This window comes from Amblyomma americanum, chromosome 2, assembly GCF_052857255.1.
Source record: "Amblyomma americanum isolate KBUSLIRL-KWMA chromosome 2, ASM5285725v1, whole genome shotgun sequence".
Classification (NCBI taxonomy): domain Eukaryota; kingdom Metazoa; phylum Arthropoda; class Arachnida; order Ixodida; family Ixodidae; genus Amblyomma; species Amblyomma americanum.
Window position 1 is genome coordinate 62,154,214 of NC_135498.1, and position 72,089 is coordinate 62,226,302.

A 72,089-nucleotide genomic window follows, 5' to 3' on the forward strand; every position below is an offset into this window, starting at 1 on the left:
ACATAAAAGTACTGGACAGCTAAGCAACAAATCACCTAAAAGAAGTGTGGGGAGCTCCAAAAAGAGTAGGGATACCTTTTAGTGTTGTGATCTTCATTGCCTTTTTTCTATGCTATCGCCGCAACCGATCACGCCTCGTGTTTTCCTGCCAGCCTCCCACGCTGTGTATTGCAGGTCGTTGTCATCAGCCTCCATCTCTGCGCAAGGATCCAGGTCACCCCGTCGTTGCAGTAACCCTCTTAAGGTGGGTTAAGCGCTCCCAAATTTTTGCAGTCCGCTACCACTAAGGCTTCCAGTCGCCGATTTCGTCGACCGTGGACTGAAACCTGATCTTGAATCCCTAGCCATGAGCAGAAAGTGAAATAAAACGCGAGGTGCACAAGTACTTCGCGTTTCGCCAAGTAAGCTAAATCGGCTGTAATTTTTTACCTTTTTGTGAAGCCAGCCCCACACGAATGACACTTTGTTAATTTTGTTTCAAAGTTGATTCATAATGCAACACGAGCCCTAAAATGTCAGTGGGCCTACTCCGACATTTCTTAGCGTTCTTTTGAAGCTAGGAATGTTCTCCTCTTGGTGCTAGAAGGAGCGCGGCAAACGGCAGACAAGATGTGTAAGAAATGGTAGTATTTTTGGTGGTAAAAAAATATCGGGATATCATCATGTAAACAGTTTCAAACAAGAGACACTTATAAGTGAAAGGCCTGTTGCAGTAGAGGAATAATCATGAATGCACAAAAACACCTCCATATGTACGACAGCTACCATAAAATAGAATGGAATGTTACATTTATGTCTGCATTACCACGGATTCAGCTTCTGCCGAACTGATCTACTGTGTAAAAACAAGTAGCTTGCACAGCGCCACTTTGCTCAGCGATTGCTTCTTGGGCACTTCTATTATGTCCACTGACCCGGCGTTAGGGAGGCATACGAAGCGAGCTGGTGATATTTTAGGCACCTCTGAGGTGTTAAGGAAATATTCAGCCCCCACGTATATTATACCTCTACGTACTTCTGCATAGTCTTGTGTTCATTCACAATCCTAAGCGACGTGATACAGTGAGAAACAGAAACGTCTAACTGAAAGTAACCCGAAATTGTACCTATCTGAATGCACACGAAAATTTAGCCTATTTTATGAAAGGAATGATTTTGCAAAGGTGCCTTATATCCAAAGGTTAAGAGGAACTTTCTGCATTAATTAAATGCCATATAATTTCTATTTTTGTGGGAATTTATTTTCTTATGATTACAATTCATGGCTCACGCTGGAGAATAAAACGGCCAAAATTACAGAGAACAAAGCTATAGGAGACTTTATTCTGCAATGCTCGGCAAGAAAGAAGCTTGCTCTGATTTCTCGGAATGGCCGCGTACTGGTGTTTAAGTGCAAAACTACGAACTCAAGAACAAGCAAGGAATATTTTGTAATCTGCAATTGGATGTTACGAGAAGTGAATAACTGTTTACAACGGGTTACAAGAATTACTTGCGATCATATTTTATAGAACATTTGTTGCAAAAATTGCGAAAAATATAGACATGGTCAAAATGTGCTCTTGTAAACCTTCCGTTATAGAGTCCTTTTACTTCTATTTCTGAGATATGTCGTTCGAAGCAGCAAGAACTACGGAGTGTCGATTATAGTCCGGTTAACTGACCATTCGTTCATGCGCAGTTGTGAACTCAGAAGGAAGTTTGAAAACTGATTTGTCAAGCGGAAATTGCCGAATGCGATGACCGGCCTTTCACTGAACTCGGATCAGCAACTGAACCTTGGACCTGCGCTCACTTAACCTTAAGCAATGATTTATTTAAATGCTGGAAATCAAGTCTAAGCCAGCCAAGTACAGTACCTAGTTGCCTCCTGTTTCTCAGGATTGCCTGGAGCTATGTCGTGCCAAGGTACGACATAGCAAAAGAAACAGTCCAAATCTATGCAGGAATATTGTCTCTTTTAACTTTATACCCACTTCGCGCATAAGATGTACTTGAAATGTTGTGCAAAAAAGGAAGAGCATGCAGTTTGTGGCGCCAAATTGCGCAGCGTAAACTAGTGACGTTGTCGACCTTTTTTTGGCGGCTAAATTCAGAATTTCAAGACTTGCTCTTGTTTCTGAGCTTAAACCGGAGGAGCTTAAAAAATCCCAGAGACAAATTTGCATGCTTTACTCTAAACACGAATGCCGGAGATAAAACCCTAACGCTATACTCGAAGAACATTTGCACTTCATTGCAGCGTTGTCCTGCTCGCATTCAAGTGTTTATTGGACAGTCAAGCTCTAGCCGGTGTTATCGCCCGTATAACACCACATTTCGAATCTAAATGTTAGGAGTTCGTATCCCAATGAGTAGTTGCTTCTTTCATTAATTGTGATAGGTTTTGGTACCGTGTTTAGCCGCTTAGAGGTCGACGTGCTATTTTTCACAATCATGCTCTCCAACTTCGGGGGAAAACTACATTACGAATGAAGGGCACGGCAAGGCAGAAATCCGGCACAAAATCAGAAAACGAAGAGCAAGCACGACGTCAGCGGCACAGCTGCAAATTTGCCTGCCAGTCACCAGGATGTTTTAATGAAAATACCTGAAGCGACGGCTGCTTAAGCGACACTAATGTTCCAACGTGGGAAGCGCAGGTCGTCTAACCACAGCTGCTATTCCTGCAGCGGCTGCGGCGGAAACGGGGGGCCGACGCTAACTGCTTCAATTTACATTTGGAGTTTCCAACTGAAATAATAGCCGGCATCTCTAGTGCAGGACCGCTCTGAAGCTGCCTGAAGATTTGCTGAACGGTCAGCACATGTTTTCTTCAGTGAACGACCTACCTGCTCAGCCTACTAGTGCGGAACTCATCTGCCAACCTTCGAAAAGCCGAACACTTAACTTCGACCCCAACTCATCTGTCATACTGGCAGGGCGGCAGCGGCAAGAGAACACGAAACTAGGTTCTTCAACCTACGTTTACCGGTCAGTTTTTACCGTTCGCTCTTTGTGTCAGTCCATCCCGCCGCAGCTGCTGCCTGTCCTGTATTTGCCATTTATGCCCGAGGACGTTAGGTTAAAATGTGATGATGATTATGGATTTTTATGGCGCAAGAGCATCTATGGCCAAAGAGCTCCATGGCATAAGGTACTTTCGAATTCTCAAGGCGGGGTCAAAGACCTATTTCCCAAGCATTTCACCCTTAATAAGCCGAGCACCAGACCAGGGGAAAGCTTGAACTCATTGTATCACCGGTGGGTACCCGGCGGCACTGCGGATCGAACCCCACACCTCCCGCATGCGAGGCGGACGCTCTACCATTTGGCCCCCGCTGCGGTCAAAATGTAATGTTAAAATGTAATGTAACATCTCCAGGAAGAGTTAAGCGAAGACAATCACTTACTGTGAATGCGAGTAAGCCTGCAATATTGACATATCCTGTGATAACACTGAAATATTCTTCCAAGGAAAAGTTAAATAGAACGCAAAGCCTAGAGATGCTCCATGATACGCCAGGGTTCGCAATTATGGTTTCTCAGGCAAAGCTTAAAAGCTTCAGTAGTCGCATCATGCCCCGAATTGCTCTTAGACTAGATAAAATTACCTTTCTTTGGAGAACGCTGGTGATCCGAATGATAAAACTGCTCCCATGAAAAAAAGTACGGCTTCCACATTTTCAAACGTTTCACATTTCATCAACAACGTGGTATACCGCTCAAAAGGGAGGGATTCTGATAACAGCAATGATGCGCCTGTCTGCCATACATAATGAACTGTGACAATCTGAACACCAGCCAGCAATACACTCAAACGTACGTTAAAAAATAATTTCAAGTCCTTTAAATTACAACTGTGAGCTGGGTTTTCAAAAAATTAGAAGAGATGTTAATAATGTCTCTGATAGACTGTTTCTTAAGAATAATGCAAATCAAAACTACCTTACCCGCTTTGGTTCACCATAATCGCAGTGCGGCGTGATAAGTGCGCCTATCTGCGGACGCAATAGTTTTTCCAATAAAAAAAATGCGATGCACATTAATGAACAATTGGTTCATGACAAAAAGATTTTCAGTAAGGTACTTCAGCTGTAAACCACAATATGTCGGTCTGGATAGGGCAAGCAGGTGTGAAAGGCTGAAAGACTACTAAGAGGCCGGTTATCAGTGAGTGTGATATACGAGACTATCTTAGTTCTTTACAACTGGATGGAGAGCAGCATAACAAAAAAAGCGCAGCATATTCTGCTCATCTTACGCGTTTTCCAATTATCGCGCTTCTTTGGGAAGTGCACTGCAAAGCCAACTAGTAAAATTCACTCCATGACTGGAGCAGCGAGCACCGTAGCGCAGACCTGATGGCGGTGGTCACGTCGCAGATGCGCAGGGAGTGAGGCTTACTGGTCAGCATGGTATTGCATGCGCTTAAAAGACTTGTTTTTCGAAAGCTCTCAGAAAATACAAAAAAGTTTTAGCCGTAGCGCTCAAAATAATATTGTATTGACAATTTGAAATAATTATATCTCTGTTAATGAAGAGCAGCTTCAACTCTCTAATTGTTACCAGGCATCCAACAATATATAATAAAAGTATAGTATTTAAACATTACGCATCAAGCCTGTTAATCAACCTGACCAACTGATTTTTCGATTGGTAATAAAACTCGTCTTACTATGCGGCAAAGACCGTGCTTAAAGGTATAATAGCCTATTTTTAAAGATTAGTTTTGCGCATTGCTGGTCGGAAAGTTTAGGATCAACCTTGAGTTTTTTTTACTGTACTGAAGATATGTAATTAATTATTACTGTTTTCTATCAGCAGACAACAAATTCGCGATAACACAATTTTTTGCTTCAAGCAATGCAACGCGCCAACTTCAAATCAAGACTAACAGTCCTTCGGTGCATAACCAATGCACATGCCGGTTTGTTTACGCCTGATTCGTGTCTCTTTATCTGATCCGTCACTCTTATAGCTTCGCTTTGTTGAAGACTTCCTGCTTTAGGCAATAAACAATTTTACTGCCCCCAAAGTCACGGGGTCGAATCGAGACTGCGGACGCCGCATTTCGATCCATGCGCACTATAAAAACATCCTTTTATATGCGATGTGACTGCATGCTAACGAAACCCATGTAGTCAACAGAAGCCGAAGTCCTTCAATACTCTCTCAACCAAATCCCATGTAATGGTTACAGGCGTGAAAACCACCACCTCCTTCATTATCACAATCTACTTTTAGGGCCGGCATTCACGGCAAGCTCAACCGACCATCGGCGAGGAAAATGACGCCAAACATGAAGCCGAACATTCTGAATGTTTCCGAGCGAGTGGTATCTGGCAGAAAAACATGACGCTTGCTTACCCCAATTGTACCATGAATGACCAACTCTAGCTTGTTCGCGAAAGGTCGACTAGATGACAACGCAGTGCAGGGTTGGCTTCTGGAGCGTTGTGTTTATGGATTTTGACAACCAACTGAAAGACTAGATGTGCGTATTTTGTCTTTTTGTGCACGCTATTTCAAGGTAAATTTTACCAACTGGCCCAATTTTCAACGTTGCCGTATCCGTTTCACGCGTCGCAGTTGTGTGCCTCATTGCGGCCTGCAAAATACGTGCAAATTAGCGCCATCGCTTTTACCTTCCTTCTGGCCTCCAGATGGCTGCACATGTTTCGTGATCTTGAAGACAACATTCGATCGATCGCAATGGCAATGCCCCCTCCCGTGACATCGAGGACGAATTTTTCCTGCTGTCGAAGTTGAAGCCTTCAAAAAACACAAACAGCGAATTGCGGTCGATCCCCGCGAAGGTTGACTTAACGAACTCCAGCATTTTTATCCGAGAGTGGATAGGTGTTGTCCTGTTGCGACAGCACCCCCAAATTGATGAAGATGAACGCACGTCGAGGCGCGAGACACGGGTTTCATTTAGCATTTAATGGTCACGTGAAGATCGCGCGCGAGCGTTCCACCCAATGACGACGAAGTTAGCGCGAGAGAGCGGGCCGGACGCCGCAGAGTTCCAACCTTTTCTTTTCTATCAATTATTACATTTTGACTAAATCATTAATATTTAATCCCTCTCTTTATTATTATTCTTAAAATTTTAAAATCAAAACACTCATCCCTTTTCTGTTCACGACAAAAAATTCACCGGTGTTGCGCTCCCACGTGCTTTTCCTTTTTGTTAACTGCGTTCAGGTGAATAGCCACCCGATTCTTGGCCGATCCCCCAGTGTGGGTATGTGCCATCTTTTGATAGGCTAAAAGCAACAACAACAACAACAGAGAGGCCGACGCAGATTCTTTTTAACTGCCTTAGGCGTCTGAAGTGCACTTTGAAGTTCCTCTGGCAGTCGAACTATTATTGCGGAAACCTCAAACACGGCACCTCCTTCTCTGTTCCTTCGTGCACCTAGTATTTAAGCTCTTTTCTCAGGGCGTGGTTTATGTTTCCATCTCGAAGTAAGACAATTATTGCGCCCCTTTTTCCTGCACTTAGAACCAATTTTTATTTCACTACACGCACGTGGAAATGCGGAAAATATCACATCATTGAGTGCTGAGGAATGCGTACTTGAACGTTGGAAAGAATGCATAACAATGCATGCAAGTCTGCGCGTTCCAAATGCGAAGTAGCCAACTCAACGTTTAAATTAATCACTTAAACCTTCAAACAAGAGAACACAAAACAAAACAAGAGAAAACAAAACAAAGTAAGCTGTTCAATGTCGGAACGAATCGCCGACCCATTGAAGCATCGACTTGGCATTGAGTTCATCCCCGAAGCTTTTTATCCTCAGAGAAAGCCCACAACCGGTTCGCTTGAAAGCTTGTATCCATTAATTTAAAAACCGTTCAGCTTCATTGAGGAGCACGGCCTATACAGCGGTATATGTGAAAGCAGAAAAATTGTTTCTCCTTCAAGTCAAAAGAAGAAAGCGAGCTAATCATTAGAAAGTTTGAAGAATCATGAACCGAATATAACCTGAATGTTTTATTGACGCGTGCACAGCCAAGTACCAACTGAAAAATAATAAAGCTCATGGTGTGCCTTAAGCGATATCCGTTTTATTACTATAAAACAGCAGCAACAAGCACTGGGTAAATTGTTTGCGAATTACAGCTCACTCAGCGTGCCTTTAAAACGTGTGGACAAATTGTTTCTTTAGTAGAATCTTCACTTCAAGGAAGTATTAGTGATAAGCGGATGGAGCAGCTGGAGCCGGAAGAAAAGGCGCCTTTCATTTCAAGCAATGGAAAGGAGCAACACAGGATAGACGTTGTGCTATGCTCACGAAAACATCGTCAACGCGAGCCGAGGGGCGCATTATGTCACTTCTGGCGCTGAAGGCAAACTATTGAATATTAAGGCTCCGAACGTTTTGTGCCACGGTTTTCCATTTCACCTGAACAAGAAGTAGAAAATAAAAAACTGGGGCTTAGCACAGCTAACCCTAGTTATGCAAGCGAAAGCTTGCACAGCCGCGTGGTTCTTTGCGCGTTCCGCACTGCGAGAACTCACTTCCAACGGCTAGCCAGTATCCGCCACGGCTGCTTCCAAGGCTCATCGCGGTTTTCTTTCGGCATCTTCTGCTTGCATTTAACCAGGCGAAGCTCCCTCTCTTCATCGGTTCCGGCTGCTCGTTTAGCGAGTTTACGCTCCCTATCGATTGGTAAATCCCTCGCACGGTTGGTAATCTCGACCGGATCATCACACTCGGGCCGACGTCTGCTAGTACCCAATACCGAGGACATCGGCTCCGGCTGAATTTCTTAGTCCAAAGCGAGTCACTGGATAGGCAGCGCGCAGCGGCCACAGCGGCCTCGGCAACGGCGGAGCGCGCGGCTGCAGCGTGTCAAGTGGTTGGTCGCGTGGTTGCCTACGCAGCTCCGCTCCTCCGATTCAAGGCTATTCGTGCAGACACAGCGAAATCGACACCACTAGGCTAGTAAAGCTTTTGTTTTAGGAAACGTTACTTTAAGACCAGTATGGCAGGCTAAGGCTGATTGACTGAAATCGGTGCTTCGCGGATCTGGCTGCCGCATGGTGATATAATTAATGCTGTTCTGGCGTTCTGTAAATTAGGTTGCGAGCTTTACTTAGACCAGAGCGACGGCCGGAATAGGACGATAATGGAAAAGCGAAGACGCATGAACGTGAAAAAAAAAAATTACAGCATGCATGGAAAAAAAAAGCGTACTAATCAGAGCATAACGAATTCAGCTCTCATCTGCCTCTGGCTGTCAAAATCAATCTCATCTGCTGCACTGTTTCGGAAGACAGCGAAGCAAATGAGTACGAAGCAACACGGCTCGTTGCCACTGCACACTCGCCACACACGATTTCTTATATTGTTTAATTTCTTTACCGTTCGTTTATACTTGCTTTCTTTAAGCGCTTGGCGCGAGGAACGTGAGGCGTGGAGCGTGGCCCACGCATGCGCAGTCAAGGGGGAAGAGTTGCACCCACTCTGCGGTTCTGCCCCGCGCAGTGCGTCCGTTCCCACGGCAACCGGCTCAGTCTTTACGTAAAGGAATTCTTTTCCTCCTTCCAAGTCATGTCGGAGCAGGATGCATAGCTACTCGGCAGCACTAGACGAAGGGCGTTTTTCCAGACTTGGGGCCTCTAATGCTCACGCAATAAAGCAGAAGCGGACGAAGGCGACGTCATGTTGAATAGCCGCAGGGTTTGGCCAATGGGGAACCTGCGCTGCCAAGGTGGCACTGCAATTGTTCCATTCGGTAACTCAAAACTGCTTTTGTCAGCCGCTTGGGCAGCTGAAAACGCGAGAACACATTTTGCGCGATTAGATACCAGCGTTTGGCTGACAGCATTCATTGCCTAGCTTCTCTCGGCGTAGCCCAGATAACTGACGCACAGCATGTACGCCTTCGACAGAGCGTAGAGTAGAGGCTCACGCCAATAAGCGCCTGAAGGTGGCACGGAAAAGTACTAAGAGTACTGCCAAAAACTGCTTGCTCTTCTCGCTAGGCAGTGTGTTATGGCGCTGCAATCGGCACCGCAAACCTCAGCGCAAGTTCCCCATAGCCGAGTGTGGCTACTGGCCTCTGTAAGCCGAGCTATATTGCGCTGCAACTTTTCTGAAATGCTCTTTATGCGTGCACCTACTCACGACGAGGAGATAGAGTGCAATTTTTTCCCTACATGCTTTACGTCCTACGACAACTGCGTTTACATCGTCTGTTTTTCTGAATAATGAACGGAGTTATAAAAGAACAAGTGCCTGAAATAGTTCCTGCTTTTTCTGTTTGCTGTCCGGCTCATTTCTCTTGGAACACGTCATACAACAGGAGGGCTTAGCATTACCCACGCTGATAACTCTGGCAGTGAACAGCTGTTTACCTGCGGTCGTTTTAATCCCGCCAAAAAAAGCGGAAACGACTGAGCGTCTGCGTACAGCAAAGTTAACGCTGCTTAACCTGTCTTCATCATGCTCAGGCACATATAATGTCAACCTCTACTGTGAACCACGCACTCTCCGCATGATTAAGTAGAACGTCATTGCGAAAATAATATAGCCGCACTTCTCAAGCCGTAGCAGGGATATATGATGATATACGAAACTTTTTTATCGGTAATACCTCTTTGTCTTTCACAACTGTAGTTTAAAATACGAGCAGTGGTTTAACTATCTCACATCGAATGGTCTAGCGATAGTGGTTCTCGATAGTGTTTTAAGCGAATATTGGTAAGCGACATGTTTTTGATTCTGCCTAAATGTCAAGGCCTCTCAAAGGCCGAACCGAGGTCAAATTAACGGAATGAGTAAAGTCAATTAGCCTGGACATTGGTCAGTCCAAATCAAAGGTGTTATTTAGGGGTGGATGGACCAAATTTTTGGTGTCGCCGGGGTCAAATTGGGAGGTTGCCATCGCATTGAGCACGTTCAATTTATCCTGGACATCAAATCCTGTCCCAATTGATGAAGGTCAAATTAAGGGGGTGGACAAAATTTGGCAGTGGTCCGGGTCAAATTTAAACTACCATCGTATCGGGCTCATTCTAATTACGCTGGACAGCGATTTTTGGTTTAAATCGTCGAAGGTGAAATTTCTAGGCTGGGGTGAGCCAATTTTGGAGGGTGGAATGGGCAACATTTTGGGCACGACCCATGTCTGATTTTGAGACACCATCACATTGGCCTCAGTCAAAGCATGCTTCGGCACTCGACTCGAGTTTTGCATTGAGTAGAGCTACCGCTCTATAAGCCAACAGACCTCCACTTAAGGGACATTGAAGACCACACCATTCAAAGTTTGTTCTTGGGAAAAACGAATATAATGGCTCTTCTTGTCTAGTCAAAAGCAAATGACGCATTTAGTGCACGTAAATTCAATTCATAATTTTTGCAGGTGTCGCTTCTAACTCGTGGCGTTGCGACCGATCCCTTCATAAATCAGAAGATTGGGGCGTTAACAAATCTTGAGAGTGGCGCAGATCTTCCTGACGCTAGCTTAATCGAGATGGCCTTTTGCACGCTGCCATGTCTGAAAGAATCTTAAATGCCACCACTATCCGCCAACGTGTCGAGAAAACTGCAGTGGCCTGCAGATAGAATGAAGGAGCTTGGCACGAAAATGTTCAACGACTTCACCGGTGCCTGCGGGTCGAACCCTGGCTATGTGCCTGAACCTGCATCCTTCTGCCCCCTTCTGCCTCCTGCTGGTATTATTGACGAAAAGCCTAATTCAAAAGGAAAGAAAACATAAATATGAGTGAATACCTTCCCCAACATAGCTATTACTGGCTTAAAACAGTCAAAATAAATTATCAGTGCAAAATTAATTCATAAATAAAAGTAAAAGCTAATTTGAAAATAAAATAGGCACAGTACAGTTCTGTACTGTACAGTACCGTACAGGCATGGACTACAGATATAAATCTAAAGGTAAGAAGACGAGAGAATGATAGCGATGATTTCCTGCAGCGGAGAAGCCAGGCGGCAGGGACCTCTAAAAAAACAAGAACAAAAAACAAAGAGCCAGAATATGGCTGTACCGGGAGAATACCAAGAACAATTGAACACAGGTGATATCACTACAAGGAAACACGTAATATGAAACAAGTCAGAAATAGAAAGAAAACAATAGCGGTACCAAAGAAGGAAACGTGTAAAGGAAAGAAAGAAAATGAAAGAAATAAACAGCATACATAGCTATCTGGGGAAAACGAACACGATTGGAAGCATAAGATACAGAAAGAATTGAAAAAATATGGTCGTTATGCACCAAAACAAAAGTAAATCAACTGGGAAGCGACATGCCAGAATCCGCCTTTTCCGCAATATACGGCGCTCTCTGGGAAGTGGCGAAAATTCTTGTGCTACTGGTTGAAAAATAAAACGGTCAAAGGGGACTCAGTCTTGATGAACTTTGGTGGTGATTCCGCTTCTCGAGGAGCCAATGGCACCTATGAAGTGTGCATGTGTGTGCTTGACAGCTCCCGCCATCTGTGACATGAACCTGAAGTTAACACGACCTCCACGTGCGCAGTAGGCGCTTGCGGTTTGTTTCCAACAAGTGTAGCTACAGGAGAACGGGCCCGCGTGCGCAGAACGGCCGTGTGAAAAACGCGGATAGTAACGTTCAAAAAGGCGACTGTGTACACCTATAATAAATGCGTGTACACCTATAATAAATGAATACCGAGCAGGAAGAGATGGGCTGTGAATGATTGCACAATACGGAAAGACGGGCTTACAGCCGGCCGACTTGAATTTCACAACATTCCATCATAGTAGAAGTACTCTCATTGCATAAACCTAAAGGGGAAAAAATAAGAGGAAGATTAAAAGCACCCATGTTCGACGGCGAGGAACGGCAGAGGCGACTATCAGGCACTGCTTTGCTCATAATATCAAGCCTACGCTCAATCAGGGCGGATGATCTGAGGGCGTGGATTTTGTGTAAGAATATGTAGGTATAATGCTAAAGATTTTATCTGTAGTATGTGGAAGTTATGAAGCAACTGCAGAGAAAATAAGAAATGAAGTAGCGGTACAGTCCGCATGTATTGCCGGGCCAGATTATGCATTATGGGAGCACCACTGTATGTAAATAAACAGAGGAGTAACGTTTGCTGGCCAAAAACGACACTTACGGCTTGTGACGGAAAGGAGCAGGGTGAAAAATAGGGTACATCAGGAACCCAGCAGTACACCTCTGTGCCACAGTGCGATAAATGACATTCTAGGGATGACTGCGCGCATGCAGCTCGGGCAAAATAGACCTAATAAAATGACGGGAAAACTGAGAAGACCGAGGATGGCTGAGGCGTTCAGTGAAAGGTCGCTTTGATGACTGCAAATTCATTATCGATAGCCGCTTCCAGGGGTGTTAATGTCACTTACGAGCTACATTTATTCTCACTGATACTGTGATCACCATGGGCATAAAAATTTAAATCCTATGCACCCCGTAATTTCGAATTAAGATGCTTTAAACTGGTGATTGGGCAGGGTTGAACATGAGAAAGAGAATGAAGGTAGTAATACCAGCCAGGTTATATAAAAATAGAAATAGACGGATAGAGTCGTAAAACACTCTGGAGGACATTCGTTAGGGCCGAACACCGCGGACGCTACAGGTTCGCAACAGGAAGGAGATGAAATTAATAACGTTTGAGATGCATCCGACCGGGTCCATGCCATAAATACTGCTACCACAGTATCTGCAATTTATTTTGATTAGAGAGTTGAGCAGCAGTTGCACGAGGAATGCACTCGCATGAAATTGCGGAAAAAGCAGCTGGATCACGAGCCCACGACTTTTATGCAAAAGTCAGAGCATCTCACTCATGAGTAGACTCGCTAGGGACCACTAGGGCTCCAATTCAGAACAAGATCTCACGCCTGAGTCCGGGCTCAGGTTAAGACCATAACGCGAGTCGTAACTGAGTCCGGGCTCACATTTACATTTTAGTCTGAATCATAGGTCCAAACTGAGGGTTATGATCATCCCCTGTGCTTATGCGATGACTATGCGCACTTGGCAATTTTTTTTGTCTCCTCTACCGACAGCTGAAGGGAGGAAATATTTGCCGCAATGACCGTGGACGCCTGAGTGCGTGCCGACTTGGCTGTGTCTGTGGATGACAGAACAGGATTGTGCGGAAGCGGGGAAGATCGTCGGTGCATGAGCCGCACGGATATGGGCAATAGCCTGTTCGGAGTTTCACCGTCTTCCTTAGCTGTACCCCTGATTAAAATACTGTACTAATGTGCATGAAAATATCCGTGCGCCAAGGAAATTACAAGCAATTTGTTGCGTAGATGGGACGTACCCACAAATCCTCATTTGACAAAGGTGCGGAGATAATTTTCATGTGGCGGCTAGGTAATCACGGCATTGTAGGCAATGACCTGGCTCAAAATACTGGCTGTTCAGCTGTCGGAAGGGCGCAGAATGTTTTCCTTCCTCTGCCAGAAGCGAAATAGTTAAGGGAAGTTCTTTTGTTTGCCTGCACTCGATGCGAGCTTCATGGAGTACCCCAGGAAACTCCGAATGCCACCCGGATACTCTAGATCACTCACTGTAGCTGAAGCCAACGCACCCTCTCACCCGCATCTATTCGAAAATGTTGAGTGGCCTGTGCTTTGCAATGATGTTCATAGATACATATTTCTTTATAAATAGGATGGCAGACCATTCAGCCTGTGGATACAGCAGGTCCAAGGAAACAATAGAGCACCTATTGCGCGACTGCCCCGCTCCGTTTCGACAGTCAACTTGTGTACCTGTAGGCAGCACGGCGCATATTAAAATGCGGTCGCCTATAGCAGCCGTGGATTCCTGGCCCTTCGCCTTAACCTTGGTAGGATAGTGACGTCATCAAGCCAATCCTAGATTTTTTAGGAGAGAGGTTTTACCGCCAAATTGTAGACTAGGTATAGCGTTTTTTTCTCAAATAATCAATGGCTACATGTTCTTGTTCTATGAGTAAACCTAAACCTAAGATTTCTCTCTCGTTCTCTTCCAATATCCCTCTCCCCATTCGTTGTGCAGCCAACCGTGCACTACCAGGATAACTTCTCTGTCGCTACTTTTTCTCTCTTTTTTCCTGTTGTTTTTACCTACTAAAGGTGTATCGCGGCTTTCGCAGCAACCTATGCCAACTACTCAGAAACGGGCGACTCCGCTCAAGCAATGAAAGTGGCTTGACGCTACACGTTCACCGCATAAGAATACCAAAATTCAGCAGCCTTCCCCGAACAAAACGCCAGCAGCATGGAAATATAGGAACACGTAAAATCGTCTCTGGCTCGGAAATGGGAATAGCGATGACATTTATTCACCACACACCCACCTAACCATCCAACACCTCCACTGGGCAGAAATGGCCTTGTGCAACAACTACACCACGCAGAAATATATCTCTCTTCGATCAGTGAGTACCTTGCGCTAGCTGTTTAGTTAACCGCGTGGCATGCTCAGTGAGCCTTGGCCGCAGTGGGAGTAGCCTTGGGCCGCCGCAGAACGTTATTAATGCGAAAACATTACTTGGCTATGTCCCGTGTTAAGCGCCCGCTAAACTTGTCCGCACGATTACGTCGTTCTGTTAGGGTAAATGCGCAAAAATTTTATTGTGTTAGTGCGAGATGAGATCTTGCTGTGGGAAAAATTTCGTTGATGAGTTGTACTAAGTTAATTAAATAAACACGAAAATTACGATTAGACGTCACAATAGCCACGGACGTCGACATAGCACCTGGACGTCACCCGATGACGTCTTGAAACGCGTACTGGTGTCGCTGAAAATAATCGCGTTTTTGAAAGTTTCATGACGTCATATCCGCTGACGTCACAGAAAAAATGCAATGCTTTTGCATTTCTCCAATGCGGATCGCCGCAGTCATCTCAAAGTTTTAAAGCGAGAGCTTTACTGGCCGCGAACTTGGATTTAGCCGTGGCCGCACTCCGATTAGGCACATGATGTCACAACGCGCGCCTCACATATCTTGGTGGACACCCGAACCGCGCTTTCTTCTTTCCCTCTCTCCTTTATCCCTTCCTTTACGGCGCGGTTCGGGTGCCCACCGAGATATGTGAGACGGTTACTGTGCTTTGCGCGCTCGTCGCGCCATCTGGCATGACGTCACACCGCGCGGCTCGCCGCCGCTGTTTGGTATGACGTCACACCGCGTTCCGCGTCGTTGCGCTCGCCTCCGCTCGCTTCGCCAGCTGCGTCGCATGCCTGATAACATGTCGGAGGATTGAAAAGGAGAGCTCGCGTGCGCCTCAACCTCAGTTGTGTCGTCTTTAATGCGGAAACAACATAGCTAGATAACCAGAATAACTTGAACTTGCAATCAAGATTAACCAATGCTAACCATGCTATGCCTTAGCCCTTAGCTTTCGCCACGTATATCCTGGCATGGCCGAGCTAAGCCACTCCCAATTGTTTCTTTTGTATCTGTTCACAACTTTCCTCCATGTACACTAAAATTTCGTACACCGAGGTATAACACGTGTTTTGTCTTAGAAACACTTGCGCTCTTTTATATGCTGGCCTCATCGGTTTAAACAAAGTTGTATTTTTTTTCCGTGTCATTCGTCGCTTGCAGGTCGTGCAACATCAAGAGCCACGGTACCACAGAGGCCGCTGGGGAGCCTAAAGACGACGTTGTACCCAAACAAGCGCTTGAGAAACGAAATCAGCGAACCATGCCCAGTTTAGATAGAAGCTGGGGCCGAGCGATGATTGCGTGCGCAGCTACATTTATCTCAGGTGCCGTGCACTCGAATACGGGCTTCTTTTACGTGGAATTCATTCGAGAATACAGCTTGAGCCGTGAGAGGGCGTCATGGCTGACTAGCGTCTCCCAAGCCATGACTGAAGGCTCAGGTGAGAAGCGGGTGTTCATATTTTACTGAGATCTGGGTCGGCAAACGCTTAAACTAGGTTTCCAGTTGCTGAGTGACAATTCAGTTCTGGCAAGTGGGATTAATGTGCCCAAGATTTAATTTCACAAAATAGCAAGTGCCGATCCTCTCGCAATACAGAATTGAAAACCAAATCAAGGAAAGGCCCATATTTAGATGGTTCAAGGATATACAAGTTGTATTAGCTGGTTCGAATAAAAAGTCTTCTCCTTAAGTGAAAGACTGGTTTGTTAGCTTTGATAGAACGCGATAGCGAATTTTCTCTGAAGAAATGTTCCATATTTGCCCCGAATTTGATATTAATGCCATACCTAGTGAGAACTGGGCAAAAATATATGGAAATTCATATGTTTTCAATGGGTCTTCTGAAAAACATCTGCTGTCCGTAAGTTCCTCGCATAATGTTCATGGCATTAAGGTACATTTTTATCTATGACACTCATATTTTATGCGCTTGCTCATTCCATATATTCCTCGTGCATAATGGGAAAACTTAGCGTGAGCTCAAATGGGTTCAGTTAATCAGCTGGAAAAATAGAACAGATGCCCTAATAAGCGGCATTTGTCTCGCCAGAACTTAATTATTGAAATTTTAATCCGGTTATCGTGCGTCATTTCACCATCCTCCAAACATGTGCCAGCGCCGAGATAGTCTTCTAAAGCACCACCCATATACGGTGTGGACGAATGTTCATGCCTGCAAGTTGCTGTGAAAAAAACTGCTCAGATGAGCTCATGGTACAAATGCTTTCTCAACGTTGCCTGCAACCGGCGCTAAAATGGCCCCTAGATAACGCATTATTTACGGCTGAACTTGGCCATTTTGGTGAGTCCAATATTTATCATAAATATATTCGTAACCCGCTGAAGGGGACCAGTGAATAAGCGTTCATCTAGAGAGCTCAAGATTTCGGGTCGGAATCCCGGCCATGGCAGCAGCCTTGCTTTGGAGGCGAAATCTGAAACTGTGCCTGGGTTAAAGTCACAGGTCGGCTAATTTGTCTTCGTAAGACAAATGCAGGTTTTCAGCGCAAAACTAATACACAGCATAGGAAAGAGACAAACGCAGGACAAACACTGAAGATCAGCTGATAGTTTATTGACCTGAACCTGTGAGCCTGTGATGGCAACATGGCATGAACCTCTGCAGTGCTTTGTCAGCGAGCGGTAAAGATCTCGAGGTTGTGAAAACTAATCTTAATACCTCTACTACAGACAACGCAGCCAGCTATCGAAAGGAAAATGATAGGTGGAACGTTGACAAACAGGCAGAGAGGAGAGTTTGTCGGGGAACAAAAACGAGGCAAATGGCATCCTATTAGAAATCAGAAGGAAAAAATAGGTTTGGGCAGGGCATGTAACATGAATGCAAGATAAACGACGGTCTATAAAGTCTATAACGAACTGCATTTCAAGAGAAGGCAAGCTTAGCCGGTTGCGGCAATGAGTTAGGTGGGCCGATTAGATTAAGTCAATTTGCGGGGTGAAGGTGGCCGTGGCTCTCACAGGACACGGTTGATGGGAGAGATATGGGAAAGGCGTTGGTCCTGCAGTGGACTAATCAGGCTGATGATAATGATGATACCTACAGCTTCTATCTTTGCCCAAATGCCACTTTGGAGCGGCAAAGCCTTCATTAAACGCTTTATACATGCCTAGTCGTGGGCTTCTATTTGGTGTGGTAAACGTTTTAATTATTTTTTATCCACAGCCCTGATTGCGGTTGCCCTGCAGAATAAATTTGCTATTTCGACAATTGGCCTCATTGGAAGCGTATTGTATTGGTCTGGAATTGTCGCATCACAATGGGCTCCTAACATACTTTGGATGACTTTCACGTTCGGATTAGTGCAAGGTGAGCACCATTATTTAAAGTAAACATTTGCAGCAGCATCAATTGGTGGTTCTAGTCACCTAAATGGTGAAATGCGATAAACTGTGAACCCTTTCCTAGAATTTACATAACTGCGTATTATACGTGTACTCTACAGTGATTGTAATGCACACACTGCTGCCTGGAGATTCAATCCAACAGAGGTTCTGCTAGCGGTGTAAGAACATGAATAACGTTTTTTTTTGTTTGCACAAGTTCAATCCAGACTCCATTTTTTCTAGCCGTAAAACCCATAGTGGCAATTTTCAAACAACTGTCAGGATAACACACGTTGAAATGAAGTTCTTCTACTACAATTCTGTTGGAAGACCTGGCATGAGAGTCGCTAAGCGCACTTCTACGCATTTATTGTTCGTCTGGGTGAGGGTTAGACACATTTTACTCCGTTTTCGTTCCGCGCTGATTATGCATCTTTCCACTTTGTGAACTAAAAGTGCCTGCCCGGCGGCAATTCATTTTAATTGAAGGCGCAAAGTAAACCGATCGCTAGAGCTTGTTCATTAAATTCTTCTATGAACAGTACAGTTTGTTTCAAGTAAGACTTTGAACAATTTTCAAAAATAGGCTTTTTCAATCATAAGTGTGCAGTGTTCAGCATAGCATTTCCAGCGGTGTAGTACATCATAACACAGCTAAGACTGGCTAACTAGTAGGCTAGGTAAAAATATTGAATAGTTAACTTATTAAGTGTTGCTGTTAGGCTCCTTAATTATTGAAAGTCGTGTAGTCCAACGTAAGATATACATATCTATTTTTAAAATTTCGAAAACTTTCTTAAACAGGCCTCGGCGCTGTGGCCTAACCATTTTTTGGCAATTTCCACGAGTTAATTGCACTGGAGAGATTGCTTTGCCTGCAAGCTTCTCGAAAGCGCATGCATTTTGGCGCGATGTAGGCGAAATTTGTTCGGCCACAGCTCCAAGGGTAACCGCGTTTTCGAAATCCTAAAAACTGATATGGATAATAATTAGGGTGCGCTACATGCCTCACATTAATTAAGGAGCGTAACAGTAATAGTTAAAACGTGAACTATTCAGTATTAGTTAACCAGCCTGCTAGTTACACATCTTAGCTGTATTCTGATGTGCTACACCACTGACCTTACTGCGCCTAAAAAAGCGCTATTCTAACTCAAAAAGCCTATTTTTAAAATTGTGTTAAGTCTTCGGTAAAAGACCCTGTGTAACAAACTTGCGTCGTCAGAAAGGTCGCCTGTGAGCCATACCTCGGTGACAAGATTTGGCTGGGACATCGCAACCAGCCTGAGGGCTGCTGTAGCCATTTCCTTGATTCTCATATAAACAACGTAGGGATAAGGTGCTTATTCTTAACAGACGTAAAGGTCGAGCGCTAAGCTTTAACATAGCACTGGTCGCCATTCGCTTCGGCACTAGCTCCTGTATGAAACCCTTATGTACCAGAATATTACGCCTGTCTCGAGATAAAAGCCAGGGAAACTGGCTATTGCTTACAGGCTGGAATGAAGTAGACAGGAGACAAAAATGTCAAATCATTTGAAAAAAGAAAAGAATTAGAAAGTACTTTATACCCGGCCGATTACATCAAAAGAGTTCATCACAATAAACACAAGCACACGCAAGGAAAGAACCCAGGAACGGGCATACCGGAAAGAAAAAGAGAATTAACTTTCATCAGCTTCGAGAGATTACGCGCGGGGTTCGCCCAGGTTTAGGAAGCCATTGTCGCAAACGGCCTTCCTATGTTTGCTGATCAGATGGCGCTTACGAGGGAGATCTGAGTGAGCCAGCTTCGCCTCCCACTGCTTATTGCTCTGATTCTGATAATTATAAGGTTTTAATTGTGCGGATCAGTTCTAAACTATGCGGAAGGAGTTTCAAATCTCTCCGCAGGCCCGACATACATTAGATGGGAATTCAGCGTGCCAGATCTTATTGTTTAGAGCTGGCAAGGGTAGAAAGCCAACTTTCATGTTTCATCATATAGTGGCTTTCTGACAAGTTAGGTATTAGTAGGGGACTGCTGATTTCCTGCGACTAAGTAGGTCATGCTCTGATTTCTCTGTACGTTAGTGGGGACAAAGTTTCGGCGATGGACGGCAATAGGGGCTGCAATGTGTGGCCTCGAGCTATCTTGTCAGCTACGTCATTGCTCTGTATGCCTTCTCGGGCTTGGATCTACCGAATACTGTGGCGCGAATATGCAGCGAGAGTGACTGCGCATGTAGGCAGCCGCCCGGCAGAGCACCCCTTTCAGGTACGCTCTGCAGGCCTGGTGGTCGTCGCTCATGATAGCAGTCAGTTGCTGGGTGTTGTGAGCATGTCTGATGGCAAGTGCGATTACGACCTCCTCGGCGTCCGCTATGCCGTTTTGGCTTTGCGCAGTAGCGCTCGCTAACTACTTCCCGAGCGGTCTGCTAACGGTAGCTACCGCAGCTTCGCGACTTGGGTAGGGGGTTGGCGTCAGTGCAGAGAATGCGTGCTTTGCAGGGTATCGCTTATGATGAAGGCGCTTGGCTCGGCACTTTCGTCATCCGCCGTTGTAGAGGGGGCCTTACTGGTTGAATTTGGGAGGTCGTGGTACTCCCCGCGGTTGGCAAGTAGGAGCCTAGTCCATGACGTGTCAATGTTCTCTGAGGGGCGGTGACGTCCCAACCTTTGAAGGTTCCTGATGACCGTACAGCTGAGGCGCAGGCGTCTTTAGAAGTGACGGAGGTTAAGTGCAGCACTGGGTGGCGACTCTAGAAAAGTGGTGGCTGGCTCGACGCTGCCGGTGAGCCAGCTGGGCCAACGATGGCCTGGGACGCTCGACGCTTTCGCAAGTTTCAACAACGTCAGCCACTACAAGACTCCACCCGAATGAAAGGTGAGGCGCAAGGTTTCGCTGGAACTCTAGCCCCCGGGAGACAAGAAGCCGCACAGGGAACAAGGCTAAGAAGCCAGAATGCCACAACATTTCAGCAGGTCACAGGATCAGAAAGTCCCTACTCAGCAAGCGAAAGGAATGAATCGCCATGGGATGCATCAAGCGAAAGAAACGAAAAAGCCAGAAGCACACGAGGGAGGCCCACAGCAACACGGCCCTGTGACCGACCGGCTTAGTCCGTATGCTCGAGTCACGATTCTTTCAATCGGCTCCTTTCCTTCGGAACTCGCTTTCTTGACTCGTCAGAACTCCGCTCCTTTTGTTGCTTTTGCCTAAAAAGTGATGGCGCATACACACGGCGGGGGATTGGCCAGGGTTTGTTGCAGATCCAAACAGGAGAAAATTCATACAGGGTTATCTCAAGCCGATCATAAATATTGTTATGAAGACGAAGAAGAGGGCAGTGGCGCGGGACGGAGTGCTCGCGCTAGGCCTTGAGCCATTAAATCATATCTTCATTCTGTCATCATGTCGTGCCTTCCTTGGCTTGCCACCACGTAACATTTGGTGTGAGGTGCTGGGTACTCATCGTCATCCTAGTCCCCGGAGCATCGCCGCCTTCAGCTCGCCTTCGTCGTCGACCGAGGGGACCTGGGCTCCGCCGCCCGGCTCAACCCCAGCTCGAACTGACCAGAACCGACCAGCCGCTTTCCCCCGCCCCTTCCCCAGCCCCGAACACAAGACACGGCGACCAGGACCTGACGTACGATGACCCGACTACGACCCGAACCAAGACGGCACCCCCGCCCAGGCTGTGCGGCGATCCCTCAACCCTTGACCTTAGGCAGTGGGTGACCGACCGCTGGACCCGAAGCACCGGGGGCAACCGTCCACCAGACAATCTCCTTCATCTTGGTGGCAAGCCTTTCATCTTCTTCTACCCTTTCTGGCCATGCTCATTGTCACCTCACCGCAATTCTAGCAATCGATCGGGACGATCGCTCGGAGGACCGGGGTCATGCTATGAAGACGAAGAAGAGGGCAGTGGCGCGGGACGGAGTGCTCGCGCTAGGCCTTGAGCCATTAAATCATATCTTCATTCTGTCATCATGTCGTGCCTTCCTTGGCTTGCCACCACGTAACAATATAAATAAAGAAATCTTTGAAAACAAATAAACTTTGAGAGATGTTGAGGAAATTTCATGACACACTTTCTCCTCTTCGGCTTTGACGTCACCATTTTCACGTGCCCTGCCGCCCGCGCCACGCTGTGTTCCGATGCGCGCACATCACAATCTACCGCATTTCTCCGGCGGCCATTGCACTACCAATTCGTAGGTATGCAATAAATCTTACATTGTGGAGGCTCCCCTGTCGCTAAACAATATCTTTGTATTTTATCGCTTTGGTATGCTCTGAATACTATTACAAAAAATGCAGGTTTCTCAATGTTTCTCACGCAGCCCAGCGCTGCACCTCGATTAAATCGGGTATCAATGCAGTCTAAAGCTGACAAATATCATTCTAAATCAGGCGAAAATTTTGGAGTGCATTTTGGACAATCACATATCATAAGGTCAAACAAAATCTGCTAAGCACATGCATTCCTACCACATTCTTCCATTGTCTTTCATGTTCGCAGGCGCAGGATCTGGGATTGTGGCCGTGGCAGTCACCGTGCTCCTGATGAGGTACTTCGACAAATATAGGGCAACAGCCACAGGCATTCGTTACGCCGGATACTCGCTCGCGTCGCTGATCTACCCACCTCTTCTCTCTCAACTTGAGGCTGTTTTTTCCTTCCGTCAAATGTTTCTACTTTTGGGTGCCATTAGCCTGAACGTTACACCTCTTGTGTACGCACTTAAAGAGCCTGCCCTGAGCCGAAAGTCGCTCTACGTGAAGAAAAGACGACTGTGCAAAATTTCGGAGGATAAAACTGGAGCTGGCGCTCTAAATGTCAGAAGCTCTTTAGAAGAGAGCGCACACGACACAAACAGAGTCGCACCAAGTCTTGTAGCAGGAACAGACGACAGGGTCTTTGAAAAGCGTAGCAGCACTGACAGCAACTCAACGAGTGAAATTTCAGTCCGGAACGCTTTAGCCGTATCAAGAGGAAATGAGATGTGCTCACAGTCCCTGTCAGTAATTAGCAGGATGCCCGCCCAGCATAACAATGACCACAAAAAAAACGCTGTTAAGGTGAATGCTAACTCACAAGAGGGAGCCTGGGACAAGCACCAGAACCCATTGCCTCTGGCAACGCTTCTACTGAGGCCCGTGTATTGGGTTGTTGTGTTCGGGGCGGTCCTGGCCGACTACTCTGAGTACGTATTTTTGGCGACCATCGTGGACTCGGCGCTAGACCGTGGCGCAACACGCTTCCAGGCCGACATGTCAATAGTGTGCTCGGCGCCATCGCAGATTTTTGGTCGCACGGTGCTGCCGTTCTTAGCAGACGTGGGCTTTGTAAGCCGCACGGTACTCGCCGGCGCTTGCTATTGCCTCTTCGCAGCCAGCATTGCTTTGCTCGGCTTTACGAGAACGTTCAGTGCGTATGCCGCTTGCGCAGCAGTGGCGTGGATATCCCTTGGCAGCCTCACGGCCATGAAGCACGTGGTCGCGGCTGACCACTTCGGCATCGAGGCTGTTCCAGCAGCGTGGGCTACCACAGGCATCTTTGTGGTGCCGATGCTGTTTTGCAGTCCTTCAATATTAGGTGAGTTGCACACGAGGAGCTCGGAGAAGACGGATTATTTCTTTATATGCAAAAAGAAGGTCCTTGAATAAGATTCTCTCCATATGATGTGGCAGTGGACATTCTTCCTCTTTTTGTTTACCTTCTTGTATCGAACTTTGTTTTCTTGTTGACAGATTTGTGAATCTGAGTGCATAACGCTGCCTTAGTAGCTACAAAATAAATCGGCACGCAGAAGAACTAATTATCTCCTCTGGAAATATTCTCTGACGCATTTCATGGATGCTCTTTATGATTTTGATGCGCTGCAACTGGTTTGCCCTGAGAGAGTATTTAAAAAATGCGTAAGCTGTTTCCTCATCATCATCATCATCATCATCAGCCTTACTACACCCACTGCAGGGCAAAGGCCTCTCCCATGTCTCTCCAATTAACCCTATCCTTTGCCAGCTGCATCCACCCTTTGCCTGCAAACTTCTTAATCTCATCCGCCCATCTAACCTTCTGCCGCCCCCTGCTACGCTTACTTTCTCTTGGAACCCACTCCGTTACCCTTAAAGACCAGCGGTTATCTTGCCTTCGCATTACATGCCCTGCCCAAGCCCATTTCTTTCTCTTGATTTCGACTAGGATGTCATTAACCCGTGTTTGTTCCCTCACCCACTCGGCCCGCTTCCGATCTCTTAACGTTACACCTATCATTTTTCTTTCCATGGCTCGCTGCGTTGTCCTTAACTTAAGCTGAACTCTTTTCGTTAGCCTCCACGTTTCTGCCCCGTAGGTGAGTACCGGTAAGATTATGCTGTTGTACACTTTCCTCTTGAGGGAAATTGGTAAACTGCCACTCATGATCTGCGAGAATTTGCCATATGCGCTCCACCCCATTCTTATCCTTCTAGTTATCTCCCTCTCATGATCCGGATCAGCTGTCACTACCTGCCCTAAGTAGACGTATTCCGGCACAATTTCTAGGCTCTCGCTGCCAATTGTGAACTGTTGTTCCCTTGCTAGGCTGTTGAACATTACCTTGGTTTTCTGCATGTTAATTTTTAGACCCATCGATCTGCTCTGCCTGTCTAACTCGTTGATCATGATTTGCAGTTCACCTCCTGAGTGACTCAGCAAGGCAATGTCATCAGCAAATCTGAGATTATTTAGGTATTCTCCATTTATTCTTATTCCCAACTGTTCCCAATTCAGGCCTCGAAATACCTCCTGCAAACATGCAGTGAACAGCATTGGCGAGATCGTGTCTCCTTGCCTGACGCCCTTCCTTATTGGAATTTTATTGCTGACTTTATGGAGGACTATAGTAGCTGTGCAGTTGCTATATATATCTTCCAGTATTTTGACATAAGGCTCTTCTACCCCCTGATTACGCAATGCCTGTATGACGGCTGAGGTTTCCACTGAGTCGAATGCTTTCTCGTAATCAATGAAAGCTATATATAGAGGTTGGTTATATTCTGCGCATTTCTCTATCACCTGATTGATAGTGTGAATATGATCTATTGTGGAATATCCTTTACGAAAGCCTGCCTGATCATTTGGTTGATTAAAGTCTAACGTTGCCCTGACTCTATTAGCGATTACCTTAGTAAATACTTTGTAGGCAACGGATAGTAAGCTGATCGGCCTGTAATTTTTCAAGTCCTTGGCGTCTCCCTTCTTATGAATTAAGATAATGTTTGCATTCTTCCAAGCTTCTGGTACAGTCGAGGTCATAAGGCATTGCGTATACAGGGTGGCTAGTTTTTCTAGCACGATGTCCCCTCCATCCTTCAACAGATCTGCTGTTACCTGATCCTCCCCAGCTGCTTTTCCCCTTTTCATTGCTTCTAAGGCTTTCTTTACTTCATCTTTCGTTACTGGCGGGATGACGCATTGCTGTGCACTGCTGTCTTTCTCATTAGCGCTCTGATTACATTGGCTACTGTACAGGTCTGTGTAGAACTCTTCGGCTACGTTAACTATCTTATCCATATTGCTAATGACATTGCCCTGCTTGTCTCTTAATGCATACATCTGGTTTTTACCTATGCCTAGTTTCCTCTTCACTGTCTTTAGGCTACCTCCGTTCTTTATAGCATGCTCGATTCTCTCCATATTAAACTTCCTTATGTCGGCTACCTTGCGCTTATTTATTAACTTTGATAGCTCCGTTAGTTCTATTCTATCGGTAGTGTTAGATGCCTTCATGTTTTGGCGCTTCTTAATCAGATCTTTTCGTCACCTGAGATAGCTTCCCGGTATCTTTTCGAACTGTCCTACCGCCTACTTCTACTGCGCACTCCGTAATTATTGATGTCAGGTTATCGTGCATTGAATGAACATCAAGATCATCTTCCTCAGTTAAAGCCGAGTATCTGTTTTGCAGCGCTATCCTAAACTCCTGTGCTTTCCTTCTTACGGCTAACTCGTTAATGATCTTCTTCTTCGCTAGCTTCTTCCGTTCCCTCTTCAAGTCTAAGCTAATTCTAGACCTTACCATTCTATGGTCGCTGCAACGCACCCTTCCGAGGACGGCCACATCCTGAATGATGCCAGGTTTAGCGCATAGTATGAAGTCGATTTCATTTTTAATCTCACCATTGGGGCTCTTCCAGGTCCACTTCCTGTTTTCTCGTTTGCGGAAGAAGGTATTCATGATCCGTAAATTATTTATATCTGCGAATTCGACTAATAACTCTCCCCTGCTATTTCTAGAGCCTATCCCATAGTCACCTACCGCGTGGTCGTCAGCCTGCTTCTTGCCCACCTTCGCATTGAAGTCGCCCATCAGTACAGTGTACTGCGATTTTACTCTATTCATTGCTGATTCTACGTCCTCATAGAAGCTTTCAACGGTCTGGTCATCATGGCTGGATGTGGGTGCGTAGGCCTGCACTACTTTCAGCTTGTACTTCCTATTCAGCCTAATTACTATAGCTGCTACCCTCTCGTTAATACTGTAGAACTCCTCTACGTTGCCAGCAATATCCTTATTAATGAGGAAACCCACACCTAGTTCTCGTCTATCCTCTAGCCCGCGATAGCACATTATGTGTCCGTCCTTTAGTACTGTATACGCCTCACCTGTCCTCCTAACTTCGCTAAGCCCTATCACATCCCATTTAATTCCCGCTATTTCCTCAAACAGCACTGCTAGGCTAGCCTCACTGGCTAAAGTTCTAGCGTTAAACGTTGCCAGGTTCAGATTCCAATGGCGGTCTGTCCGGAGCCAGAGATTCTTAGCACCCTCCGCTGCGTCACAGGTCTGACCGCCGCCGTGGTCAGTTGCTCTGCAGCCGCTGGGGACTGAGGGCCGAGGGTTAATTGGTTTGATCATAGAAGGTTGTGGCCAAGTACTACACCAGGGTGGCCAAATCCTGTTCTGGTGAGAGAGTGCGTTGTCGGTTCTGGTCACCGAGATAAGGCCGCACTCCAGGCCTGGGTATGCAATTCCATCTACACGCGGATTTTTTTTTTTAAACCCGGTGGAGAATTGCGCGGCACCAGGATTTGAACCCCGGTCCTCTTGCACGCGAGGCGGATGTTCTACCTCTACGCCATCGCTGCAGCTGTTTCCTATCATGCACCAACGGGTTCGAGAATGCCATCGAAAGATTTTGCGGAGCCGTGGTTGTTTAACCTCCCGGTAGCTTCTAATTACTTTATTCTAGTTTGCTAGCTCATCATGGGCATAAATGAATTCAAAGTGGAAAAGCTGACGGCGCAGATACAACTCGTAACGCTACTTTCACCACATTTTTAGTTGTACTGATGAAAACGTAAAAGAAGCGCACCCAAGTTTTCTCTCTATTACTCCGATGATACACCTCAAACTTCTTTTTCAGCAGTGCACAAATACATTACTTCTGACAGGTTTTCGAGGTCGACCAGCGTCTGGCTTACTGACGTGGTCAGAAGCCACCCGAATGGCATGGTCCAGTGTATGTCGAGGGCGTCAGACACCAATGATCTGGCAATGAGTGCTCTCACAGAGAGGGAATGTGGTTCGCATTCTTGTACCGAGCAAGTCTTGGAGGTGCTAAAAATTGGGGCTTAGCGCAGACGTACATTATATAACTGGGTGCACATGTGGCGGCAGCTGCCCATTACACGTGGCTTCCATGGTTCCACTGCCTATGCTTGTCAAGCAACCTACGAACTTGTACCCGTCTTCGCCAGTGCGTCTTCCTTGGTTTAAACTCTGCTGGTGCACAGGCAGCACATTGCTGTTGAAGAGAGATGAGGATAATACAAGCAGAAATGAACACACGCAAGCGCCCGCCGCGGTGTATAACCGAAGTAGTCACCAGCTCGCAACTCAGAGCTTGCAGGACGTGGCACAAAACGCGGCTCTCTCGGATCTTTCCGTTTAGCTGTGGCCGGGGAAACTTAAGTCACTCTTGCAGCACGCGCACACAGAATTGGGCGCCGCACATGTGTTGTAAACGCAATTGCTATCATCGGCGCAGACGCCACGTCGAGTTTCAGCATGTCGCTCCTCCGCGCGTCTTCCTTTGCCCCCCCAACACAACATTTTCTTCTTCAAACTGCGGACGAGAACGTTCACCTACGCGCCCATGATCTCGCTATTGAGGCAGTAACAGCTGTCGCGGTAAAGTCTTCGTAAAGCGAGAAAAACGAATAGGGTTTCACGTAGTACCATGCTGCTGCGAGCTCACTGTAGATCCGTTTATACTTTTTTTAGTATTTATTGAGTAATGCTTGCATAATTTTTGCGCATTGAAACGAATTTATATTTCGTCACCTACTAACAATTTTGTTCTACTTTGTTTGCAGGTTTCTTTAGAGACAAACATGGATCATATAACAGCCTGTACTATTCCTTAGCAGGTCTTCATTTTACTGCGGCCGTTTTTTTCCTCCTCTTGCGGTGGTCTACACTGAACCAAAAGAAAAGCTGGATAATTGAGCATCAAGAAAAAAACCCTGGTGCCGCGAAGCGCAGCGAGCTGTCTTTCCCCAACGAATGTACCTAATTCTAGCGGTCACAGTTGGTGTCATCAAGATATGAAAAACTTTGTGGCGTTAGGTCTTGAGAAGAAATAATAATAAACAAGTATCTGGTGTGTTTTCGAATACTGCTTTCTGTGCAGTAATTGCATTTTATACTGTTCCACCGAGGCCTCTGCTTAATTCATATCCACGGAAATGTGATCTGAACTGATGAATAGGGTGCTCCTACGGTACATGCACAATGAGAAAGTATCTCGTATGAAATATTACATTGCTAACAGAATTGAACAGGCAAGGGGAGAGAAATCAGGGGCTCGCTATAACATCCCTAATATGAAAGAAAGAGTGGAAGCAGGCGTTGAGCCGCTACGGTGGCTCAGTAGTTAATGTGTTCGCTTGCAGACCCGAAAGCCGTAGAATCGATCGCGGCCGCACGCGATCGCATTTTGATGGAGGCGAAATGCTAGAGGCCCGTGAACTGTGCGGTATCAGTCCATGTTTAAGGGGCCCCGAAACGCATTTTCAGTGCATTGTTTTGCCTGTTGGTTGCATAGAATTAGTTATAGTGATGCTATTAGCATCGGTCGTACCGCGTATACTGCGGTTTTTAATATTTTAATTAGCTCATAAAAGCAAATTCGTGGCGCTGACGGTGACACCATACAGTGGCGGCTTTTATCAGCGGATATGACATCACTTAGTGGGCGCTTGATGATTGGACAAAGAGTAAATATACTGCAAATTGTGTTAATAAGTAGAGATGCGTGTTGTCAAGTTTTTGTGTTTTATATTACATTAACAAAACCAACTTGTTTGCCTTAGATAAAAGCGCTGTAAAGCAAGTAAAACAAACATAAACCACCAGAGGCTCTGGCTACTCTTTGCATCGAAGGACTTTGCGCCTCTCTGTAAACCTACGACCTAGCACTCAACACTTATGGGTACTCTTTATGTATCTGAGAGTGGCTTTGCGGAATCGATCCGATCCAGCCATTGCACTCTATAAGCGTTAATTTCGATCACAAGAAAGGATGCGTTCGTTTCACATTTAGTAGACAGTGCGCATCGTCAGCTTGTGGAGGATCACCGGGCGGCGGCGCCAGTTGGCGCCACGCTCCCGTCAACAGCGCGCGCTCCTTGCTCGCCGAGACCAACCCGCGCGCTAGGAGCGACGGGCGATGGTAGGCGGTAAGCAGTAGCCGTACGCGCTATGCTAAGTGTGTCTGATATCTTGCGCAGGCCGTCACAACGTCGCAGTATCTCGCGCTCGAGTTGGGATCCATAAGTAAGGGAACGTCATTGATCAGTTTTCTCTTCTGTGCCGTCGACGTGACGATGAAGCATCGCTGGGTCAGCTGGGCGTTCACATAGTTGTTGTAACCATGCAAACGGCGTTGTCAGCTTTGGCATGAACGAGTTACAGAGAACAGGCAACCATGGAGTGCAGACTTCCGCCACGTGCTCAGATAGGCGGTTTTGATTGGTCGCGCAGTGTGTCGTCATTGGGAGAATGAAATGGGAATGGGAAGCTGCGCGAAAATCGAGTTGAGAGCAGCATTTTGTTTGCTTGTATTTTGAAATTTTTTCATTGAATAACTCCCGTTCTTATGCATCGATTCTCGTAATTCCTTTTGAGTCAGCATCTGTGTGACATAAAGAACCCATTTGAAGTGCAAAGGGCATCCGTTCAAGCAGTGTTTCGCAGCCCCTTTAAAGAACCGCACCCGGTTTAAATTATGCGGAGGCCTTCACTACATGGTCACTCATAGCTTGAGTCTGTTTAAGTGAAACGCCATAAAACCAAACCAAACGCAGTGGGTTTGGGCGCGGGGCGTAGCGTTCGCAGTATGCGGCCGGGCGTTAAAAACATTCCTTCACTTTCACCCAACCTTGAGAGTGTTCTCCTGCGTCACCGGCTTCGTTAGCGGCGAACATAGAACGACCTGCCTCCTAAATAGGTTAACCACGGTCTCGGTTCTGGTAGTTATCGTATATGCTGCCTCAGGTATCATATGAGGGTTCCCGCACGGGTGCCGGCCTCGGCATTTTGTCGCGTTCCACGTGACACTTGCTGTATTAGTGGACGTTCTACACTCGCGGCTATGCACAAGGTGGTGCTGGTGAGCTCTCTATATGTTACGCTAAACGCAACACAAATACACTAAAAAATGGAAGGTTGTACTTCCACCGCCATAGCTCACTTGGTAGAGCACCGTACGCGGTGTACGAAGGTCCGGTGTTCGGATCTCATTGGCTGTTGTTGTCTTTTCTTAAACTTTCTAATACTTTTTACTTCCGGTAAAAAAAAAATTGAATATACTGCTGTTCTCAATGATAAACGAAACACGTTAAAAACATTCACCTAAGTTTTCCTTGTATTCGGTCGCTATTGGCTCCCTTCATAATAGTAAAAGAAATTGCTCGAGAGAATAAAGTAAACATAGCTTAGGAAACTGCAGGCATACTGGCGACAGCTGGCGTCCGTTCAAGATCAAGGCATATTTGTTCCTGATAACTAATGGTCATTATTCTGTAATAGATATAAAACAGATGCGAGACAGTAGGTTGGGATGTAATATCTGGTAGATACCAAAAAGAAAGGTCAGACGTCATGGCTTCTTGCCTTTATATACTCTCAACGTAGACTACTGTTAGTCAATATATATTGAGATAGGATGAAAGGAGTTTTATTCATGCTCGCAAGTATGGCGGCCACACCTCCTAAGACGAAGATGAGCGATGAAGATGAACACAAGCATGTGCAGATGAAGGCGAAGGTCACACGATGATGAATATATGCAGATGAAGACGGTGGTCACGGCACTGTGCTTACAGTTTTTTCCGTCATGGACAATAGCGACCGGCCCGGGCGCAGGTTTTTGTGAAGTGGGGCGATGGGCGAAGGGCTTTAAACGCGAAACATGGACGATCTCTGCGCCGCGGCAACGACGGTCAGTAACAGGACTGACAGGGCAACGCGATTGTTCAAAAGGGCCGTTTGTTCGAGAAAGGTGTACGGACTAATACAGGTACCGAGAAATTTTTCGCACAAGACGGGGGTGCGCACTGGAGTCCACAGCAACACTTCATCGCAAGGGAAAAAGGACACAATATGGTGGGTGAAGTCGTAGGTGCTTTTCCGGGAGGCTTGGTAGGCGTCGGTATTCAGCCGGGCAATGAAAATGCAGTATGCAAGACGTGAAGTAAATACTTCGTGTGAGAAGGCTTAAGAGGTTAGGGGCGGGGGGCCGAGAAAAAAAGATCATTCGAGAGTGAAGGCAGATGGCTGGCCATACACAAGAAGAAACGGGAAAAAAGGTTGTTCTTTGCACTCCAGTGTTGTAAGCAAAGGTAACGAAAGGAAGCATGGTGTCCCAGTTGGTGCAATCGGGCTGGATATACGCAAACAGCATATATGAGCGTTCTGTGAGCCCATTGGTCGGGGGGCGATAGGTGGAAGCGGTTTTGTGGACAGTATGGAGAACTTCGGCGAGAACATTGAAGAAGAATGATTTGCCACGGTTACTGATAATGACACGAGGGGTTCCCTGGCGCAGAGGTATGGCAGTCAGGAAGAAATGGGAAATTTGAGAAGCAGAGCCGAAATGAACGGGTGCTGTTTCAGCGTATCTCGTTAAGTGGTCGATGGCGGGGACGATCCAACGTTTGCCTGTTGGAGTTAACGGTAAAAGACTGCAGAGGTCAAGCCAACGTCTTCGAAGGGGGAGAAAAGACGTACAGGTTAGAGGCTTTAGGACGCCCGCAAGAGGCGACGTGGCGCGTTTGTGGCGCTGGCAAGGAATGCAAGGAGGTCCCTCCGACAGTCCTCTACTATGAGACCTCCTTCTGTACTAATTTTATTTTAATCACTATTACTGTGTGCGTTACTCAATAAACTTTAAACTTGATTATATTTTCTAACAAAAGCTGAGAGACCAGGCAAGAGGAAACGGCTCTTGATGCGGTCATATGTTATCTGGGAGCCTAAGTAACCGGCAGTTGGGTCGTCGTGAAATGCCTACCAATCTTCATGGCGAAGGGAACGGGGTATGACAAGTACCCAGGAGTGACCGAGGGCGCTATAATTGCACCAAAGAAGGATGTCGTCGACCAGCTTGAAACAGTTAAGTTGGCGAGTGAGGCGGGCATTTGGAGGCCTCTTAGCGCCACTCAGGCGATCGATGGGAGTCCGACAGCAAGGGTCAGCCCGCTGTGCTGAGGCGAGGTCGCCGAGCCTGGGAGTGGGCATCAAACCATTCGCTGCGGCTTTCAAGGTCGAGATAGCCGTTGAATGGGCAAATTCGAGGGATGGAGAAGCGGCAGTCACGCAGGTAAATGTCGGTGACGCGAGCGGCGGGGAGAGAGCGCATCGGCGTCCCTGTGTTTTTTTCCCGGTTTGTAGGTGACGGTAAAGTCAAATTCCTACAGGCGGAGAATCCAGCGTTCGAGACGCCCGGACAAGGACTTCTGTGGCAACAACCAGCACAGGGCATGATGGTAAGTGACGACAGAAAAGTGGCGGTCGTACAAACAGGGGTGAATTTTCTGAGCAGCCCAGACAACAGCGAGACGCTCTAGTTTAGTAATTGCGTAGTTGTGTTCGCCAGAAGTGATGGTACGACTTGCAAGGACAATGACTTGCTCACTCGACGAGTGCTGGCGTTGCAGAAGAACAGCACCAACGCTGTGTCCACTGACGTCCGTGTGTAAAATTGTTGGGGCGTTGTTATCGAAGTGGGCCAGTATCAAATCAGATGTTAGAGCCTGCTTTAGGGACGTAAAGGCGGCCTCGCAGGCTCAAACGAAAGGTGTGCTAGCCCCAGGAAGTTGATCTAAAGGGGCCACGATGGAGGCGACACTGCGGATGAAGCCACAAAAGTATTACACCAGTCCCAGAAAACTACGCAGGGTTTAACGCGCGTTGGGTGGGGAAAATGTAGAACGACAGTAACTTTGTCAGGGTCAGGCTGTACACCCTTGTCACTGACGACGCGGCCGAGGACTTTGATAGAAGTTGAAGCAAAGCAACATTTCTTCGTGGTTAACTGAATGCCGGCCTCGGAAAGGGCACTCAAAACTTCATCGAGGCGAGCAAGGTGGTCATAAAAACTCGAGGAGAAAATAAATATGTCGTCCAGATAGCAGAGACAAGTTTTTCTATATCAAGCTGCGGAGAACGGTGTCAATCATGTGTTCCAACGAGGCTGGAGCATGCTACAGGCCGAATGGCATAACGGTGAACCCGTATAAGCCATCGGGTGTGGCGAAAGCTGTCTTTTCTTTGTCCTCCTCATGCATGGATATTTTCCAGTATCCTGATCTTAGCTCGAGACTAGATAAAAATTGAGCGCCTAGCAGACTGTCAACGGCGTCGTCAGTCCGAGGCAGACGAAAAACATCCTTTCGAGGGATCCTATTCTGGGTGCCAGAGCCTGCACAAAAGTGTACTGACCCATTCGTCTTTTGAACGAACACAGGAGGTGAAAACCAAGGACTTGAAGACGGGAGTATGATGCGGCGTTTGAGGATGTCGGCCACATTTTCTTGAATAATTTTGCGCTCACTAGAAGGCACACGTTACGGGCGACGGCGAACAATGGTCGAACCGTCAGTATAGATGCGACGCGTAGCCGCGGAGGTCCAAAACGGTTGACTGTGTATCGAAAGACGCGGCATGCTTGGTCAAGACGGCAAGCAATTCTTTTTGAGCCGGCATGAGATCGGTGCTGATTGTAGCTGAAATAGGTGCAGAAGGTGAAGCATTGGTCGAAATAGCGGAGCTTGACGGAGAAGAGGAAAGAACAGTGACAGCTTGAGCGGTAGCCACAGAAGCGGTTGCTGTGCCTTTGCGCAGAAGAATGGTTGCCGACGCACGTCCACCGCCTGCGAGACAGGACGGAGCAAGCTTTATTCACACCTGCAGGGATGGCGGCCACACTTTCGAAAACGAAGATGAGCGATGGTGATGAATACATGTACAGATCTGTACAATGTACAGATGAAGGCGAATGTCGCGCACTATGTTTACGATATGATTAAATTCACGAGATAGTTTTTAAATATATGTAACGACGAAGGAGACGCTACAATATTTATATTTAGCGAGAATATATCAGGTTTGATAATATTAGGCAGTACCCCTGATGAGGCACCTTGAACATCAGCCTGTCCGATAACCACTCTCAGAGGCCATAGACGTCTCGAGTATAAGAAAATGAAGGCAACATATGCATGAAAAAAGGGCACGCTAACAATTAGGAAAGAAGTGAAGACAAACGTTGGGATAATGACACATAAAGCACTACGAGGATGAAATAGATGTGGACTGTAAGTGCGTCGCAGCTCCAAATAAAGCAGAGAACTAATGGGAGATTAGAAGTGCATGGCCATGGAAAAAGGGAAATTGTGACTGTACAGGCGGAAAAAAACTGAAAAGTGTTTGAAACGTTGCACGCGCTCAATAAAATGTTGTGTGATGAATGGATGAAAAATGTGATTGAATAGTTATCGGCAGCTGAGGTATCTAATAATTTTTCTAAATAACAGTTGACTCAAACGAAAGCACCTTTTACAAGTATGCAGGAGATCAGATTGTTCTAAAAAAGAGCCTTAAACGCACGGGCAAAAGGCTTCTGCAAAAAAGAACTCCTTATTAAAAAACACTTCTTTCAGGGTTCCTTTTCACTGAGTAGAAGGCACCAATGACGGCTGCGACTAGCACCCTTCGATGCTCTCTGCTAGCTGAAAATAGGGAATCACCAGCAGGGACACAACGTGCCGCCGGTCATTTGCATATTTCCGCCCTCACTTCCTATTCAGAAGAACGTTGTCAGGCTAAGCTTCCCTCACCTAAAATGTAGCGTTTTCTTCCTTTTTTCGTATTAACATTCTTGAAAATCATAATTCAAGTGTTGAAATCTTACACGGGCGGTTTGGCGTCACACTGTAGTTTCCTAGCGCGAAACCCAGAGGCAGAGTGAACGAAAACAGAGAAGCCCTGTCTCAGAATAAATTTTACTCATGAGAAGAAGAGATTACAGCTCGTGTTTTTAAAATCTGTTTATATATATTTTTAAATTCTTGAGAGATATGACCATGCAGTTTTCGCAGGTTGATTGTGCAGCATGGTGGACATCATGTCCTAGGTAGTATGCTGTTAAATGAGACTTCTAAGATTAGATAAATTACTTTTGAAGTTTGGGTTTAGAGAGAAAATTTTATAAATCGGAATCGGAGGTCTTCCGAATTGTAGCTAAAACCAGTTTTCAACATTAATATAATGGAATACTAGTTTTGATAGCAATAACAGTTAAACATTAGTGTTTGAACAACGTGCAACCGCGGACCTAATGTCCGTGTTCGTACGTTGATACTTGTTGCGACCGAATGCGCTGCCAAATGCAATTTATTTTACGGAAATCATAGGTATTTATCTTGTGTCATCTGCACTAGTCACTTTTTAAATATTTATCCTAAGGCACGCGTGTCAGTAGCTGACTAAATGTGTGATATGGCTCACAAATGGTGCGTACGCTTTTTAAAAATACCGCTTTGTTGAGGTTTTGGGGCATAATAAAAAAAGCTGAAAACATAAAGCAAATTTTGTACCGATAATTTATTGCTCGCGAGTTCGACACTGCAATGCTTACGCAATGTTCCGAAAAAAAATCGCCGCGCGAAAGAAAATAATAAATGCTTGTCAATTTAGAATAAGGCCTAGTTTTGCATTCACCTGGAATCTTCCAAAGCCTGCCATATGCCCAGAAACTTTTTTTGGCGAAAATGTCACGCCAGATTATTCTCTACAGTAGATTATAAATCATTGAATCTTATCTAATAAATCAGGAATGATTCAGGGCAAATTCTGGTACGTTTGGCCTGGAATAGTCACACATCGATATTAGTATTTGGGCGAAAAGCAGGTAACGAAAATATGCGCCACGCTAAGAACACCTTGCGGCATTTATGTAAACTTTAGTTTTCTGGTGTATGGCGAAAGGTTTCAAGTAGAACGAAGTGGATTAAACAAGGCGAATGAATAATACTATAACACTCGGCGGCAGACGCATCTCGTAAAGGGAGAGAAAAAAGTAATGTTTTCACGTAGAAGATCTCTGAATTCAAAATAAATATGTGTATGGCAGAGGCGAGTGGTGTGCAACGGCAATTAAAAACTGATTATACAACAATTACAAGAGGCCGAAAGTCCCATCTAGGGTCTGGATGGGACCCTACAATTAATAATATCCTGTTGGACTGTTTTGCTCGTCTCAGCCAGCAGCTCTTCCATTGCCATTCGCGTATCCAGTATATTCCTAGGAGGGTTTGTTGACATTGCGTGCATCATGTCAAACAATGTCGCAACAATTAATGTTGAAAAGATTCGCAAAGACGCTTCCTTTATGAACTTGCAAGGCACACCGCCGTGATCCGGTACGGATGGAAGTGAGGGTTTAGCACTCATAAAGGCTCTTAATTTGCGTTGTAGCGTATAATGCCTGACACACAGAGTGCCCGTTATCCATTGGGAGATAGCACTACCTTAATAATCAGCGTTATCATAAGTAAACACTTCTTTCGGTATGAATAATGTTCCCGGGTTGTTATATTATCGATATGTGTGCTAACACATATGGCGCGTTGACGCTAAATGTCATATAGTTTTCCTGTGGGCGCTGTTTGCACAAAGCGTGACTGTGCTCTTTCTTCAGCGCCTGTCCAGTTCCTCTACGCTAGTGCCTGCATGCACTATAAGAGCAGTACTCATAATGAAAAATTGTAGGCGACAGAAAAACCTAAGAAACATTGTGGGTTCTCTCTTTTAAGGCGGTAGCCTTTAATGACTCATACTCGAGATGACCATCCGTCCGTTACATCACCACGTAGGTCACGTGACCTTGTGATGCCACGTGATCTTAAGGTCATGTCACCGAAAGCACTATAATTTGGGTAAAAAATTGCTCAGTAACGATGAAACGGGGATGATGACGTCACATCAGACGAAAGTACGTTGAAGCACTGTGATTCACCGCCAAGCAACAGCTGCCGACGCACTGCGCATGCGCAGCGTGCCGTCGCCGCTTCCTATGCCTCGTTCGCGCTAGGTGCTCTTCTCTTTTATCGTGAAATGAATTCAAGCGCGGCAAATTCAAATCAGTTCAATGAGTCCCAAACGACTTTCGCCTTCCCGCAGTTTCGAAATATCTATAAGTGCCTCCAACGAATTTTTGCGAATGTGTGTTCAAGAGCCTATTCACGCCAAAGCTTTCCAAATGCCTATTGATTTTGCGGTGGCTTTTTGAGTAAGCGCCTTCAGTTCAGATTAAAAGATCATAGTTACTTGAAGAAGAGCGTATTGTTTTGTTTCCGCGACTCTATTTTCGGTATACAGTTTCTACGGTCCAACATTAGAAAAAAAACATGTTTGCAATGTATTATTTTTCTTTAATTTTCTTTTTTTTGCTGCTGCTTTGCTGATCACACGTTGAGCGGAGTGCCCTACCACCTTTAGCAGGCTGCGAAGGTCGTTCGAAACTGCGGCTTAGCTCGCGAGGAGCGCAGCGGGGTTTTCGGAGCTTTTCCCAAGCGACCACCCCTAAAGAAGGCCGGGCGCCAGGCCGTGGGCCCCCGTGTACCCATTTTTACCGGTGGGTGTCCGGCGGTGAGTTTCTAACCAACCACCTCCAGCAGCCGAGACGGGCGCCCAACACCCTAAGCCACGGCTGCGATTAAAGAAATAATGTCGGTAACAGTTGTCCGCAGATGACGGCAATCTAAATCTCACTTTGGTTTTGTTTGTTTTTCTCTTTTTGAATGATAGTACTTTTTTCCCATTCGACATAGAAATGCGTTCTTACTGAGTGTGTTTAGAATGTAGGTTTCATTAAATGTCCTCTCCAGACAGTGCGCGTTCTTTCTTTGGATTGTACGCAATTGATATTTGAATATTTGATTCGCCCAAATAGCTCTTTCATTCATAATTCTATAGACGTCCATTGCATATATATGTACGTAGCTAGTATTAAATTCCCCAGCAGGGGTGTCATTTTGCATTAGATCATTATTTGCACAAGTTTATATAAAGAAATTCTCAATTATATTTTTCTTGCTTTTAACGCCTTCAGGTGTGATTTTATAATTCGATTGAAAACAAAATTTTGTGCCTAAATAGCAGATGCAGGCCTGAAGAAGGCGTATTTGTTAGTTTCCTGACATAAAATACCAATAGTTAATTTTTTGTAGGCAGGTTACAAAACTTTTTAGAAACTGACAAATGAGCTCGAAACAGCAATATTAAAACGCCAGTATTTACAAAAAAAAAAAACGCCCTGAAGATCTTAATATTTATTTCAATTGCCATGAAGCATGTGGCGCAAGGAATTCCGACAAAAATATTAAGATCAGTACTGGTGGCAAAATCTGAAAGAAATGATAATGTGGCAGCATGTGATACCAAGCTGGCTGCTTTGTGAAATATTATTTCCTGAGTTCTTGAGGCGGCGCAGAAAATTCCTTATTATCAACATGAAGAATGTTAAATCGGAGTGAAATCAAGAAATCAGGGGTAGATGAAGTAGGCTATGAAAAAGAGCTTTGCGTTATCAATGTATACAACTGCGTATAAAGGGATCGACGATTAAGACTGCAGATACGGCTGATGACTTCCAATGTCGAGTGGAAAAGATCACTCTCACTGAGTTTTATCTGTATATGAGTTTTAGCCCTCCGAAGGTAAACGTAAATTATCGGATGCGCTGTTGCATAGAGCTGCGCATTAACTTCGGAGACATTTTGTTGTTTAACATTTCACTGATATCACACAGCACACAAGAGTATGTTCGCCTCACTATAATAAAATATTTCATTCAAATAAGAGGATTCGATCCAGCAGCTTTGAAAAGCACCAGCTGAACATCGTTGGCTCTCAGCCGTGGTGCTGGGCCTCTAACTACGTTTCTCTCTGGTTTATTTATTCATCGCCTCCTCAGAGAGGAACTCGGGTTTCGGTGAAGCCAGACTATCCCTCACAACAATTGTCGCTATTTCAGACACACGTGCTGAGCTTCCGCAACCCGGACTTGCAGATCAATTCAGACGCGTTGCCATTTCTAATCTCATCGCGATCCTCGAAAGGCATAGAAGACTGCAGCGCTATTTTAACACCGTTTCCATCGTTTGGGGCACATGTCGACTGTCGCATGGATCAGAGAAAGTCTAAAAAAAATTATCTCCACCTAACCGCCCGCTTCTTCGGGATTTTGTTCCAAACAGCAACGTTTTGCAGCAGTTATGCAGGTAGCGCATTCACGCGCCTTCGGTACGATTGAGCACTCTATAGTCGGATACAACTTAAGTCTGCAGTGCAGCTCCGCCCACATTCCGGACCGGCGCACAGAATTCTTCCACGACAAAAATGTAGGCCGTTGTTAAAACTTCTCTTGTCACCTAAACAACAAGCTAACCATGAGAAAAAAGTTAGCTCTAGAATTTTGATACCTGGCTTGTTTAATAAAGTCAAATATTAAAAAGCTGATTTCGTTCACTTTTGTGACTGGCTGGCGGAGTAATACAGTAAGCCGCGGACCGTAGCCCAGTGTTAACAACTGCTGTTTTTTTTAAGTTGTATCCTACCATAGCGTGCAGGTAGGCAGCGGATGAAGGCATGGGAGAAATGCAAGGTGCGGTTATGGGGACCGTCATGTGCAAATACTGTTTTTTGCGGGCGCGATTTTGATACAGTAGCCAAAAAGCACTTTCAAACCGACGGTTCAACCGCTTTCTCTCTCTTGCATCTGCGCTGCAGCCTCAACGTTAGCTGAGAGCAGAAAGCTCGTCCTTCCGGCGGCTGCATATAGCGCTACCGGTACTACTGCTGTGAAAGTTTGCTGTTTTGTTCCGCCGTCACCGCAGGCGATGAAGGTTGTTGAATAATTCCAACAGAATGACGCAAAATACTCCATCAAATCTTATTTCAAAACAAAGTAGACAGCCAAATACCATCTTTGTGTGAAATTTAAGCTATAACAAGCGAGCGGTTAGGCCGAGGGAATTTTTTTTTAATTTTCTCTGAGCGACCCGACAAACGGTAGATACACCGCAGCGCTATACCAAGCCAACCCTATATCTCAGGGCGTAGCTCTCGCTATATCTCCGGAACTCATTTAGTTTGTTGCCACGGAACATTAAACACTTCTTTTACTGAGATTACCACGACCTTCTTTGTGCCATTTCCTGTTGGATGGCGGCGGCGGAGGAAATTTCCCTTTTACCGACGGCAAGAATGGCATTTGCTTTTTAATGAGGCTACAGGCTGTCAGAAAGCATATCTAATGCAAAGCCTGAACAAGATAAACTATATAAAAAACATCCTGAAAATGCAGATTGGTTTCTGGGGAAAGGAAATGGCGCAGTAACTGTCTCACATTCGGCGGACACCAGAACCGCGCCGTAAAGGAAACCATAAATGAGGGTCTGAGAGAAGATAGGAAGTGGTGCCGTAGTGAAGGTCTGCGGAATAATTTGAACCACCTGGGCATCTTTAACGCGCACTGACATCGCACAGCACACGGGCGCCTTTTGCGTTTCGTCTCCATCGAAACGCGGTCGCCGCAGTTGGGTTTGAACCCGGGTACTCCGGATCTGTAGCCGAGTGCCCTAACCAACGAGCCATCGGGGTGGGTGCATCCTGAACAAAAACACAATTTGATGTGAATGCTTTGATCGATATCAATTATAAAAGTAGGTTTTCGCCCATACATTTATGTCAACAAAGCGATATCCTTAGAATTACATTTTGCTTGCTCGTAATCGCCAAGTTTTCAGCGAAAAAAGATTCTAAAAGCAAAATGTAATGGTCATCTGTTTTTTGGCGGGAGATGCACGAGCTCCATGCGCATTAATGAAGTGTTCTTCTTTGGCACATCTTTTTTCATACCAAAGTGGCCGAAATATTTTTCTTGACCATAGCTCCATCTTTTCCACCCAAGCCACTGAGGCTGGCTGCGCAAATTCCCTGCTAAAAAGACGCTTCAGAAGTGGCGTAGAAAACATGTAAACAGAGTGCTTCATAAAATGCATCTGTTAGCTTTGAAGACCTGAGTATAACCGTACATTTGACAATAACAGCTCGAGGTGCATGACCTGTCAATAAACATCAAAGTCATCGCACATTTCTCAGCAACAGTGTTTGATTTGCTGCCGTGAACCTCTGGTTCGCTAAACAAGAAATCAAAGGAGAAGAAAATTACGACCGGCCACGGGCTTAAGGAAACACTTCGCATTGAAAAAAGTTCTACTTATATCAGAAATACATCTCTCGCTGTGTTGAGGAGCACCTCGGTTCTTAAGATCATTAGGGAGGATGTTTATGGCTCAGTGTCCGAAACAATTGAGCCTGCTGCGCATTAAAGATTCAGGAACGAAGATTTTCAAGCCGTGACCTAAAAAAATGTCCGGTTTCTTGCCATACCTTGCATAGGAAAACGGTGATACCCGAGGCTATGCAGGCCTCGTAGTATGCGGTCTGCTGTACGCCAGATTTATTTAGTGAGATAGACGTGGTGAGTCACACAGTAAGAAGACAGCCTCTAGCACATTTCGAATTTTTTTCAATGCTAATAGGCTTCTGACAACAAGTGGGTCACTAAATTTAGAACGATACCGCAAGGGTCTTCCTCTCCAAACGTCAAGTCGAAGAGTGGCGTTGTTCGTGATGGGTTTGCTCTTTCCTTGTGTAACACAAACTCGTAACAGCTACGCAACGTTTATCTACGCTGTTCGGCAGTTCAGCACGATAAAGCGTTTATAATTCCCAGAATCGTCTCGGTGTTCTCGCTACTAAAGTGGCAGTGCCTAATATGGCGTTCTGCTACTGACCATGAGGGTGCTTGACTGAAATTCCGACCGCGGCAGCTGCGTTTCTACGAAGGCAAAAAAGAAAAAAGACGCCAGAGGGCTGCGCAATGCAAATGGGCGTTAAAGAACCAGAGACAGCCTACGTTAATACGAATCGCTCCACTCCAGCGTATCTTGCTTCCTTCCTTCCTTAACTCTCTAATCCATTTCTTTCCTCAAAATACCCTTCAGACGTACATCAAAAGTGAGCCAGTTATTACTCATTTCCCTTCCTTATAAGACATTTTTAGTTATCAATCTCTAGCCTAAGCTTGTCCCTGATTTCACGCAAACGTACGATTGTCCAATTGGTTTAGTGCCGAAAAAAAGGCTACCGACTCAATACATTCGCTAAAAAAAGCACCAGTAGCGTGTTGTGTGTTCGTTTATGAAGCGAACACAATAGTGTGTTTGTACGAGAGCTTTGAAGCTACCACATCACCAGCGCTCAAACATAGAAATTGCCAAGGCAGTGCTATTCTTTGACGGTTCCATGCGTATGCGTTTGCATTTTCTGAGGCTTTCACCGTATGTGAGCGAAACGATACCCGTTCTCACAGAAGTAGGTCGTGATGGTCGTGATGATCTTCAAACTATTAATGGAGAAGGCGGAGAACTTCAAAGATGAGTTGCAGGGAGTTGGTTCCGTATAAGGGTCCATGTATAAGGTTCTCCAACGCGGCGTAGAGGCCCCATTTTTTTTTTCGTCGCGTCCAGGTTGAAACTCCCGACAAGTGCAGTCTTGCAAAGTGCGATGTAATGCAACAAGAATGACGGTGCCAAATTCAGTTAAGCATTTCAGCGACGTTTTGGGAGGCACTAACACTGCAATGAGGATGATTCCAATTTCATGTTTAGCTGTGCACATGTGAGCCACGTCTTGCATGCTTTGCTCAAGATGCTAATGATCTGTTTGGCACTGAAGCCACTTAAGAAGTAGTTGGCGAAGGCTGTTTTCCCCGTCAAGGGAAAGGTATCCTATGCATTCCTGCACATCGGCTGGGTCCCATCTGCTGGTGGCCTGAGCAACAGCAGTTGGTGTTTTTCTCTAATGACAAACAGGACAGGCACACTTTCGGCTATTATTGGCCGAGACGCGGGCAGCGACCGCTTGGAGCTTAAACACATTTCGCAGTAACGTACTACAGCCGAATATTAACTTAAAAATGTCTGCAGATGTCTGCTCTCTCTCGTGGGCGCTCGAGCTGCCATCGCGTACTTCAGCGTGGGTGCTCAAAGCACCTGTGCTTGGCGATGACGTTATCGCGGACGCGCGTGTGTAGTAAAGCAGGGGCGGCAAAAAGCTGCCCAACGAGCCCCTCAGAGATAGCGGTGTAAAAAAGGATCGAAGTTGTCCTTCAAAAGAAGAAGAAAAGGAATATGTGAAGAATACGAATCGAAGAGAAAACCCGAATAAAAGCGGGAAAGACATGATCCACAGCGTCATTGTATAAAACAGCCCGAAAACGGAGAAACGGAACGGGAACTTTGAAGGCGGCGTCGCGCCTACATCGAGGCTTTCGACGAGGCTACATCGTAATTTCTGTGCCACTTCCGTGTATTTCAATACAAATACTTATGACCGCTCTCATTATAAAATGGCGAAATAGCATCGCTATATATCGAAAATATTGCACGGCAATCAGCCGCAGTGCAGCCCAGCCGCAGCAACTGTGATGTTTAGGTTTCAATAGGAATGTTTTCAGCCTAAAGAATTTATTATTTCAAAAAATGTTTAAACTTTTCTAAGACAATTAGGGACTAATTTGGCTTAATATTATATATGCATTAATTCTCCAATAAACTGTTTTACCGTTTATTCGATTCCAAACAATAAAAGCAAAATTACAGCTAAAGGGAACCAAGAAGTAGCGCCAGCGGTAATAGACTCACCAAGATATACTTTTTATAGCCGCTTCTGGAGGACAGAAAAGTTATATGTAAGCAGACTTACGCGCCTGTGAAAATAGGTTGAATTGACTCTCTCCCCAGCACTAGAAAATGGCATTACGAGAACCTTTGTGCACGAAACAAAAAAAAAATATGCCAAAATAACAAGCTTGGGGGATATTCAAAACTAAAGTGATTGACATTTAGGGAGCTCTAAATATTCTCATTGGTTTATGCGACTGCAGCGCCAAAGTACACTACTAACCTAGTATGAAAGTCACTGGCGCCGCTGCTTCTCTCGCGGTAGTAGACATCGGACAGCCAGCTTACACAGGTTTGTCACTAATTCTTTCTGCCGGTTGCTTTCCAGTGATGATAATACACGTCTATCTGTGGCGTCTGGCGTTGGTATTACTGGCTAACTGCGTTCACTTGACTGTGACAGCACGAGTGGTGCCGATACGGATAAATTTTCTTTGTCAGTCTTCATAGACGAAAAGTCACATCTCAAGAGGGGTAACCAGGCATTACAAGGTGTAGATGAGCTGGCTGCTCTCGTGCTAGACATGCATAAGTCAAGCTAAAAAACGCAATGAATCCATAGGAAAAAAAGCAGTAGCGACTACGTTGCTCTTGATTGAACATATCGGACCTATAGGCAGCAATTCTGAACAAAAACATTTTTCATCCCGCAGGAAATCCGTATTGAGTGGGTCCCACGTGACCTCCTGAGAGCACAAAGCCGCGCAGATTCTGCGACCGGCCTTTCGACCCCAACCTCGTCTTTGCCTCGAGTCCTCACTATGGATGACACCACCCTCATTTTAACAAGAAAGGAACACTTCCGGCGCCGCACACGTGCTCTAATCCCTCCGTGTGCGGCAACACTCCCCCGTGGTCTTACTCGTGCAGAGGAGGTTGCTCTTCGGAGGATGCAGGTCGGGGTTGCCCTAACTCCGGCCCTGCCCCGCCCCGGGTGTCCAGTCTGCAAGAACAAAGACTGTGAGGCGGATATCCACCACCTGTTGTGGGACTGCCCGTCACTGAAGCCGACGAGAATTCTGCACCTGGCGGCAGTGGGACTCTCACCGCACCATCCGGATTGCTATATTGCCTGGACACAGGGTCCATATCATCGTTCACTTCTTGGTTTCATCACATCAGCCCACCTTTTTTCATTTATTTAAGCATCTTACTCATCTCTCACATCACAGTTTTATGCCCTGAGGCAGTAAACATTGCTACAAAAAAACATTTTTCGACGGGAAAGGGTTTACGAATGCAGTTTTTTCATATATTGTGAGATTTGGCTTTAATAAATAATATAGTCACAAATCTTACGTCGGAAGGCTTAATTTTTTTTTGCTGTTAACGTTTTTTTTATTGCGACCGTGTGCCTGCAGACATAAGGCATTTACAAATATAGGTACACACTGGACATTCGAAGGAAGTCCAGAAACATCCGTCCAATAACGTTTCTGCTATCGTCGGAAAGGTTTCCCATAGGTTTTCTATCGTAGTCTTGTTTACTTGTTGCGAGCGATGGCTAAACTTTAAAAGAAAGATTTTGCAACGGATCAGAAGAGCGGGCCATTACCTTCAATATTCCTATAACAGTACCTTACACCATTCTAATACTGAAAAATTTTGTCCAAGAACGCTGTACATGGGGCGGAGGGGCCAAGACCCAGATGGTCAGACGTGTTGTACGTTCAGTACTTCAACACAATAAGCACTTTTTTCTGGGCGAGTTGGCTCATTACAGCAATTAAAGGGATAAACTGGCCCACAAGAATAATTTTGCGCAAAGACGTGTCCTCACGACTCTTTCTTCTTCAGTCCCTTTGCGCAAATTTATTCCTTCAATTACTTCAAACCAGGATACCCTACCAGGCTGAATTTCATCGACTGACAAGACGACAAGAGGCAGCGCTACAACAATAAATAGCAACGCAGTGCACACCATCATGGCCTTCCGAAAACTTAAACCCTCCACGGTTCTCCTGGAATATTCACAGCTGAATACAGTGACTGACAAGAAGAGACAACACCAAGACAGCAGACAAGAGAGAGACAGCAATACGTCTCAAGAAAGAGTACCTTACGCCGGCTGCAGCTTTATACGGTGAGGTGGCAACACCCTCAAAGAAAATGCTAGACCCTTCCGTGGGCAAACACTGCAAGGTACAAACAAAGCGATCAAGCTCCATTGTAGGGCAAAGCCGACGACTCGAAAAGTTTTTCATATAAGTCCATGAACGTGCATAGCCTATACGGACGCAGAGGTAGTAGAGAAAGGCGCAATGGCAATTACTAGTCCTCCGCATTCTGTGTTAATCTCACGCAGTGAATACGTCTCGGGCCTTCAGGCCCAGCTCATGATGGAGCTCTACGCTATCTGTGATGCGATGAAGTATATAAATAAAATAGCAAGTATAAGAGAAGCCCATACCTACACGGACTCCTTAGCGCGTATGCAACAACTTAAAAGAGTAACGAAGACTCTAAGCGTCACTCAAGATATACATGCTCTCAATAGGAAAGTAACCAAACACATAACCACAAGTAACCAAAGCACATGTCCCACAAGTTCCACGCCGGCCGCTGAGGTAAATCTTCGCCACATTTTGAGGACGTGTCCAGGAGCGCAGGACTCAATAACGGGGAGATTACTGGAAGCTGGACTTGCGGCTACAACGAAGCAGCACTTAACCGTTTGGCTCAGGGACAACGCTAAAATCCAGATGCTGCTCAGGTTTCTGGAGGAGAACAACTTATACGACAGCTTATGGACAGTGTCCTTTTATGCCCCATGGGCAGTCCTTGAAATAGAAATAAAAATAAACTCAAAGCACAAATTTCGCTTTCGGACCTCTTTTTCTGCCACCTTAACAGGTTTTTATTACGAATTCCTTCGAAAAAAATTTCATTCAAGCTAAGATTATAGCACCTTAGGTTTGGCGTCGCATTACCGCGGTGGCTGTACAAAACTCAAATCATTTCAGTTTGCAAGGATTTCAAGCCTAGGACTCGTCACGCAGCTCTATTTTAAAATCTGTCACTGCGAGCATAAAATGTACGACCACTGCAGTTGTTCAAGATCATCGCATTCAGGGCTCTGCAAAGTTGGATGTAAGTCGATAAAAATTACTGGGAAATGCGGTCGCTCCCGAACGCACACTATATTAGGTTGTTTCGTTTCATGTCAGAGGTATATTTGGAATAAATGTTTAACTACGGCATGTTTCCTGCAAAAAAATGTCGCACATTTCATACGGGTGCTGCAAAGCGCATATAAAAAAAGTTGTCAGTCATGCGTATCGCCAATGGAAGCGTCACCAAAGCAAAAAAAAAAGCAGCACGTGCTGAAAATTCGCTGTACAAAGGCCTTGCTATCCACTGGGAACTCTTCCAATTGCTGAAAATTCCAATCGACCACCCGTGGCTCTAACAGTGACCTAAAAAACATCAAACGCGCCTGAAAAGAATGAATTTTCTATGTGGACTGACAATTGTTTCATCCTCTGAACAGTTTAGAATTACCGCGGGTGTGTTCGACAATCATTCGGGATCATGCATTGAAATTGGGTAAAGGCAAAGCAGCGGGTGCTGGCCGTAAAAGAAACCTCGTCGGTTTGGGATTTACCTAAAAATATATATGAGGCTAAGCCTAAACAAAATTAAGGTCTTCGGATTATGCAAGAAATGCGATCTCAACGTCTATGTCCAGACATGTTGATCCTCGCAGCAAAGGGAATATTATATTTATCGGTGGCTTCTAGACGTCCGTCGTCGCTGCCTCGTCCACAGTTGAATTACATCCGCAAACAGTTGTCCCGTTTACTACCACCTAGGCAAGCGTCATTTTGCCGTTGCTGAGTGTACCACTTGTGCACGTTCCATCGCCATCTGCTGTGTTGGACGATACGTTCATTTTGCATCCGTTTACATGTTTCCTGCCTACCATTTGCTGACGTGAAAGAGGAGGAGAGCTGACAGTCCTGGTTTATGAGTTCCGCCAGACCAAACATGTATATTGCGTTACGTGGTCGACAGCGTCAGCGGCTGCGAATAAAAGGCTGAAAACGCCAACCATCAGCGTCTTTTCCAGCTTGGCTAATACTTGACTGCTCCCTGCAGCATTGTTTGTAGGTCGAATTCAAAATGCGCATCACACTTCTACTTGTCTTCCTATCAACGGCAGCGCTGGCAGCAGGTATGTGATTTTTGTTTCCTCCTAAGGTACTTCAGATAAATTGTTTAGGACAACTGTCTTTGTTTTATAAGCCTTGCTGTCAAGCAGCTGCCAAGCTAAAGGGCGCTTTGGCTTTGTCAAGCTGTATCTTACAGCTTTTTCTGCGCCTCCGCTGTCTGTACCTTTTCAAGGCAGAAATAAAATTTGATTTGATTTGATTTGAACTCTGTCTATCGCCAGTAACGTGCACTATGTCGAAAATAATTGAAGGTTTGGTGATAGTCAAGGAGGCACAAAGTGTGGGCTAAAAATCACTTATTGTGACTTCTTGAACAACTTTCAGATTCAAATTATCGCGCATATAACTTTTTTCCCAATTTGTGTTACAAGTAGCGTTTTCTTGAACGGCGGCAACTGAAATACAGCTCAGAATAGATAAACAGAATTGACAACATTTGAAAACTTAGATTTGTTCGGCGCTTGATTCATTTGCATTAAGTGCTGTCATGAAGAAGGGGATATTGTTTTTGTTTTCTTTTTCAGCACTGCCAACTCCTTCAAACAAAGTCTCCAAGCGCTGCTTCCAGGTAATGTTACACTGTTAGTGCACAGAGAGCCATTTGAGATACGTTTACCTTGAATACTTCTCGAAACCCCGTGGAGGATACACTGATCTCTTCCTCGCCTAATGGTTTCCCTGTAAAACAAGCACGTAAATGCAGTAGTGTATTTCAGGACTTCGTTATTAAAATGCTGGCCAGCAGCAAAATTTGTCTTTCATTTAATAAATCGAACTAAACTGCTTTCTGCATCGCTAAAACACCGCGAACTAGATTCGCTACAGCAAGAGCTCTGGTACCGCACGTAGTTAGCAAGGTGCAATGCCGTATGCGTATATGCGGTAAAGTCTTAGGACAATACTTCTCACACATTATTTATTCGCTTTAACGTATAATGACGCCCCTTTGTGTTCATTGCAGAAGCATGAGTTTTCGTTATACGCGCTTTTGCGTGCCCAGTTGGTGCTTTATTTACTTTAAACCTTAATCTGCAGTGGAATAAAAAGAGGTTGCTGAAGTCTTGCGTGCCCTATAATATTATTCATATTTATCAACCGGCTAGATTTTAATTTTTCTTGTAAACACAAGAAGGATGGCAGAGGTGTGTGTGTACTTTAATGCGGTCTGGATAGTAAAAAAAATCATTGGGGTGCCCTGTGCTACGCAGCCTTATTGATCGTGGCAATAAATGGAATGTAACTGTGCCATTTACTTGTATCTTAGGAGCGCAATGAATGCAGTGTAATTGTTGAGGACGGCATTTGTTATTTGCTTTGTTGACGTGAAAATTGCAGCCTTACCTCTTTGGACAGAACTGTGTACGCGTACGTGACCTACAGTATACAAAAGAACCCTAAAAGTGCATGAAAAGTCAACAATTCTTTAGGAAAGATTTCCGACTGGTCACACTGAGCTTAACAGTTTCATGTACCCTTTCAGTCGACATATGAATGACAATAGCGTTGCACAGTATGAGAAAAAAAAGAAATTGTAATTTTGGCTGCATGCACTGATCCACGGCGGTTCATTTGCCCTTTATCTCGCTTGCAGTTTCCTTCGACCAAGGTTTGCATCTGGACCACGGACACACCAGGAGACGATGAAGACAGTGACAGCTCCGACGTAGCGCTAGAGAACAAAGATGAAGATGACGATGACGCAGACAACGCCAGAGAAGACGATGATGACGATGATGATGCCGACGATGACGATGATGATGATGGCGACGACGACAATGGCCACAAGGACCACGATGACGACGATGACGACAATGATGACGACGATGACGATGACTATGACGACGCCGATGACGATGATGACGACGATGACGACGACGAGGACGACGAGAAGCATGGCGACGATGACGACGATGATGACGACGAGAAAGCACATGACCGTACTTCCGCTTTCAAAGCTTCCTCGACAGCGACCGATGTTACCCCACAGCCAGTCTCGGAAGCCACCACCGCATTCCAGGACTTAAATGCAAGCGAAGGCAGCTCCGCTGCGAGCACACCCTCCAGCATATAAGCAGCGTCGGTCACTGACGTTGTCTCTTCGCCTCAGAACGCCGCGCAAAACAAGGCATAAGCAGAAAAGCAAGGTCCGTAACACGAACTATGAAACAACGAGAACGATTCATCAAAGCCTCTGCTCTTGAATAAAAAATCTAATTCCCCTTGTGCAGCACTGAAATCAAGGTAAATTTTTTTCGTTTGCGGCAACACTGGCACCTTGTGCCATAAGCTGTAATGTTTCCTTGCGACGCAAGAGAACAATAATCCCGGTGAAGCACATTAAGGCATTACCCGAGGATGCTGAATACAAATGCAGCCTAGCACCTTCACAGCACATCGAATGTGGCGTCCGAACGTATCTTGGTGGGTGCTAAAAGAATATTCTGGCAAGAGAAGAATTAGTTACTTTCGGTGCATGTACAATAGCAGAGTTTTTCTCTTTTAAGGTGCAAGCCGTACTTGCCCCTTTGAGCGAAAACCCGTCCGTGTACGTGGGCGTGCGTGCCTACGCGCGCGTGTGTGCGTGACAGCACTCCAACGCACCTATAAAAGATGGCGTCCTTATGCATCTTGGCAGAGGGTGGTCAAATCATTAATGCGAAAGCATTACTAGGCTATGTCGGCACCGGAAGTGTCCGCAAAACATGGAAGCAAGAGCGGTGTGGTGAACTATATGAAGTCAGTGAATAAACAACATCGTGTCAGAGTCATTAGTCATTGGTCATTAACAGTAATAATTAATTATTCCCTCTAACTAGCATAAATAATGACGCTAATTAGATTATTAATGACACTAATCATTGATGCTAATAATAAAAGACAATAATATGGGTAATTAATGGTATTAATTGGTGAGGGTGGTTAATGCGACTAATCAGTGACACGATGAGACATCATAGTGGTTCGAAGTCATCCTATGAGTCTGATGACGTCAAGCCTACAATCACTTAGAGTAAAGCAAAAAACGGAACCCTGAATGTCGGTGTCAGAGAAGTAGAATGATATGCAGGTTTTCAAATAGTTCTAGAAGATTCCCTATGGCATCATATGAACAAGACCTACCAAGGTCGACTAGGAGCCACCAACGTCGCAGCAAGCACTCATGCTTTCGCATTTCTTCATTGTAGTTTATTCAGTGCTAAATTTTTTATTGGCCACGCGAAGTTGCTCGTTACAACCTGGATCGCACAAGCCCCACTGGTACCAGCAGCTGCCATCCTAGGGCCGGGGCGCATCGCTTTACCGTTGCAACGCTGCACCAGGAGTTGTATGAGGACTCCCAGGGGTCTAGAATGTCAAGTAGGGAAAGACCAGTTCAGAATATATGGGCATTAACCCATTAGGTATCTTAGGTAAAAAGGTTCGGTGGGCGGATGAGATTAAGAAATTTTCGGAGATACGGGGGCTGCAGTTGGCAAAGACCAGAGGTAATTGGAGAGACAAGGGACCGGCCTTTGCCGTTAATGGTTACGTTAATGATTACCGCAAGGCAGGCGTGAAAAGCAGCGAATCTCTTCGGGAATTGCGAACAGGAAATTACAGTCGGGCACTTGTTCAGTGTCCGGGCTCGGTGGTGCAGCGTTCTCTTTCTTAGCTGAAACCAAAAGAATGAACTTTGCTAGCATGTAGTTTGAAATGAATTTCTAGGGCTGTGGAACGGCGAGAGCACTGCCGTTGCCGAGCACTGTCGGTTGGAGATGGGGCCGCCATGGATGCCGCGATCGCTGTGGTCGTTCCGCAATGACAGGTTTAGCGGGGAGTTTAAAAAATACTGTTTTATAAGGGTTACAGAAAACCCTCAACTGAAACCGAAATAGATTTCCTATTCAACATACTGGATAGCGTTATTTGTCGACAAGCGGCATAGATCGCGTATTATCGATCATTTTGCGCTATCGTTCAAAGAAAACGATTTCAATAGGAACGTTGAGAAAAGATTTAACATCAACACTCTCAGAAGAAAGGCCAATGAGCAGTGTAGTGGACGCAGTCTTTCAGTGAACAGCAGGCAAAGCAGAGAAATTGAAATATTTTTCATAGCACTGAGTGGCTTTCCGGACATTTTAATGTTATATATAGGGGTCGGACATTTCAGTTTTTATGTTTCGAAATTTCGGAGGACTTTTTTCGTTCATTTGAGAATGCCAATTCCGTTTTTTTCTAGGCGAATAATGTTTTATACGAATGAATTACTGACTTCGATGATTTAATGTGATGGCAATTCTATGCGGTCAAAAGTCGTTTAGAATCTCTCTGAATTTTTTTTTTTTGCGTGAACAGTTCATTTGCATGTATTTAACTTAATTTGCCTGTCAGTTTGCACTTGGAGGTGTGCTTTCAGGAGAAATTGCTTTCGTAATAAAGAAAAACAAACGCAAGTTTAATGAGGAAGCCGACTGTCAAGAACGGAAGTGGAATTTACTTCTAAAACTAGGCTGACAAGTTTTCTTTTGGTTGTCGCGCTTGGTTGAGCGAGAGGGCGGAGCATCACGTGGTCGGCGTGTTGATAGCAGCGACGAAACTGCGGCTCAATCGTCGCGGTAGCCCGAAAATGATACCTTTCAGGATGACCACGCACGGTTTCGTGTCATCGTTCTACAAGCAATGATAAACCTACTTAATCTACAGTGCTATGCGTGGGATGACAGTGACTAAACAGTGCTTAGCTAGCAGGCAGCGAGCAGGTGGTGCTTCCAAGTCGGCAGGGCAGTGTAAACAACTAATAAAAAGGCTCAAATCGCACAACTTCGTGGCTTATCGAACAATGCCACGATCTCCTCGCGTCCCTGGCTTCCCTAAATAGTTAATTTTCAGCCTTGACTGAGTGTAAAGCGTACTCAAAAGCCAGAAAGCTATGCCTTGCACGACAACGTTGCCGAGCTTTTTCGGTTAAAACCGAATTTCAATACCTAAATTCGCGGTAGGTTTAGCGTTCTTTTTCGATTGAGACCGAGACGTCCCACCTCTAGGTATACATGTTTTATAAAAATATTTAATAGCCCCTAACTTTTTCTTTCCTTAATTAGTAAGAGCTTCCAGTATCTCGCCAGCAGTTTCATATTTGTGTTTTTGATGGCGTTGAACGCTTCCTAACTCGACGATGCATTCGAAGGGAAGGCTTTGAAGTTCCAAGCAAGGCGATGATTGATTTATTGCGGAATCTTTGATTATTACGCCCGTCAGTTAGGCCTGTTTACTAGTCCGACAGCATAATAAAGGGTGATGCGCAATGAATGCAGTTATCAATTCTTGTTGCCGGTTCTTTTGTTCTTCGCGTTAGTGCCTGATATATCGACATATCCCGTGCAATTTGCTAAGTACGCAGTTTAACATCCATACTAGACAGTCAGCCCCCTAGGAATCTCGCTCTCTGAAATTTTTTTTTTTTGCGAACGACTTCAGGTAGGCATGACACTACAATAATGTTCCGCATGTTTTGTCGTATTGGTGATCAGCTACACTATGCCTACACATATTGCCTATCCTGCGCCAGCTGATCTGGAGGATTCTTTTACTACCTTGTGACTGATTTACGACAGAAACCGCTGTTTCGATCGCATTCATTTGGGACATATGTATTCGCGTGATAGGAGGCTTAAGGAGAAGGTGTGCATCTCTTGTTATCATTGAATATAAGTAAGCGTGGTTTATTTCGACTGAGCTTAAAGCTTAGGGTTCGGCTTTCCTTCGCCAAATACGCTCGGGGTCCTGTCGATATTTTTGCCTTGGAGCCACTTTTCGAACGCCATTTCACATATAATGTAAGAGAGAATATAAGTACATTCTCATAGCCTTTTACTCATTTTGTAATGTAAATAATTATTAGCATTGTTGATAACGTGCAACCCTGTTTTATTCCTTTTGATCTACGACCGTACCTCTGTTCCTTACTCCTTCGCATACTACTCGAAATTTAATATCCTAAATTTTCTCTTTTAGTATCCCAATTATCGTTCCCAATCCCGTATTCTTTAAAATGTTCCATGAAAGCTCCCTATTTGCGCTAGTTATGTGCAAAAAGGTTCCAAACAAAATCTCGTTTTTCGCACTGACAATTTTGTTAGAATGCGTAGGCACGGTTTTAGTGCCATTCAAGCCCTCTCATGTTCTCAACCTATTCTGAAGTTTCCCCAATATATTATTTCCTTGCAGCATCGGCCGCCCAAGCAGCACAGGTAATTGGAACCATATTGGCAAAGGCCGGCCCTAGAAAGGACCAGGAGGGGACCATCGTTTTGCAATATCGGGCCGATTACCTGTGCTGCTTGGGCACTGATTAGCCCACTGTTGACATTCTGCGTTTTTTACCTGTCGCTGAAAGGTCTTTAATTCTCCGTCTTTCCCCACTGTGAGCGAACGCTTTTTGTGCGTAAGTATTTAAATACCTTAACTGCCCGCCCGTCATAGTGCTCAGTCGTTCTTTATATAATATTTCATTCTGACTTCCCGTGCTTCGAGCGATGCTCAGTCCATATTCCCCTGTGCTGCCCAGTTTGTGGTTTGGCCGTGGGCACCTGGTGGTAATCTACTGGCAGCTCTCTGATTTTTTTCTAACCTCAACTAAACTTCTGCCCTTAGGCACAAAACCACATTGCCGAAAGTAAGCCTTGGCACTATTATTCCTTTCCAAACGCCTCTCAGTACTTCACATTTGTTATAACCCTATGATGTCCTATGTTTCCTTATCACGACATATCTTCTCCCTTTCTCCCTAACAGTCTGACCGTGCTTTTACGTGTACATTTGCTCTTCGTTTACCCATACCCCGAGATATTTTCATTCTGGCGCTCTAGGTATTTCATGTACTTGTAAGCATCTGATCACTTGAATCGGTGAAAATTATCAGACCTGACTTTACTGCGCTAAAACTTAAACCTGGAACGTCTAATTCGTGTCCTCAAAAATTAACTAGAGTTTGCAAATCTACCTTGATATCTGCTAACAGTACAATATCGTCCGCATAAATTAAACCGGGGAGCCACTGCTGTACGAATTTTCCGCCAACTCTGTATAACAGATGATAACCTTGATTACTTTATTGTAGACTAATTTCTGTATTTATAGCATAAAGAACGAATAGTATCGGGAATAGAGAACAACTTTGTCTTAATCCTTTGCCTACCTCGACCGTTGCCGTAATTCTTATCCCTTCGCATGTAAGGATGCATACATGCCCTGCAATAACGCCCTTAGTGGAAGCAACAGTATCTTGCACTCGCATCGGAGCCACCACATCGGAGCTAGCGAACGGGTGCGAGGGAAAAGAGAAAGGAAGAAGTGCACAGCAACAGCGCACCCAGCGGAAGTGGGAGGAACAAGCCACCGCGTCTTAGACGCACCGATCTGAGAGAACGAAGGATGCGCGGGAAAGGAATAGGAGGCGAGTGCAGTAGCAACCCTACAGTTGGCCGGCATAGGAAATACGCAACTAAAAGGAGAATATGAAAAGGGGATTTGAAAAGACGAGAATTAAAATCTTACTGGTGCACTAGGAACGCTGCATCGCAATCTATGACCGCCTGTCATAATTGTTTGTCGCTTTGGTTTTGTTCGTGTCCTCCCGCAGTACTTGCATGATTATCGCGAACGCATCGTATTCATTCCAGACTGTGTGGGAATATATCGCTAACATAATCGGGCAAAAAGTGCCAAAATTTATTATTACGAAGAGTCGCAAAACCGGCGTCCACTGTGATCCTTCAAAGCGCACTGCCATGATTGGCGTGCACAGAAGGGAGCGCGTTGTGTGAAGTAAGGTTATGACGAAGGCCGCATTTATTTCACTCGACGGCAGGCAGTGGCACGGCGAGGACTGTCAGCTTGAGAACGACGGGTTCACCAAGCTCCGAGTCCATGTAAGTTCTGTCCGGACCTCGGCGTGCCCAACGCGAGAGGCGCTGCACAATGGTGGTGATGGTTGCTAAATGGTTGCTGCAGCTGCTCGGTTAATGACAGAAGGCAGCAGGAGGTACCTGCCAATGGGGCATCTTGGATGACGATCCACCATGCTGCTCGTCACGCGGTACCGCTGAGGTGGAAGAATGCTACCGACTTGTGAACAAGATGGCTAGATCCCTTGCGTACACGTGACGAAGAGCAACCATGAGCTGGGGCGTTTTACAGTTCTACCATTGAGATGCAGAGCCTTGGCGCGGCTGACCTGCCGGAAAGTGAAATTCAGTGGCGTGAGCATCCGTATACGAAGGCGGGCACCGGTGCAGCGAGGTAGCACCAATGCTCTCACTCGGCTCGAAGCGAGAGTTGTGCTCAGAGCTCGAAATTTTCGGCTTGTGGAATGGATGGTCGTCGCTGATGCAAGATTTTCATTTTGCATTGCGGCGTACAAAATCTGACTCCCAGCGGCGTGTTTGTCGCCTGGCTTCACGTAGCACTGCATCGTTACTGACGGTTGTAATTACTAATAATGCATGTTCCTACGCAGACGATGTTTTCGGCAGTTTTGTTTTCTAGCGTCTGCTTGCAGCACTTATCGCAGCGCCGCCCGCCTAAATTAGTCACTTTTGATGGTGGCGCACTTTGTACTTAGCGTTTCTGAGTCCTTTGCTTAGCCTATGTGCACTTTTCCACGCTGGTATTCACCTCTGCTGTCTTCACACTAAATGCAATGAGAAACAGCGAGCCTCGAAGAAACCAACGAAATATGTGGTGTCCTCTTTATCTTTATGACCGTGTTCTTAAGTGATGCTAATGTCTTATTTTAATACAACGCTTATTGATTTCTGCCGGAAAACTTTGATTGCGTTCTCACGTTTAAAGCCGATATTTGGACTCCTATGGATATACATTTTTCAGCTTGCAAATGCTTAGCATCACTGTATATATTTTTTTACTTCCAACGAAAACATGCTGATTTTATACGTGAATATTAGCTTTTTCTTGCTTTTAGTCACCAGTAGGAGTTATACAAAAATACCACTTGTATATGTAAGGTGACACTAACTTGCTATTCAAATGCCGTGATTTCTACGTCGTTATTTGCTCCTTGTTGATTGATTCTAATTTAGGCTTGTTCTATTTAGCATTGCGCTCTTAGTAGAGAAACAAAATGTATGTTAAGAGTGAGGTTTTAAAAGCTGTGACGTTCTTTCGGGCGCGTATAGAGACACAATGCATGCAAATTAAATTTTATTTATTTTTCTCTATTGGCTGCTTATATTAGTGACCGACTCTGATTTGATTACATTGTTCCTGTACGTAACCCATAGCATCTTCAGCATTATCAAGTTTTATTCTGATCGGATTAAGTTTCGAATTCGTAGGATTCCTATATACATAATTTCCTTTTATTATTTCTACTAGGGTACCTGCTGCAGATGGTTTTAAATACGCCATTGCAACCAGCACCCTCATGCAAAATTGGTTTTGAAGGTGCAGACACAAATGGAGCGCGATATATCATCCTAATTGAAATCCCACCTTATCGGACATTAAGAAACATAATTTTTCCATGAGAAACCACCCTAGCCTCCACTAAAAGCCGGTACAAACCAAAACTGCAAGTTGTAATTAGGTAATACGGAACAAATTTTTGATGGGAATAGCGTAGTCCGTTTATTTTTTTCCGCACTTGTAGATAAAGTTTAACGTCCAGAAGGAGTCATAACCCGCGAGAATGTTTTTTCAGGCTAGTTGGTGCATTACTGGAACAAGCTTTTTTAAGCGCAGAAAGGCAGCGAGGGAAGAAACTATCTTGGCCAGACATAGCGAATTTGAAATGATAGCACTCCCATGTCCAACATTGTTGGACAAAAATTTCAAATATTGGGAACCTCTAAGATACGAAATGCAAATATTAAAGATAATGGTCCCTTCTTCCGATAGGTATCAATATCTTTCTTTTCCAGTGCTACTATTGCTCGCATCGAGCAGTTAAGTCTGCAATAGAAAACTATTGAGGAACGCTTTTGACAATAGCAATAACATTAATAACAAAGAAATAATAAGCCTGCAGACGGGATATCTGCGGATATATTAATTGTTATAATGAAATCTAACAATATATGAAAAAATTACGTCTATAAACTCTTTCCCTTTCAAAAATACTTTTGTCCAGAATTCTTGGGTACAAGCATGTCAAGTTCGTTTTTTTTCCTGTGCTGTCCTCCTGGGCTTAAAAAACGAAGTCCAGAAGGAGCATATAAGCTATGACGCACTCTTTAGTAATTCGCTCCAGATTGGTTTCAAGAACTACGGGCTCAGGTTCCTTAACGTGAACTGATACTGCGGATTACACAAGTGTTAAAGACTAAGTTTCATCAAAATAAGGTCGTCGCTTCTGGCATTCGAATCGACCGCCCTGACGCCTTAGTCATCGGGGCGGGCGTCTTACCACGTTTTTCTTTCGCTGCTTCGTTTGTTGCGGTCGCATAGAGCAAGTAGTGCTTCACACGCGCAGTTGTCCCGGTTGCCGTCACTGATGCCGCGTTTAATCAATCCGGACATGCAGTGCAACCCAGACACGCAGAGCAGTTCCCGGAGTTGGTGGTTGCGGTGTCATTGTAGATCCTGGAAAAGCATCGTAGACAACTGTTTTGTTGCGAAAGCAACACTACGCCAGCCCGCCAGCCAGCTCGGCTCATCGCGTGGTCGCACTTCAGCCGTGTGCCGTGGCCCACGAACGATCTTGAACTGCCGTTGCTTAGCAACACCGCAGCCGCGCTCCAACAGAAGGCGCCGGCGTCGCCGCTCGCTCCACCAGATGTGCTCCGCTGGGGTACAGGGAGAGGAGGTGTCGCCTCGCGGGTGGTATATATATATGCGCTTCGCCTCAGTGGATTCTATTCGTTATGGAGAGCGCGAAAGAGAGGCAACAACGAAAGAACGAAGTGAGTAAAAGACAACGCGCTGAAGCGACGGCAGCAGGACGCGCCGCACGACTCAAGAAGCGTCGTAACGGAGATGCGGCTAGAAGAAGTCGCAAGGCGGATTTATAGTGGTGGCGAAGGCTGGGCCGAAAAGTGGTTTAGCGCGACTGCAGCACAACCAGAGGATGGGGGGGCAAAACACTCATATAAATAAATGATAAAACTACAAAATTGGAATGTAATCTGCCAATAGAAAAGAAAAAATATATTAGCACCTTGTTTTACGAAAGAGGTAAGTCATTTTATTAAAATCTGGCAAATTTTGTATTTTTGCAACACTCTTGACCTGCCCCCTATTCATGAGTGTGCGGTGCATTACAGCGCGTCTTTGCAGGCCTTGTTTCGATACCCGGCTAACCCGGCCACAGTGGCGGGAGCTCACGAAGCGATTTCTTATCGCCAGCTGTCTGCGATGGCGCGCCTGGTAAAGCGTATAAATTTAGCTCGCCGGTCTCAAAATGCTGCTTTTGCGAAGTTTTCGTCGTCCTTGCACGTCGCTTCTTTGTCACCGTTCGGTAATATTTGCACCCCGCTGCACCGCTGCGGCAGTTTTCTCGGTTTTGTCGTTTCCTTCGGCGTGCGGCCAGTGCGAAGCCTTTTTCCGTCTTTGCACGCTTCGCGCTCTTCTTTTGAAGCGCTTAGCGCTTCATTTCAAGATGAGCTTGCGGCATGTGAAGAAACGATGCTCCGTGGTACACTGCGACAGCGTGGATAGTACCATTGGTGTCACGCTACACCGATTCCCGCTGGACTTTCACAGGTGTGTCGTCTGCTCTAGGTAGGCGCGATAGCTTCGATATGGTTTCGCCGGGCTGTTCGCTCGTGTTTCATAGCTGTAACCCGTTCGTGCGTACTTGGCTTCATGTTTTCGGGGATATTTATGTACTACACTGCAGGGCACACACTTTCAGTGCTGAGGTGTGCGAATGTCCTTGCCCCGCGAATGTCCTTGCACTTCACTGTACGCTGTACTACATGTGTACTTTTGTTGACGTAAAATTACTTCAAATTGATCCGGCTAACGAGTAGAAGTACTCTGGAGATGGTACGCCGGCTCAATGTATGGTATTTGCTCATACGTTGAGCACGTTTGAGGGTGCTAAAGCTGGCTTTAACATTGCCTTGCAGATGTAAACGCACCTGCTTTATTCTTTCAGCTGAAGAAATTAAATGTGAAGAATAATCCCAGTGTGCTCTATGGTCTGTGTTGATGCGCCTACTTATGTCATGTTATGTTTGCTTCAATTGAAGCTGTCGTAGCATTGTTTTCTATACTTTTCAATTTCCTGACAACGTTCGTGGCACTTCAGGGCTTTTTCCTATCTGCACTGTGACTATTGAGATGATTAGCCAACTTAAACAATACTGCTTGTGCTGCCTGTGACATGTATTTTTTGTTTGTGTGCGAAGGGTGTTCTTTGTGACTGTATTTGTTTGGTTGCTGCAATAAACAATGAATATGAAACTATGAAAACCATACTTGCCGTACACTCTATTGCGAACTGTGCACTTGAGCCACTGTTTTGTGCATCATACCTTGCTGTACTCAAAAGCTCTCAAAAGTACTAGCACCAGTATTTGCACTACGAATCATGCATGCTTCGCCAGTGTCTGGAAGTGTTGCTGCCTTTCTATGCTGCCCCTCCTTTACCAGTCACTTTCATTGCGTTCCCAATTGCACATTAACAAGGCCATAACTAGCAGGAACACGAGCACATTTGACTGGCAAAGGTTGGGGCGCGCTGAAAGGCAGCAACCTTCGAGAGATACGGGCTCGAAAACGCGGTTTCTACAGAAAGACCGCTTTATAATTCGCGCCAAAAGCATACGTATGCGTGACGTCATTTAACGTCACGTTTGCGTAGTTTGCCCCCCAAAATCCAGGGGCGCTGGAGTGCCCATGAGCCGCCATTTTTTGGACCAATGGGCGTCTATGGAGCCTTCGCTACCAGTATGCATCTACCTTGGAAGTCGTGCCATGTCCCGAAGTGACTCTTCAACTGCGTAAGAGACCAGTTTAAGTTTTCGAGAGCGTGGGAATGAGACGCTGCGTAGACGACGTGCCGAGGAAACGAACCTTTCGCAAGTAAACTAGGGTTAACCAGAACTAAACCACAGCAATTTTTTTTTGAAGCCGTCTATGTGACTAGTTCGCATGTACGCGCCGCAGCGTGCTACGCAGTGAGCCACACTTCTAAACGCGTAGGTGTCGATTCGTTATGAGAGACTGTTTAGTGTGTTCACCCTATCGAAAAAAGCTGTATGATGCAATAACCTGATACAGGCTTTGTCGTACAATTGCCACATATTTTGTATGATATTTTTATGACAGTTAAATTAAAAGTGTATTATTGTGTAAAAACATAGGACTTTTGTATAATAATTGTATGATAAATGTACGACGTTTGTAAGAAATATCTAATAGGTTATTGCATCATGAAGCTTTTTTTTCTAGGGCAGACAGAGCTTTTGTTCTTTTTTGGCTCATTGCACTTCCTTTGTTTTCTTTCGTCTTAGAGGCAGAAGGTCGTAGTAGGCTTCTCTTTAGGGAGGACATGAGCCGCATTTGCTTCACAATGCGACTTACATAGATCGTCATAAAGCGCACTTCAGGCAAGTGTAAATAAAAAGATGGCTTAAGAACGTGAAAAAGATTTCAATCACTCTCAGCGAGCAAAACGGGGGAGATGATCAGTTGGGATCATTATTAGTAAAAAAATGCCAGTCGATTTGGGTAATTAGGACATTTGCGCTAGCATAACGTCAATTGTTCGTTGGAGCTACGATATACTAGGTGGCACCCGGCTACCACCTAATTACCACCTCCACTTCTTCCGTTTAGCTACTGTGCAAGAGTCACTCGAATCACATTCTATACACTAAACACTATTGACACAAGATGGGTGGTTTATCGGTGCTCGTCCGCTTTAAAACTCCGCATCTCACCGGTGCACATGATATCATAAACAACGAAGCAACACCAGCTAGAACGGACGGTGTGCTAACGAGGTCCGCAATCGTTCATCAGCCGTCTCTAATGGAGTGGTTGTCGCCATTCCGAACCTTCCAAACGGTGTAGAAAAAACACCGTACGGCAACTGAGACGGAGCGAGGTAAAATTGCTGCTGCTGTTGAAAAGAACGCGCCCGTGGAACTGTGTATCTTTATTTGTTTCGTTTAGTTCCGGAACGAAGCAGCAAGTTTTGGTTTCGGTCGAGATGCAATCGACAGCAGGCGGCGCAAAGGACCAGAAGAAGGCGAGAGAGTCGTGAGTGCGGACGCTGTGATTGTGAGCGACGTAGGCGCTAGGCCTAGCAGCTCCAGCGGGGCCGTCTCGGATTGCGTCGCCGAATTGAGCATGGCGGGTTGTCTGCAGCCTCTCTTGGAACGGATATCCTGAGCAGCGACTTCGAGTTTTACACGGCTGCTTTTCGATGCGCGACGGAGAAAGGAAAGGTAGATGCTTAACCGAGTTCACTGAAGTGGATATCGTAAAGGACGGCTGAGCTTGCTCCTGGCTCTGGTTTGTGAATGGCGCTATGGCGCCGTTGGGAGCGAATTGAGACAAGCGCTGGCTTTGCCGCGCCCTTGGCCAGCGGGAGAGAAATTTTTACCTCGAGACTGCTGCCCGGAAGGATATTTTTATTTGTACATACTGCAGCCCTATTGGGCTAATGCAGGGGTGGGTATAAAAAAAACACAACGTAGAGAAACAAGGAGCACAACAATGGCGAACAGCAGAGACAATGTGAGTAGAGAAAAAAAACGTATGCAAGAAAAGGCAATACTATTCAATAGCCTCTAAAACAGTTTTCAGGGAAGAGGTCGCGTACAACCAGGTAAAGAATTCCAGCATGTGATTACACGCAGAAGGAAACTGTACTCAAAAGTGTTCGTAGGGGCAGAATAAGGAGTGATATTTAGGCCCTGGTGACTTCTAGTTTTAGATGGTATAGCTGGAATTAGATAATCATTTGAAGAGGTCCGGCAAGAAGAGTTAATAATACAATGCAGAAATTTTAGACTCAACCCTTCGTTGAACTGAGAGCAGTTGCAGACCCAGTGATGAAAGTGCTGTGGAAGGCGAAAAATCCCTATCAAACCTGTGGTATATAAAGCGAATGGCTTTTTTCTGGACTGCTTCGATTTGGTTAATTTCGCGTTGTTTATGCGGGTTCCACACAGGAGAGGCGTATTCAAGTAGCGGACGGATTAGCGACTTGTACATTAGTAGTTTAGTATCTCTAGGAGCAGATTTTATTGTGAGACGCAGGTATCCTAACTTTTTAAGTGCCTTTAATGTTACTAAGTCTACATGTTTGGACCACGACATGTTCTGTGTAAAAAGAAGACCAAGGTATTTGTATTGATTCACGCTCTGGGTAGTGGTATTGCTTGTTTTGTAAGTAAATATGGAAGGTGCTGTTCTGTTAGTGAAAGTCATAACAACGGTTTTGCGGATGTTTATTGTCATTTTCCATGTGTCGCACGAAGAGCTAAATTCTGAGAATGATTTCTGAAGGCATAAGTGGTCATCGAGACATGTAATTTTGTGATTTTACACCCAGTCATCAGCATACAGACGTAGGTTAGAGGTGATGTCACAAAGTAAGCCGTTAATAAAAATCAAGAAAAGCAAGGGACCTAATACAGAACCCTGTGGAACTCCTGAGGGCACGTCTGCTATTTTAGAATTACTTCCTTTGAAAGACACAAATTGAGAGCGATTAGAAACAAAATTTGAAATCCAGTTGAGAAGGCGGGGGTTGTTCAGGATGGCGTTAAGTTTATACATTAGTTCCGAGTGGATCACTGTATCGAACGCCTTCGAAAAATTAATGAATATTGCATCTATTTGATTGCCAGCATCCAGGTCATTGCAAATATCATGCGTGAATCCATTAAGTTGTGTCAAAGTGCTGAAACCGCGTCTGAAGCCATGCTGAGCATTTGTAATAAATGATGTGATTCCAAGAATTCCATAATGTGTGTGTAGATGATGTGCTCTAAAATTTTACATGCATGAGAGGTTAGAGAGATTGGTCTATAATAGGATATTGTTTGCTTGTCACCGCTCTTGAATAAAGGGACAACTTGAGCCATTTTCCAGGATAAAGGAACTGTACATGAAGCTAGAGACACACGAAATAATAAAGCAAGGTATCGACAGGTCCATAATGAGTAGCATACCAAAAACAAGTTCGGCATGCCATCAGGTCCAGCAGATTTCTTCGTGTCAAGTTTCAATATTAGGTTCAAAACACCTTCTTCACTAATATTGATATCGTCGATTGGCACGGCACTATGAGCAGTGATGACTGTCTGGATGACGTTATTGTCACAAGAAAATGCGGAGTGGAAGTGCTCATTCAATGCATTGGATATATGAAATGGATCGTTTGTAGATTCATTGTTACTCCTCATTGCAGTAGCTGTCGTATCACGTGGAAAAACAGATGACTAAAATTTACGCGGGTTAGTCTTTAGTCGATCCTACAGCTGCATACGGAAGAAAAAATCCTTAGCGGAGTTAAGTTTCAATCGAAGCTCTTCTTTCGCTTTGATGAAACGTGCAGTGGCTGCCTGACTACCTGAGCGCTTCGTACGCCTGAGTCTGTGTACACACCGTGTGAGATGTAATATATCTCGTGTCATCCAGGGAATTTTCATATTTTTCTTCTTGGTTTTGAGAGGAATAAAACAGTGAATACATTTTTTAACTAAGGATTCGAAATAGCTCACTCATGTGTTAACATCACATGTAGAGCTCAGTGCAACAAATTCGTCATATCTATCAGCTAGGATGTAAGTTATTGAAGTGTCGTCAGCTTGATTGAAATCGGGAAATGTGGAAAAAACGAAGTTCTGTTTAGTAATCGAAAAGTTTAAGTAGACAAGAACGGCCTTATGGTCTGAGATTCCTTCAATGACGTCACATTTGTAGCCCTTTCCAACAATGTTAGAGCTAACGAAAACCAAATCGAGCAGAGCATCAAACCATGTAGGGTTGTTGGTAACCTGGATAAGGTCAAATGAAAGCGAAAAGGAAAGCAGTTCTCTATTTATGGAGGTTTCTTTCAAAAGTGCTAAAGTAGGCCACTGGATGCCGGGGGCATTAAAGTCACCCATGCAAACAAGGTTGCCGGCATTGAGTTGCTGGTCGTTAATATACTGACTAAGATATTGAACTTCATTTACAAAGAGACTTGGAGGACGGTAGAAGGCGCCGATTACGACATGACTTTTGTTCATATAAAGTTTGCACGAGACTGACTCTATGTCACCTGGCGGTGACTTTACTGAAAACTTGATGTCAGAACGAAAAAGCAACGCAACGCCGCCACCTTTAGAGTGCCGTCTGCCTGTGCGAACCGCAACGTAGCCAGGAGGCGTGAATTCTGAGTCTAATATGTCGTCATGCAACCAAGTTTCTGTGATGCCAACTACATGAGGTGAGTGCGCAGTGATTAAAGATAGAAAGTCTGCGAATTTGTTTGTTATGCTTCTGGCATTTAGGTTCAAAATGGAAAGGTTACAGTCGGTATTATTCGGCAGTCAACGGGGGGGAAGCGGAACGTGGTGACTCAGAAAATTTATCTGGAGTCGAAGAATCGCGAGATGGTGATCGGAAAGTGCGAGTAACCGAAAAATTCGGGTCTCTGATAAAAGCTTTTGAAACATCGTCCCAAATGTAGCGAACCTTGTCGATAAAAGCGTTATCATAGCGTAACTTTATCACAGAACCCTGGCTTCGTAAAAGTGCTGAAGCATCCCAAATTTTTTTCCTAATAGCACGGACGTTGGCTGAAAAATCCTCACTAATGTAGTAATCAGACCCTTCAAGTTTCGAGACGTTTTTCATCACCAACAACTCTTCCTGGAAATCCAGCAACTTAAGAATGACTGGGCGTGGATGCCCTTTTTGCTTTCGACCGATTCTGTGGCAACGCTCAATGTGGGGGGGGGGGGGGGGGGGTGCGGGGGGCGTAATTTGCAATTTATCAAAAAATATCGATGTAGCCCTATCTAGCAGAGTCCTCTCGTCTTCATCTTGGTTTTCGTCCAAGCCGTGTATAATAATGTTGTTGCGACGAGAACGGTTATCAAGGTCGTCATTCTTTGCAACTAACCGAGCTACAGTTCCACTTAATGTTTTTAGTTCGGAGCGCAAAAAATCAGACTCACTGGTATTAGCTTTCCGACTAGATGGAGACGATTCAAGTGCAGCCACACGGGTTTCAAGCACATCAAAACGCGAGTTCACGGAAGCTTGGAATGACTTAATATTGCTAAGGTCTTTGGCCATTTGCTTTTGCCTTTCAAGGACTTCAGTAAGCATGGTGACAATATTATCAATTTCGGTTGAACTTACAACAGTAACCGAATGTTGAGTGGCAGAGCGCGTAGGGCGCACAGAAGGGCTGTTATTAGGCGCACTGTACTTTGATGAATTGCCGTTATTTACCGGGCTTTTACCGGGCTCTTTTGAGGCTTTTGAGGGGTCAGATTTAGGGGGGCCTGGATTGAGCTCCACGTCTCCACTCAACAAAAGACGGCTGATACAGTACAATACAATTGAACACAAGTCAACCGTGTCTTGTGGGCAGAGGAACAGCAGCAATGATCGATTGTCTGATTTCAGGCATCGGGAATTCTCAAGGTAACATACCTGCACAATGAAGAGACAGCGCTTTAGCATCGTGCCGCCGCTGTTGCTGCCTTGCCCACGAACGAACGACGCCTCAGGTGGCGTTTTTATACCCTTGACTGGTGACGTCGCGGTGCTGCCGATGTCAATGGTGCGCGCATGGCTATCAAAGTTCCACGGAAAACGCAAGAGTCAGGCCGTTGATCCCCCTGGCAAGCCGCAGCTATCGCACACAGGGGCGATAGGGCAGTCGGGCGATGCATGGGCGAAGATCCACGCGTGCTGCTCGTAGATCGGTGACTCATCCGAGAAGCGTACGCAGATGACGTCACTAGGCACACAGTCCCACGAAACTGTCTTGACGACGCATCCAAGGATCTGCACAATGGAGAGACAGCGCTTTAGCATCGTGCCGCCGCTGCTGTTGCCTTGCCCACTTTGAATCCCTGCCGTCTCAGATCCGTCTCGCCCTCATGTTAAGTGATTTTGCGTCTTAAATATCGTTGTACGATAAATATGTCAGCAGCCTTGAGTGGAGCGCTGGAGCACTGTGCTGCGGAATGGAGCAAAACATTAGCGCAGTTTTCTTAACGACGCGCTGGTAGTGTATGGGTTGATTTATATAACTATGCGCCAGCGCTTGAGCACCTGCATTGTCAGTTAATCCCACTGCCTGCGTTATAAGTTCGCCTTCATTCCGCAAAGCACCGCACGAGCGCTCTGTACAAGTCTGCTTGCGTCTGCACTGAAATACATCTTGCAAGCGGCGGCAGGTTTCCGGCATTTTTATTTTAGTGCCGTCAGAAGCATTTGTGTCATTTTAGTTTGGATAAGTGGAGCATTTTTGTCCACTCTTAATTTCATTCATGTTCACAGAACGAGGTAAGCGGCATCGCTATTAACATAAAAAAATCAGGTTGCTTTTTCTAAAATGCCGTGCTTCCCCACAAAAAAAAAACAATTTTGCTTATCGTGCGCGTCGCAGCAAGTGAATGTCTTCAAAGCTTCTGAAGTGCATACTTGTATTCTGCCGTCATAGATTCGGTCGCCACATTTAGAATTCCAATCTGATTATTTGTTGCTTTCAGTCAATGGCGAAATCTCTTTGTCACTGGAACACGAGTGAAAGCGAGAAAGCAACGGCTGTCAGTTCTTGAATTATGTTCTGCGGTTCGTTGAGGCATAACTTCGATGGGTGCAGTTTAAAGGTGCTGTCACTATATGTCAAAATATAACAGCTGTTTTAATTTTAAAGCATCACATACTTCATTGCCTTGTTCACCTATCAGTATTGGAGTCAGTAATTCGAACGACATACATTTTATTCATAATGGTTTGTTTGGTATCAAACCTGACTGGACATTGTACTATCCAGGTTCTAATCTATGAATAACTCCAAGGTTGCATCAGCTTAATCTACAAGCAGTACCAAACAGTTCAGAGTGAAGTCGCAAAGAAAGATGCCCCCTGCAACACTTGTAGGCAATTTTGTGCAAATGATTGGTGGACATAGGCAGGAACTGAAATCTTTGTACGAAAATAGCAGCTCAGTATTTATCTGAACTTCTGATGACTACCTTTTAGGCGCAGAATTTACTCAAATTTAGGCATTGATCTCACGAGTTTTAGCAAAGCTTGGGTTTTGTGATAATTTATTTTAGAATGGGGCTGGCACAAAGCCCTGGTGCTTTGTTATCTTGCAGAGAGGCGGGATGCAAACAGTGACAGTAAGGAGCTGCTGATCCCCAAGAGATTTTCTTTAAAAATTAGGCATAGTTACTTGTGAAATTAAAAAAAGACAATAGTAGGAATAAGGAGCCAGTGTAACTGCTGCAGCTATGCTCAGTTATAAAAATAGAGTACTTTCATGACTAAACCAGATACAGCGTACTGACACGCTGCAATTTTAGGATTTGCATTGCTACTGTCTCATTTTCACGCGTGTTCACTACCACTCTTTTCAAATAACCAATAATCCAATGTGAGACGGATGTGGTTTCTTTACACTTGCACGAAACTATGGAGAGGCGATCAGCATTATTTGCTTTAGCGACTGTGGTTTTTTGTCATTTTATTCACAAATGGTAATAATGTCTGAGTACGGTGCAGCTATTTTTTATTTTCAGTTGGAAAAGAGTGCTTTCTGTTGTAGTCTTCGATGACATCCAATCATTGTGGAGTGCTAATTCACAAGCTATGGATAATGGCGATATACACTTTGAACAACACCATACCAGTTTTGTATTATTAAGTCTTCATTATACACACGTAAATATGATTCATGGGCAGTACTGAGTCTTGCTTCCCTGGCTATTATAGGTGCTAAAATTGTGATTTCCTAGAGAACATTTGCTTCTTCGATGCTCAGCAAAAATTCCTGTAGTCGCCATATGTATCAAATGTCACGGATAAGGCAAGAGTGGTAGATTTCTTGTGCAGCTGTACCTTTCGAATACGCATTTTTGTATCACGCTCCCTTATGAGCAGTGGCTCACCATTGTTTCTTTAGCCTCTAGTTCGATTACAGTTAGGCTGTTGCTGCACTGGTTGCAATTAAATGAGATTGAGCAACTCAGTTGTCTTATAGCTAGAATATGGTTTTCAAATCTATGTCAGGGAGGCCATTGCAGCATTTCGTTTAACTTTTGCATAGTTGTGATGGCCCACTATATGTGATCATGGCTCTAATGGATAAATCATATGTACAGTCGCGCCTCTGTAATATGGACACTTTGGTTTCCGAGCAAAATTCTCGCAAAGTGATTCATCCATACTAACGAATCACGAATGAAAAAGTTTTGATACAAAACTATCCCCAAGGTCTCCTGCACATAGTGGTGGGCAATGAAGTGGAAGCTAGACAGTGTTGATAGCTCCGTTTGGGACCCCCATGCAAAAGAAGACATAGCAGAATTAGAAAAAATACAGGGACGCGCAGTACGTTTCATATTTAATAGATACAAGAGAACTGATTCTCCATCTTCGTTAATGGCAGCAAATTATATTAAACCACTCCACTTCAGATGCAAGATAGCCCGCCTATCCTTCCTTCACCAGCTAATCCATGGAAAACTAGGCATTTCTCCAGTCCCCTATGTGCAGTTTTCAGAAACGCGTAGAACTCGTCGTCATCATGATCACACCTTAGCACCATAATTCGCGCATACTAACACTTTTAAATTTTCTTTTTTTTCCACAAACGATTGACGAATGGAATGCCCTGCCTCTACAGGTGATCTCGGCTGTTGATTTTGACAAGGCACTCTGTGAGCTATTTTAAATATATGTACTACATTACACAATTTTATTGTTCTGTGTTTTACGATGTAACGGTTTTTGTGTTGAGTGAATGTATTTTTCTGCCCTCCCTGCCTGGACTCAAATGATGGTCTGCAGTATTGTGGAAAAAAAAGTACATTAGCCTGGTTACCATTGTATTTAAAAATCGGTCAGTGACATGTTTGAACCTTGCATTTCTTTGACTTTATTCTTGAAAAAATTAGGTTGAGCATGGTTTTTCTATGTAAAATTTCTTACTTTGAGGAGGGGAGACCACGCCCTCATGAATTAATCCCTAGGATAGTGTAGTCTTAATGTGATTATACTGAAATGCGTCAGTATTTTTTGCACTTCTACAAGTGTTAGAAATGTCAGTGATATTTCGTTTTTAATTTTGCAGGGCCAAGCACTTACAGCATGCCTCCTCACCTATCAAGGCGCAGTTTTCCTGTTCATTGGCCAACACCTTGTAGTGAAAACCTCATCGCTTCTGTGTGGATTCAGCTGTTTGCAGCCTTCTGGGTGTTCCGTTTGGAAAATCTAAAGGAGGCACTCTGTCTGCTGACCTTTCTTGAGAGTGCTTTTAGATACTGTGTTTAAAATAAACAACGCTTCTATGGTTTTGAGCTCATCAGTTTTTAAAAACCACTTTGTCTTTCCTTCACAGCTGCCTCTTCTATCTGCCTGTACATGTTTTACATGTCTAGTTTTTTGGTACTGTTTGGAATACTGGTAGTGGAACACAAACTGTGCTGCTATACCTTATCAATGTCAACATGATACAGTTGGCCAGAGCTAAGAAAAAGGAAAACAATATCAGCATGAATCTGTGAGGAAAATGATGTATAGCCTTTGTCAAAAAGTACAGGGCCAAAGGGTTTGGCTTCTAAGCCGTGTAATACGGCCTCTGAGCATCCATGGATGTCCAACATTCACGGTGGTCAGGGCAAGATTTTCTGTACCTTCAAGAGATCTGGAATGCTAGCGATGCACAACATGGCTCAGAAGCGAATTCCTTGGGCTCTAAACTTCGACAAATGTTGTACTCGCATTATGTGACAGCATGGAAAGACGTGACAAACAGGAACAGCAACATTTCGTTGACCCTAAGAAGCATCACCCCACTGGTTTCTTGTCCCTGCATGGGCTAATCATGATTTTTACCTTTTTGCATCTAGCTCGGACAGCTTCCTGGGAGCACTGTCAGCATTTTGTAATTTTTTAATGTTTTTAATAGACTTCCCGTTCTGCCACATGACACATTTGCTAGCATTTGTACATATCCTTTAATTAGAAAAAAGATAATGGGGATAATGGATTTAGTGAACAATTAAGTTTTCAAGCAAATATGCGCTTAGACACAGGTCTTCAGAAATTCAATTATTTAATCACAAAGTTACTAGTCCTTAGTCTGATCAGTTGCCTTGGGAACTTTTCTGGAATTTTTCTTCACTTCGTCCTAAAGTGAAGATGATGAATGCCTTTCTCCCGATCAAACAGAATGCATGTGTTCTTAGCGCTTTAACCTTAGCCCGTGTTTTTGCTTTGGTTGTAGAAGTGCACAGTCACGTAATACCAGGTTGACTAATTCCTTGTGTTTCAGCATTAGTCATTACTTGTTTGGTAGATTGAAAAGCATGTGTGCATGTGTTTCTGTATCCTAATTTTTCCCATATAAGTTATGAGTGCTGCATTTTATTTGCGACAGGCTGCTTCAAATGGGTGGCTAACATATTTTTCGGGGCACATAAACTTTCTCTAGAGCATAGGCCTCCATATATTGAGTGTAAAGTTTTGTTTTGTGGTGTTCTTATGTCATTGTGTGTTAAATTGAATGTATTTTATACGTTTTCTGAGGTTATGTTTGTCCTATGTGTTTCTCAAGAACAAACACAAACGTTAGAGGTTGGATACCTGTGATATTTTA

General features: G+C 45.0%; 2 protein-coding genes across 2 annotated transcripts; both read left to right on the forward strand.

Moving 5' to 3' along the window:
* Nucleotides 1–2,691: 2,691 nt before the first annotated feature.
* Nucleotides 2,692–33,313, forward strand: LOC144119713 (uncharacterized). The gene is made up of 7 exons (XM_077652269.1): nucleotides 2,692–2,973; nucleotides 15,576–15,856; nucleotides 17,606–17,749; nucleotides 22,275–23,351; nucleotides 28,119–28,310; nucleotides 32,698–32,792; nucleotides 33,236–33,313. The coding sequence occupies exons 1-7, from the start codon at nucleotides 2,807–2,809 to the stop codon at nucleotides 33,311–33,313; spliced, it is 2,034 nt and encodes a 677-aa protein (XP_077508395.1). The 5' UTR covers nucleotides 2,692–2,806.
* Nucleotides 33,314–48,138: 14,825 nt separating this feature from the next.
* LOC144118610 (uncharacterized) lies at nucleotides 48,139–50,528 on the forward strand. The gene is made up of 3 exons (XM_077651499.1): nucleotides 48,139–48,294; nucleotides 48,817–48,860; nucleotides 49,884–50,528. The coding sequence occupies exons 1-3, from the start codon at nucleotides 48,243–48,245 to the stop codon at nucleotides 50,361–50,363; spliced, it is 576 nt and encodes a 191-aa protein (XP_077507625.1). The 5' UTR covers nucleotides 48,139–48,242; the 3' UTR covers nucleotides 50,364–50,528.
* Nucleotides 50,529–72,089: the final 21,561 nt, after the last annotated feature.

Coding starts and splice junctions, on each gene's coding strand:
- LOC144119713 (XM_077652269.1), top strand. CDS start 2,807: ATGTTTTCTTCAGTGAACGACCTACCTGCTCAGCCTACTAGTGCGGAA. Junction 17,750..22,274: donor CACGTTCGGATTAGTGCAAG/GTGAGCACCATT, acceptor TCATGTTCGCAG/GCGCAGGATCTGGGATTGTG. Junction 32,793..33,235: donor AACCAGCACAGGGCATGATG/GTAAGTGACGAC, acceptor GGGAAAATGTAG/AACGACAGTAACTTTGTCAG.
- LOC144118610 (XM_077651499.1), top strand. CDS start 48,243: ATGCGCATCACACTTCTACTTGTCTTCCTATCAACGGCAGCGCTGGCA. Junction 48,295..48,816: donor AACGGCAGCGCTGGCAGCAG/GTATGTGATTTT, acceptor TTTCTTTTTCAG/CACTGCCAACTCCTTCAAAC. Junction 48,861..49,883: donor TCTCCAAGCGCTGCTTCCAG/GTAATGTTACAC, acceptor TCTCGCTTGCAG/TTTCCTTCGACCAAGGTTTG.